The sequence below is a fragment of the Camelus bactrianus genome, chromosome 31 (genome assembly GCF_048773025.1).
Source record: "Camelus bactrianus isolate YW-2024 breed Bactrian camel chromosome 31, ASM4877302v1, whole genome shotgun sequence".
Lineage (NCBI taxonomy): Eukaryota > Metazoa > Chordata > Mammalia > Artiodactyla > Camelidae > Camelus > Camelus bactrianus.
Window position 1 is genome coordinate 9,804,129 of NC_133569.1, and position 72,089 is coordinate 9,876,217.

General features: G+C 43.7%; 1 protein-coding gene across 1 annotated transcript; it reads right to left on the reverse strand.

Moving 5' to 3' along the window:
- Window positions 1-4,050: 4,050 nt before the first annotated feature.
- Window positions 4,051-40,577, reverse strand: LOC141575689 (E3 ubiquitin-protein ligase HERC2-like). The gene is given in 17 exon segments (XM_074355550.1): window positions 4,051-4,371; window positions 4,539-4,612; window positions 4,615-4,727; window positions 5,037-5,127; window positions 6,578-6,725; window positions 6,829-6,899; window positions 11,323-11,491; window positions 12,538-12,629; window positions 12,718-12,823; window positions 13,531-13,766; window positions 23,925-24,029; window positions 24,243-24,501; window positions 27,344-27,450; window positions 36,653-36,713; window positions 36,788-36,985; window positions 38,197-38,448; window positions 40,368-40,577. Coding segments are annotated over 17 exon segments (2,457 nt in total). The 3' UTR covers window positions 4,051-4,206.
- Between the last annotated feature and the right edge of the window lie 31,512 nt (window positions 40,578-72,089).

Sequence of the window (72,089 nt, forward strand, 5' to 3'; positions counted from 1 at the left end):
AACTGATGGGAAGACTTACACTAAAATTCTTTCCAAAATATTTTATGTTAGTATTATATGTAATGAACACTCAACTGTGCAACCCCTAATTCTCTGCATTTTGAGGAACCAAGTCAACTAACAGGTCACAACGTGAAAGAAAATAATCAGAAAACATCTTTTTAAAACTCTTGGATAGAAGGAAATATTTAGACAGAGGGAAAAATGCATGTCTTAACAGCTCTTAATGAGTATTTCTGAAGAGTGAGACTCTAAGGAAATAGGAGCAACTCTCATTATCTAATCTGTACACAATTTTATTAGATCACATTTGAAAAATCACCATGAACAATTCACACTACTATAAAAAACCAACAACAAATGCTCTTCTGAAAGCAGAACAGGCTCCCCACCTCGAAGCAAAACTTCCTTAGTCACGTCCACCTCTGAGTTCATGGTGACCCACACCTAGTGGATGGAAACTATCCTCTCTGCACCAAAGTTCCAACCATCTGTCATCTCTGGTGGCTTCTGAAATCGAGCTTTATTCTCTAGCTCTGAGGCTGAACCGCTACCTTCAAGTACAATGGCTGGCAAGATCTTGAGCAAGAAGTCAGCCAACTTTTTCTTAAAGCCAGAGTGCGAATATTTTAGGCTTTATTGAGGATACACTGTTGTAATTAATCAACTCTGTCCTTACAGCATAAAAGCTGCCACAGACAATACATAAGCCAATGAGTGTGACTGTATATTTATTAAAAAGAAGCAACAGGCTGGATTTGGGTCTTGAGGCTTCAGAGGCAGCAAAGTTAGTGTGAGGCACTGAAATTATATATATACACACACACGCTTATATACCTATATATTACCTATCCACATCATATAAAATGATGTTTATTTGTATGTTTATATGTTTATTTTTATAGTACCTGTGTTTGTGTTATTATCTCTTTTACTCCAACTATAATACAAAGCCCTTAAGGATGCTGCTTCATTCACTGACAAATCTTCGAGGAGTGGGCACAAGATGGCACTCAAAAACCATCACTGCCTGGCTCAACTAACTCACCTCCTGAGACCCAAACACAGATTAACAGGAAGGAGGGGGATACAAAAGAACCAATTTTCTCCTACCAGGAATAGAGAGATTATTAAACACAAACCTAGGTTTCTATAGTCAAATGGCAAGCGCCCCCTCCTCCCTTGCCAAGGCATCACTGTAACTGATGAGGATGATGAGCGCTAACAATGAGGGACAGTCACAGGACCAAAAGCAACCAGAGGAGCAGTGACTTTTATCAAGAACTGCAGGCAGCAGAGTTTCCAAGGGGGGCACCACAGGAGAGCTCCTTCCACCAGTCCTGGACGTGGTGCTCCATCAGCAAGAAGGGAGAGCACCAGCCAGGGCTTCCTGGGGGTGGCGTCCCCAAACCCGTTGCTCATGGCAGGCAATGGGGACACTCTGCCAAGTCTAGCCTCAGCTCAACTAACTCACAGTGTGATGACCCTGGCCTTTCTCAAGGCTAAGATGCCCTTCCAGTAAAGTAGGGATGATAAATCGTTCCAACACCTACAAGATGTTCACGTGAGCAAACACATGTGAGCACATTTCACAAACTCTAAAACACCACACATACTCAAAGATAAAGGGTGTGAAAGTTGCCTTCATGCTATGAATTCTCAAATGTCAGGATACTAATACTTTAATAGCTGGAAAACAGTAGCATCTTTCCTATTAACTACTTTATTAAATAGGAAAATAATGCCAATTAATATTTTTTAAAGCCCCCCATGGACCTGAAGGCTATTTTCATTTTGAATTTTTGAAAAATGCCACTTGCCAGGTTTGTTTCCTGAGTGGTACCTGCTGCAGTGAGTACTTAATAGTAATGCATTTAGTTCAACGTGTCTTAGAAAAAAAGTTAATATGTCTATGTTTTCAGATACATACAATACTTAGGAGGTAGTTAAATTAAGTGCAGTAAAATCAATTTTATGCAAAATGAGTGAACTGAGAAGCCTGGTGCTCAGGAAAACTTTCTCAAACTTTCAGTTATAAAGCGTTCATCCACATTAACTATCAAGAAACACGGATGGTATGTCTGGGCACTAGCAACGACTCTCGCGTGATACTACGTGCTTTTCTTAATGCTGAAGACAGTTCTGGTAGTAAAATCTACTCACTGTTTTAAAAGCAAGGAGGCCCTTCCCCTAAACAAACGACAAGAGCAGAGGGCTAAGCCCCCCCTCTCCCCGGCCCCCTGACCAGTCTTCTGCACAGAGCTTCATGGGCTTTCACATGGACACCCATCACTCCTCTCCTCCAACTGGGGAGAAATGGTAAGTTGTTTTGGATATAAGAATAGGTTTGCAAGATCTTATGCAAGACTGTGGTTGGCATTATTAACTAGACTATTCCACAGACACACGTGTTCATCTGAAACAAGTCAAGTGAAACTGAAGTAAAGCACTCCCTTGGAGAGGCCATCCCTGGCCTTTCTAGAGAAGACTGCACCCGCCTCCCACATCACCTGTTTGCTTAGATGTTTACTGTGTATCTCCAGCCATTAGAATCCAAGCTCCATGAAACCAAGGGCTTTGTCCCCTAGTATACACCTAATACCGAGAGGAAATGCTCAGCACAATAAATGCTTAATAAATACAAGTTGCTTATCTCACCATTTTCTTAAACTACCTGACATCTAGCAGAATATCCCCTAGTTACTAAGTGATCATAAAAAGTTCCATTATTCTCAGGTAGGCATTCTGCAAGTTGTAATAATTTAACAGAATTGCTTTGGTTCCACTGTATTTATTTTTACTCCTACCTTCAAGACAAGTGAGGCTGATGTTCTTATAACTGTATAATATTATTATAGTTTCCTTAGGAGTGTTAAATAATTGAGTGCATTTAAGGAAAAATTATTAGAGACAGTGTAGAGTAGTGCTAAAAGCACAGACCCTTGAACCACAATGTCCAGGTTTGAATTCCAGCTCCGCCACTTATCAGCTGCATCCCTGGGCACCTTTCTTAACTTTCTGTGCCCTAGCTTCCTCATTAGTAAGAGAGAAATGATCATCATATTATCACCTCCCAGTTCTCCAGCCCTTTCACTCTTCCTTCAAACATTTTCAGAACAGCACCCGCCCAGAAAAACCCTGTTGTTGACCACCATCAGCCCCCCTTGAAGGGGCTGCTCAAGCTCTCTCCTTTTGTGGTAGAGTGAGACCAACATCTATCCAATTCACTATTCATTTTGGCATTTTCTACTTCGAGGTTCTACTTATTTATCCAGAAGCAAACTAACTTACCCCCTCCACACCTCAAAGGATGCCTTTCCTGACCTGCCATCTCCACCAGCAACACTCTCCCACTCATCCAGGCTTAACACCACGCTTCTCTAATGCTCCTTCACCCTCCACCTTGCATGACATCATTCTCTAAGTTCTGCCTAGGGTTCCTTAAAAAATTCCTTCATGCCCAACTTCTCTGTTCTTTTACCTCTTAACTGTTCATAGACAGTAAGTCCCATGAGAACAGAGGCAGATTCTGTAATTTTCATAGGTATATCTCTTCCTAATACATAGTAAAGGGTTCTGTATCTGGTAGGCTCAGTAAGTATTTGTTTAATATAAACTAATGCACACCAGGCTTACTACCATCACTTCCATGACTCCAGACTCCAATCCTTCCTTAAGTTATAAATCATTTGTAAAATGTCTCATACCTACAACTTGTTTGCTCAGACACACTCATTAATGTATTCAATTCAAGTAACCACTAGTTATAAAGCACTACAGGTGGTTTTGGGGAGGGAAGAAAGAACTAGGGAATGATTCCAAAAATGAGTCTTCTCCATGTCTTCAAAAATATTACAAGAATGTGTAAGAAACAGCCACATAAATATTTACAATAAAAGGTAAATAGACATTAACTCTGATTAGTAGGTGGTTTTTAATGAAGACAATACAAGCAAAGGAAAGGAAAAGGGGGCATTCCAAGACATGGGAAGAACACGAGTAAGAAGCATCAAAGTGTTATGTTCAGGAAACATCACTGGGGAGGGGACAGGTAAAGGGTCAACTGAGTCCACTCAAAATTCATGTTAAAGTCTAACCTCAAGCACCACAGAATGTGACTTTATTTGGAACTGCCCTTATTTGAAAATAGGGTCATTGTGACATAATGAGTTAAGGTCATTAGGGTGGGCCCTAATCCAGTATGACTCATGTCCTTGTGAGAAGAGGAAATCTGGACAGAGAGACAGGTGCACAGGGAGAACAGGACAAAGCGGGGTCAGGACAGGACCCACCTCCATCGGCCACAGCCAGGGTCTGGGCATCTCTGCTTCCACGCGCCAGCTGGATCACTCTGTGGCCAAGGACGTTCACCTACTCAGTTACAAACACAAAAACAGACTCAAGCACAGGCACAGAGACAGCAGGGGGGTTTCTCCCCACAGACTGAGAGCCATACTGCACAGGGTGTCATGACCTGTCTGAGAGTCGGAGCTTATCTCCTCTGGAAATCAGCAGATGGGAAGCTTTCTGAAAGCAACAGGAATGTGTATAATCACCATCTTCAGCTTTGTTGTATTGTCCCCGTGTCCCAAGCGGCCATGCTCTCCGAGGCCCAGGTGTACAGTTCGCCGCTGGATGTCAGGGATGCGCTGTGTGAGCTCCCACAGGCAATGTCCCAGATCCACTTGGTTTTCAGGGTCTCTGTCAGCCGGGGCTTGTCACAGTTCCTAGAGCAAGATCAAGTAATATTCCCTATAATCAATTCAGCCTTTTGGAAAGAAGAAGAAAACAGACATCTACATGGACCCACATTTAGTCAAAACAACAGCTATAGATCAGCTGAACTATCAAAACTTAAAACAGAACATGTGAGGCCAAGTCACATTCATGGAGATTTTTTAAAAATATATTTTTCAGTTCTATCTTCATAAATAACCACTCCTATTCAATTTTCCACAAAACAACTTTCAAAGGGCCTTCACTCTTATTATCAGTAACAGTTTCTTATTAACACATAATGAAGAAAATATTCTTAAATTCTGCTGAAGTTTCTGAGTTTGCCATCATCACCTTCACCCCAAGAAAACACTTTCCCATCGACAGTTAAAGCCGTAGCATGCCGCCCACCTGCAGCATTCACACACACAGGGGCTGCCCGAGCTGGCTGCCCAGAGGTTAATGGCGTAACTACCCACTGTGCCTGGCAGCCAGTATGGACTCAATGAATCTGTGCTGAATAAATGAGTAAAGAGGGTCAGCATTTCAGGGCAACAAGTACATAAAATAAGTGAATGATTATTAAACTACAAAGTGGAAACCCCAGAAAGAATTTTACTTGCCAAGAAGTGGCAAAATAATGCTATTTATTAATGGGGTTGCTGCTATGTCAAATACAGAAAAGATCAAAATTCAGATGAAAAAGTAAAAATAAGTACCTTTGGGATCAGGCAAACTGTCAAATGCAGAGGCAATCAGGCTTTGGAGAAACGCACCTCCACAGTGGGATTATTTAAGCAAAAGTACCATCGACTGCAATTAAGGCACTATGCTCACTCTCCCCAAACAACCCGCTCAAGCTCCTCCCCCAGCATGGACCGTCCTCCCAGGCTGTCCACCCCGCTCAGGACTGAGGACGGTTTTCTCTGTGAGCGGTGTCTGCCAGCTCCTAGGCTCCCGGCCTCCAACACTCATCCCACCACCGCTAGAGCCCATGTGATCGAGGACCATGTGCTCTGCTAAAGCTCATGCTTCCCGGGCTCCCCTGCCCAGAGAGCACAGTGACAGAGACGCAACAGAAGTGAGTAAGGCTTCCAGAAAAGCTCTCAGACAGGCCGAACGGGCCTGAGGAAACATCTGTCTTGTGTGCTCACCTGCAGCTGCAGGGACGTCTTTCAGCGAGGGCGGACAGCAGGCCAGCGCTCCCCAGGGGCACTCGAGCTGCCGCACTAGCTCCAGACCCCACCTCCAGGCTTTTACAGTGGACAAAAGTTAAACGCTGTCTTGCTCAAGTTGTTACTGTTTGGATTTTTCTGTTATAAGGGGTGAAATCTAACCCTATTCAGTACAGAGATGAACTGAGTCTGTTGTATCTAATTCAGTTCATTCCTCAGAGGCCTCATATCATGGTTGGAAATAATAGTAAGTTTCCTGAACTGAAGGGGTATGACTTTTGTAAATGGTTCTTTCTAATCACCAGGATCCACAGACACTGCGAATCTCGTGAAAGTTACAGGCTCTTTCCCCAGAAAAATAACCCACACTTAGGCACTGAAGGTGATGATTTCAAAGATGCTATAAACCCCGCCACAGCTCCAAGACTGAAACCCCCTCCTCGGAGGGGTATCCCTCACATGCCTGGGATTCCAACAACCACTGGTCCCCAAAAGCCTTGTGAAGCAACAAAAATTCAACTCTACACCACCTGGAGCTGTACATTATTCCATTTTTATTCCTAATAATTAAGTAAAACTTGAAGAATCCAGTGCCACTTTAGGGAAAATTATTTAAGGTCTCGAGTTAATTACAGAGCATGAGCAACAGGCTTGTCTGCACACAAGTGCCAACCCTGGCCCCGTACCTGAGTGAATGGCCACCTTCTTGACCACGTAACTGCTGAGAGCTGTGATCTGCTGAGGGTTGGACACAGTCCTGCTGGAGAGGCCCAGCCCCAGCCGGCCGCTGGTGGCTTCCCCACAGGCATACACCTTCCCTTCCACGGTCACTGCCAGGGATAAGCGTGAGCAGAGCATTCACGTTTCACAGCAGAACTATGTATTCAGTGCTAAGCATAATTCAAAAACTGTTTAACATTAAAGGAGTCATATCTGCAAATAAACTTTTCGAACCACCAGCCACCTGTACTACATTCAAAGCAGATAATTTCTCAGAGAATGAAGGAACTTTAAAATGGGATTTTTTAAAAAGCAAAAGAGAAAAAAATAATTTTATACACTTTGAAAATTATAAGTAATCTTATCAAATGGTACAAAGAATTACTGCTAATTTACATGCTTATATTAACCAAAAAAGTTCTTTTCTCTTAGAGATACAAAGTAAAGTATTTTAAGCATGAAAGGATACAATAAGATTTACTTTAAAATAAATAGGAGTCAGGGGGTGTAGAAAATAAAGACAGAAGTGACACCATCTACTGGTAACTGCTGAAGCTGGTAGAGGAACCAGAGGACTCTGGTCCCTATTCTTCCTACCTGGGTACACCTGAACATCTCATAATAAAAGGTGAAAAATAAAATACACATCATGTAAGGATATAAACAAACATTTGGTGAACTACATTTTATTTTAGGTCATGCCCCGCTCATTCCTGTTGATTCTGTCTTTTCTAAGAAGTTATATGCTTAAATTTCCCATTGGAGATGGGTGTGATTTAGTGTAAAATTATTAAATCCCCCATCTAAGAAAACTTTATGATTCCCATGCGTCAGAAACTATCAGTCACCACCACCATGGGAGAAAGGAAGTTCATCGCAGCTCCGATGCACCAACCCACCTTCACATGCAAACCCCCACAAGGGCCACGTGCCCTCAGGACCTCCTCGACAGCCAGCACCATCCCAACTGAGGCTCCCAGGGTTTCTGGCCCCCACGCCCCTCCAAATGCGGTGCAGGAGCCTCAAAATCAAATGTAATTCACGGCTGCTGAATTGCATAAGATAATTTTTGTTGCACTAGAACATGAGACTTAAAATGAATGAGCTCTAACTTTCATTTTCAGCTTCTCAATGACTCAGGTAACTAAGGGATCTGACAACGGGCCAGGCCGCCCAGAACACGAAGCAGCAGAGACGCTCATCTGAGAAGAAGCTGTTTCCAGGCACGAACTCTGGGAGGAATCTGTTCTCTGGCTCCTCAGTTAGCAGCCACACTGAATTCAACTTCAGTTCCGATGCATCATTTGTTTTATCTGTTCTTCAAATCACATCTCGCTCATCCTGTACTATGACTACATTATTTTATTCATGGGAAGCAAAAATGTTTACTGTATTGAAGGCAAGATATATACAATTATCCTCTACAATTTTCACCCCTTTGCTTCTCAGATCTTTTCAAAAGTATACGCTTTAGTTTACAAAACAGCAATAATGCAACCGTATCTGAAGTGCCCTATTTTCTGAGGACAGAGGCTTCTCAGAAACTAAACTTGAGAATATCTGTGGTTCATGCCAAGAAGTACTTTAGAAAAGTCAATTTTTAAGAACCACATGTAGAAAGTAAAATCATCACAGAAACCTCAGGAGGCCTGGCAGTGGCTGGGCCCATGTGGGCCAGAGCAGCAGGGTGAGGCGAGGGCGGGGGCGCTGGGTGGGTACCTTGGAGATAGAGGTCACTTAGAATGGAAAAAAAATTTTTTTTAATAAAAAGGAAAGCAACCTCAAGCAAGCACAGTTTGCTGGTTACTATCAGAAACTCTTAAAGTTTTGTTTTCATCCAGGAAAAAAATCAAAATTTAATATCCTGAGATATACACAGGAGTTATTGTTCCAGAGGGTCAAAATTTCTAGATACCAGCTTGCAACCTTTCAAAACTACAATTTAATTTTAGCTTTTTCATTTGGTGGTGCTCTTCTTGTAAGACCATAGTTCTTTCCTCCTGTACACCAAGTTGAACATGACAGCTTTTACTGACTCAGAGCAATTCCCGCCCATCACCTCAAACACACAGCTACTACAGATGTAGCCGGAAAGAATACTGGTTAAGTGGCCCCAAGAGTCACCACTGGAGCTGGCTTTGTGGCCATGTCCCTAAATCCAGTCATCTGGTCATATTTTTCCTCAAAAGAAATAATAAAATTGGGGGAAGGGTATTATTCAGAGGTAGCGTATGTGCCTAGCATGCAGAGGTCCTGGGTTCAACCCCCAGTACCTCCATTAAAAATACACAAACCTAATTACCTCCCCAACAAAAAACAAAAATAAATAAATTTTAAAGATTTCAAAAAAATCAAAGAATATGAAAAAGTAACCAACAATATTTTTTAATTTGAAAAAAATAAAATAACATAATGAGCTCTGAGGTGCTCTGACAGACACAGGCTCCAAGGCCAAATGTAACTGACTTCTTTTACACCCTCTGCCCACTCTGCCGGCCAGCTGGGCGGGAGTCCCCACCACCACCCCACCCGCTCATGCTCTGGCATGAGCACCACCAAGATCTGCCCGCACCCCAAGGTTCCTACCACCCCAGTCGTCCTATCTCCTGACCTGCCCTCGATGGGCTGTACGTCTGGTCAACAAAACACTCCAGTTCTTGAACCGGATGAGACGATCCAGTACCTGGCACAGTGTTAGGTGTTCTTGGCTGAGGTGGTAAGAAACTGCTGCTTCCTGTGTGTTTTAGGTTTTGGCTTTTTGTCTGCTTTTATTCTGTTTTTGTACAGCTAGGACAGACAACTGAAGGCTCCAGAGGTGAGGTAAGATTTTCTTCTTTGACATGTTGTATCCTAATGAATATTCAAGGGACCAAAATCTCATGGCTTGGGGATAAAAATATAGGAAAACCCTCTCATTGGTATCAGGCACAGGAGGCCAACTTGAAATATTTTTTAATAGTGTTCATCAAAACTATGCAGGGGACACCACCAGTGTCCAGACGTGTGAAGACTGGTACCACGTAAGCATGAGCTGTGGGAAGGCGGGCCTGTGGGGATCCATGTGGGCACCCCCCCGGGCTGGGGGCCTGCCCTGTGGGAGGCTGCCCGGGCCACTCAGTGGTTATTAGCTGATTACTGATACCTGGCAGGGAAAGGAAAATTACACTCAAATATCCAGAATTTCTTCTGTGAATCTACTCAACTGCATAAAAATTCCTTCTATGAGTAAACTCAAATTTTTCTGGTTATTTTCCATACACATATGTATTAATTTTATTTGCCCAGTTGATCTTAGTTGCTACTGAATAAGAAAATGTGAATCTGTAATCCTTTCTCTTAAAAATCCCTATGATTTATTGAAGTGAACTGAAGGTCTCATTAATTAAATTAATGCATGTAGACACTATTGGTTTGAATGATAATGTATGATATAATGTATATTCTAGATAAGGCAGTGTTATAAATATTAGTTTCCCTTCAACTTCTTTGCAAAGCTTCCAAAATAAAACAAGACAGGATCCAAACCCAAGATCTCTGGAATGAGCTGGAATGGCCACAGTGGCCACCCATTCACAGATAAGAGTATGTGCTTCACAGCAGCGCAGGGTTAAGTGCCTTTGTGTCAAAGAGACAGGTTCCTGATGTCACACCCTATAAAGCATTCAGTGCTCAGGGCAGCGACCAGCAGAGCTCTGCTGGCACTGGGACCTGCCTCTGGTGCACATCTGCAAGGGCCCAACTGCAGGGTCTGGGAATAAGAAGCCAATATGTGCAGGCCTGGCAGATCCCTGTCTTCACCCGTGGTATGTGCCGCTCCCCTGTCAACACCCTTTGCTGCCCACTCTGCCCTGAGGAGTAGAGCCTTCCTTCTCCTGACAGCTCAGCATGCCTCTGCGGCCCCTCAGAGCACCAGGTGTGTCTCCCCCATGAACTTCCCACAGCCAAGAGGCCACTCTGATGTGTGTGGGCTTATCTAGTTTTATCCTGCATGGTCATGATGGCATTTGCAGGACAGAGAACAGAGCTCAGCCTACAGTCAGCCCTCACTAGACACATGGTGTGTGATTAAATACAGGAACAGCTGTCACCACAGGCCTCATACAAACTAAGGACCTGAATAAGCAGACGAGAACATAATCGTAAGATGAAATCCAGCACTCAGTAAAATCACACAACAGAAGATGGATGATACGGACATTCTGAAGATGGATGTTGCCCAAAATTGCACAGTGATGCAAACATACTTAACGCCGCTGAACTACACTCGTAAAAATGGTTATAAGGTAAATTTTATGTGTACTTTATTACAATAAAGAACTTTTTATTTAAAAACTAATAATAAAACACTTAGCACAAAAGGCTGTAAAATACATACCATATTACCTCCATAGGAAAACACAACCAGGGACAAATAAAAAAGGAAAGTACAAGGATGTGTATCAAAATATTAACGTGAAATTTCAGATAGAAAATTAAACATCCTTATTTTCCCTTTTAAATGGTATTTTTCTAAATACTGTATTTTCCTACATTAACTGTTTTCCTAAATTAAGTTAAATTATAATTTTTGAACACTCAACTAATATTTACTGAATAGTCCTGTGGGCACAAATCTGTTATCATTATGAGATACACACTAATTAGACGCTGGCTTTTGAAAGGAAGAGCTCTGGCATGAGCACCACCAACAGCAACAGCTGTCACCTCCCACTGCTGCCTTTTTCATCTTCTTCCTCTTCATTATCTGAAGCTAAGAAAGGAACAGCAGCCAGACCCTCCTCCTCTGCACGGATCCATCCCAGCAGGGTGAGGCCATGGATTTTACAATCAATTCCTGAGCTCCTGCACTGCTTTATCGCAATTTCAATATACCTGTGATACTAGACACAAAAGGAGTGAGCTGCAGGCTTTTCAGAGCAACAAACACCAGATCCCTGAGCTGGAGAGCAGGACGTGTGAGACACAGGGTGTGCAGAAAGTTAGAGCCCCTTTTCTTAAGTGCTAGAAATCCTAGGCAAGGCTGACGCAGCCACGTGAGTGGGGTCTGCCTTCAAAAGAAGTCATTGATTCACCAGGGATGTCCTTCCAAGGCATGGGACTCGTGGTGACTCTGTTACTAACATGAAATGGTGTGACAGCCTTACTGAATGACCACAAACATTTCTGTCTCAAAATTTCCTTAAATGAAGATGTATTAAGAAAGAGATTAGATGTCAGGTAGCCACAGAGCCTTCATACTTTCAAAACATAATAAAAATACCTGATTATGGACAAATTAGGGAAAATAGTACAAAGGGTCCCATAACCCCATCAACTAGTTCAACAGCTATCAATGTATGACCCACAGTGCTCACATATGAATTGTCCTAAGAAAATTCCAGGCAACATGTTGTCTCAAAATTTCAGTATATATCACTGAAATATAGGCATTTTAAAAAGTATGCCCACAGTACTGTTATGATAGCTAAAACAATTACTTTTTATATCATCTAACTGCTAGAAATGATCAAATTTTCTGACCAGGCAACAACTTTTGCCATGAACTTTTACCCCTGCTTCTTGCTAAACATAGTGAGGAAGAAATTTGTTTTGTTTCCTTTTCAAGCTGATCTGATAGGCAGTAAATTCAAACTGTATACCTCTCAAAGTTTAAAATAAATACAATTATTTAATTACAGGGGGAAACAGACTCATTGTTAGAACAGAAATGATCAAAGAAAGTTATATCTATCTTGTAGTAGCTTATGGTGAAAAAGAATATGAAAATGAATATATGTAACTCATGTATTACTGAAGCATTGTGCTGGGCACCAGAAATTGACACAACATTGTAAACTGACTATACCTCAATTAAAAAATAAAAAAAAGAAAGTCATCTCCACTGTCACTTGCAAACCATCTGACATTAGACAGGAATGCTACCTACCTCTGTGCAGTCATTCAGGAGGGGCACTGTGGTGTTGGTGGGGTTAATGTTGACTGTCTTTAATTCAATTAAGTTGTTTTGGGAATTTTCACCTAGAAAAAAAGGGAGGATAAAGGAATCAGACTAAGGAGTTTTTATTATGGGCTAGAAGATAATTTTTGAGTAAATGAATTAAATTACCTGACACAAACACTAGAGAAGGCATGTAGCTACTGTCAGCAGGATCTACTGTCATTTTTAATCTATGAACAAGAACAACAGGGAAAGTATCCAAATGAATCCAAAGCTTTAAAAAAAAAAAAAGCATTCTCAGTAAAATTCAGCTATATTTTCGCTAATAAGATAGTAGCTTAAATCTAAATAAGATTTTTTAAATACATCATTTGGCTTGAGACTTAGACTCTGCATTTAAGCTGGCAGAAGCAAGAGAATTCTATTTCATTACTTGCTCATTAGAAGGAAGTTTCCCTCTAAGCCCCAGAAATGATGTGTTCATAGACTTCTGATCTAGGGCAGTCCATTTACATCCATCAAAGAGTGGGTTATAGAAAACACGAGAGTCATGGTGAAGAAAAAGCCCCTTTCCCCAAGTCTACCCTGCATGTCTGGATTATGTACACTTCCGGCCGCCTTCCAAAGATCATCACACATTTGTCAGGATATATTAGAAAAACTTCTAACCAGAAGCTGAATCTGAACTTGTACATTTCACATGAGGGAGTAAAACAATATAAAACAAAACACCCTATTACACCCTCTATCTCTTGGTCAATTAGATAAAATTCCTTACCTGTATTGTTTAAAATTTCTGACAATAAAAACTGGATGGCATATTGCTCTGCAACTTTAAAATAATTACGAACTAAAATATGAAATGAGAACTGACAGGTACCATCAGAGTATAACTTAGTTTACTTTCAATGTTCATGTTGAAGCTGTAAAAGGTAAAGTCACCCCAATCAGAGTGTGTGTAGAAGGGCCTAGGGCACGCACCTTTCCTTGTGAGCTGGAGGACTGCCAGCAGGGCCGGCTGCCATCAATGAGACAAGAAGCCTGGTTCATGGATGATGACACGTTTAGGCTCTTCACCATCCACCACCAGCTGTCCGGCAGCATCACTGGCTGACTATTGTGACAACGCTTCAACTGTTTTCCAGAACGGCCGCAGGGTACTGCAGACCATCCTACTGAATGGTGGTCAAACCGTGCTAACAGGTGTGGGACAGAACCTTTACAACCAAGAAATAAAGAATATTAACAATATTGTGATAATCATTTTGCAATTATATGTGTAACAAATAATCACACCACTTTTTAAGCATCACATCACTTTAAACTTACACAATGTCATGTGTCAATTACAGCTCAGAAAAAGCTGGGAAAGTAATTAATTAAAAGCTCTAATAACCCCAAGAAAGATAAATATAAAAAAAATTTATGCACGTGTAAAATTTGTATAAGATAAAAACAAAAGAATAGCTCAAAAGCAGACTAAGGGGAAACACAGAGACTGAAGAGCTAATGGAACAATAAGCACACGTCCAGCTGACTGCAGCAAAAATGATATAAACCGAATTATAATGGCACAGTAGGACTTTTCAAGTGCTGAAAAGAAGCCCCAGCAAAAATATTTTTCAGAAATGAAGACACGCAAAATCAAAATTCTTAACCACAGAGACACATTAAAGAAATTATTAAGGGTTGTTCTTTAGGCAGGAGAAAAATGATGAGAGGTGAGATGTGAAAGATACAGAAAGGAACAGAGAAAAACTACAATATTAAGGATGTGAAAAAAAACTTTAAACAAATACCGATTACATAAAATCACAATCATTTGTATTGTTAAAAATGTGTCTGTGTAAAGTTTTTAAACATAATAAACAAACATGATAATCAGAATGAGGGTAAATGAAGAGGATTTAAAATTCTTACATTGCTTAGGAAGAGGGTAAAAATATATAATATTAGATTTTGTTATGTCAAAAATGGATACTATAATATCTCGACTAACTACTAATACCAAAAATGTGTATGTATGACTTCTAAGCCAGTAAGTGTGTGATGGTGAGGGAGCTGCTAAATAATGAAGAACTTACCAGTCCAAAGAAAGATAGAATACAGAAAGGAGAACAGAAAACAGATCACTGAGAAGTTGATCAATTTAAATAAAAATATTTCAGAAATTGCCTTAAATGCAAATATCTAAAAGATCCAAATAAAAGACAAAGATCATCACACTCAAATTAAAAAAAAAAAAAGTAAACTATTTACAACCTCCCAGAAACATAACTAGAACACAAGATTACAGAAGAAGTGAGGGTAAAAGGCTAAAAAAGGTAGAATAAGCGAACACTAGCTTCCCCACAGGACTGCAGGAGGCATTCTTCTAGGCATGCATAAAACACATGTAAAACCCCATCACATGCTGAGTCTTAGATCATATACAAGTTTCAAAAAAATATATCAAAGGCCAATCAGGGTACATAATCTGAATGCAATGCAGAAACCAGTAAAAAGATAGGTAGAAAATGCTGACAACTCTGAAAATTTAAAAGATCAGTGAATGCAAGAAAATAATTCCACTGGAATTTCTAAAATACTTTCAAATGCACGATAATGAGATATTACCACATATCAGTATTGCAGGATACAGCTTAAGTTTTGCTTGTAGATAAATTGAAAAATTTAAGTTCATATATTACAAAAGATAAAAGTGAGACATTAATGAACTAATAATTCAAGGGAGGGAGGTGGGGCGGGTGGAAATCTAGACCTAAATTCCCCTAGAAAAAGAAAGGAATGATAGTGATATGAGAGACAGAAATTCAGAGCCAAAAGCTGGTTACTTGAAAAGACTAATAAAATTGATAAACCCATGGCAGGCTGATCAAAAAATATAAATTACAGGTGTCACAATAAAGGCATCAGCCTTAAAAAGGAGAGAGCTCTGTAGATCCCACAGATCTCCTACTTGAGACACAAGAACATCACAAATTAGGACTGGAAAAGAATTTCCCCAAAATGATGAAGGCTATCTATGAAAACCCACAGCTAACATTACACTCAATGCTTGAAAGGCTGAAAGTGTCCCCCCTAAGTTTAGGAACAAGACAACGGTGACCACTATTGCCACTTGTGTTCACCCTAGTGCTGGAAGTCCTAGCTGAAGCAATAAGGCAGGAAAAGGAAATATAAGGCATCCAAGTGGAAAGGAAGAAGTAAAACTATCTCAGTTCACAGACAAGTGATCCTACATGTAGAAAACCCTAAAGACTCTACCAAAAAAAAAAAAAAACAAAAAACAAAAAACCTGTCCGAGCTAAGTAATTAATTTAGCAAAGTTGCTGGCTACAAATTCCACACACAACATGTGCTGAAAATACACAGCGTATACATGCAGTGTATATTCCTACACACCAGCAACAAACATTCCAAAAAGAAAAGTTTTAAAATAATTTAATAAAGCATGACAAATAGACACTTAGGAATAAATTTAACCAAGAAGGCACAAGACTTATACACTGAAAATCACAAAACCCTGCTGAAAGAAATTAAGGACCTAAGTACATGGAAAGCCACCCCTTGACAATTTTAGTGATATGCAGATTCAGTGCAATTCCTTTCAGAATACTGTTTCTACAGAAGTAGAAAAATTCATCCCAAAATTCATATTTGCTTCCAACAGACAACAAATAGTCAAATAATCTTGAAAAAGAATAACTTTGGAGGAGTCCCATGGTCCCCTGCAAAAGCTGTCATAATCACAGTGTGTGGTGAGGAGCTGGTGTAGAGACAGACAGCCCACCAATGGCATGGAAAGGAAAGCCCTCAGGAAAGGCTCTTCCATTTACGGTAAGTCGATTTTCAGAAAAGATGCCAAGATCATTCAATGGTGAAAGGACAACCTCTTCAATAATGTTGGGAAAACTGGGTACACATGTAAAGGAATAAAACTAAACATTATACCTTACATTATACCATGTACAGAAATTAACTCAAAGTGGTTCAAGGGCCGAAACTGAAAAGATAAAATTATAAACCTCTTAGAAAGAGACATAGGGTCTTATCTTCATGACTCTGGATTTAGTAATAGCTTATTACCAGAAGTAAGTATGACACCAAATGCAGAAACAACACATAAATGAAACTTCATTAAAATTTATAACTTTTATGCATCACAGAATCCTACCAAGAGATCGAAAATACAACACACAGAATAGGATAAAATATTTGCAAATCACATATCTGATAAAAGTTTACTGTCTATAATACATAAAGGCCCCCTACAACTCATTATCAAAAGTTTTTAAATGGGCAAAGGACTTGAATTGACAATGTCCTCAAAAAAGTTATACAAACGGCAGAAAGCATGTGAAAAGAGGCTTAATGTCATTGAGAGAGGGAGGAAAGAAAGAAAAAAGGTAGGGAGGGAAGGAAGAAAGGAAAGAAAGAGAGGAGAGGGAGATAGAGGAAGAGAGGAAGAGGGGAGGGAGGGGGTAGGAAGAGGAGGGAGGAGGAGGGAGGGAGTGGGAGAGAGAGGGAGGGGGAGGGAGAGAGAGAGGGTGAGGAAGGAGAGAGGGAAGAAAGAGAGAAAAGAAAAGAAACAAATGTTGGTGAGACTGTGGAGAAACTGGAACCCTCATAAATTGCTGAAAGAAATGTTAAATGGTGCAGCCACTATAAAAAAAATGTTAGCAGTCCTCCCCAAAGTTAAAGAACTACCTAACGACCCTGCAATTACACTCTTAGTTTTGAAGACAGAGACTGAAACAGATTCATACACCAATGTTGACAGCAATGTTATTCACAAGAGCTGAAAGGTACAAACAACCCAAATGTCCATAATAGATGACTGGATAAACAGAATGTGGTATATACATACAATGAAATATTACTCAGCCACAACAAAAAATGAAGTTCTGACACATGCTATGACATGGATGAACCCTGGAAACACAATGTAAAGTGAAATAAGTCAGATACACAGAAAATCAAATTTTGAGTGGTTTCACTTATAAGAGGTACCTAGGGTTGTCAAATTCAGAGACAGAAAGCAGATTAGAGGTTGCCAGGGGTTCGTAGAGGGAAGAATGGGGAGTTATTCCTTAATGGATCCCTTACTAATTTGGAGTGGTGAAAAGAGTTTAGAAATAGTGGAGTTAATGTGCAAATTCCCTTAATTATACACTTAAAAGTGACTGAACTGGCAAATTTTATGTTGTATATATTCTGCCATAGTGATAAAATAAATAATAAAAGACACACAAATAAAAAGACTCCCTCTCCTTCTCTCCAATTTCACATCCCATCCAACAAAACATTTACTAGTTTCTTGAGATCCTTTTACTTTTCTTTATGGAAATAGAAGCAAACAAACCCCATTATTCTGGTTCCAGAGACCCCCTCATTGCTTGTAAAAAACATAGTAATTCACCAGGTGGGTAGGACCATGTTTCCCGTTTCACTGTGCACAGAGTACAGCGCTCACCATTTAAGTATGAGCTTTAAAGATCAAAATTATCTCACTAATAATTATCTCACTAATAAGCTTTGTGGAAAGAGAACGTACTCATTCTACCACACCTGGTTCATTTGTTCTGCCAAATATATGCCTGGTGTTGTGTTTCCTGGTTTTGAAACACATTTCACAAAAATCAAAGTCATCACAGTATTTGAATTGAGATCCATTTATAGGAAACATCTGACAGCCACCACATCTATTTTTTAAATAGCCATTGGTTGATAAGAAAAAGATGAGGTCATTTGTTAAGCTTGATTCCAGAGAAAGCCATTCCTCCCAAACAAATCTAGCAATGTAAAAATAAACACTCACGTGATGCCAGGATGGACACTGGGTACCAAATCCATGTCTGATAAGAGCCCAGTTCAGTGAGACTGAGGTAAGTTGACAATAACGTCTTTCCCATTGGCACTGACAGCTAGGACACACAAGAAATTGTCTGGAATAAAATAATTGTCACCAATAAATACTGAAAATTAAAACTATACCTAACCACGTGATATTATATTACAGTTTTCTGTGTTGTACAAAAAGCACTTCTCTCTGGGAGAGACACACTAAGATACTTCTGGATCAACTAACACATGATGGCAATCAGGGATTAGCTTCAAAATAATGGAATCAGGGAACCATGGATGAACAGTTTGGCCAGGAGCTGACAACTGCTGAAGTCAGGTAATAGGCACATGGAGGCTCATAATACTATAATCTCGACTTTTGTATCTGTTTGAAATTTTCCACTTATTGAAGGTTTATTTGTTTGTTTTTAATTACACCAACCAAAAACTCCATTCAGTATCTTAGGGAATAAAAATTACATTAATAATGTTAAGATATCTCTTGCCATATGGTGAAAGCTACTGAAAACATTAACTTCTAAACCAAGTTGTTATTTTTGAAATTTATCTTTGTTTTGATTTGTAAAGCTTTTAAGAATCTCTTAAGTGAAGCAAAATGTTAAACCACAATAAAATGTTACATAAGCCATTTGTTCTTTAGTAACTTAAGAAACTCTAACATCCCTGCCCACTAGGGAAGCACCACCACCGTGGCCATTTCTAATCTAAGCTATCTGGCAGAAAGATGGCTCTCCACAAGGCTGAAACAAAACAAAGCAAAAATGGCACTGAAACAGTTCAAAGACAAAATAAAACCATGCATATATTTAATTATTTTTCTTGCAACTGTTAAAATGGGCATAGTATCCCATGTGATTTGAAATCTCAACAATATCACATTACATATAAACTGAGGAGAATTTTGTGTTTCCAGGTCTTAACACCCATCATTTCTACATTTCCATTTCTTAAACTCAGTCCTAAATTTTTATACAGCATTAATAAAGAGAGAAAAACACTGAGGGAGCTGGCCATTTGGCAGAAGGACTGATGGAACAAGAACCCCAACATGAGACAAAGTCAGCCTGAGACTGTGACAGATAGATATGAAAACAAAACCACTCTAACACATCCAGTCACATCCAATCAAGTCCCAACCACAGTCCCCCTCCTGGTGAGTATGAATGGCTGCTTCCCTGCCAGGCATGACCTCATCCTGACTCAATTATTTCTGCCCTCCAGGGAATATTTATTAACACATCCATTCTTAGGATTACCCCAATTCCTTGAACTCTCCCCTAAATACCCAATGCAAACCCATTAGACTTTGTCACACACACACTTAGAGAGACACTGCCTTCTCCATGGCATGGATCCTCCCACATTGAAGGGAGTTAATACACCTGACTCTGTCCAACAGCAGGGCTGCTCCTCATCGTGAGGGCACTGACAAGCAGAAGGACACTATTTTTATATCATCAGGTTGGCTTGATTCTTGTTGCTCTTGCCCTAGTTTACATTAGTTGATGAGAAGCCAACCCCCAGAGCTTCCCTGCCTAGGTACCATGGCCTTTCCCAAGCCCCGCATTCTGCTGACTCACAGACCCCCACTTGCATTTCAGTGTCGTGACTGAGGCTTTCACAGGAACTCTATCACCAGTCTTGATGTGAGAAGGAGAACCTGGTGGAGGATAGCCTAGAAATTCCAATAAAAAAATGAACTATAGTTAGCATTCATTTCTGGGAACTCTAAAGATCTCATTCAGAAGCAGATGAAGAATGTTCTTACCTACAAGTTCCACGTGAATGAACCTAACCCAGTAAGTGCTCCTTTCTGCTGCCAATCACACTGCACACTGAGGTCATGTAATCCATCTCTATCCAATTTGATAATTTTGCCCACATCTCCTTCACAAACTTCATGTGTTCAACAGCATCTAACCATCATTCCCACCTAAAATTAAAATTGTTTAAAAAGCCTAGTCCAGTGTATAGATGAGTGATCAAATTTAAGTAGCATTATTCTATTCCTAAGGAAAGTTTCTCTAGCACTCAGTATGATCTCAAAATCATTTCACAATACATAGAACTAGGGCTCTTTAGAAAACTGCCTGTCTTGATCTCTGAGGGAGGAAATATGTAACATGAGCCTAGGTCCACATGTGCCATAAAGCAAGGGAGCAGTCAAAAACTAATGGCTCCACATAAAAACTACTAAAGCTGATAAATGAATTTGGCAAGGTAGCAGGATACAAGATTAACATACAGAAGTCAACTGCATTTCTTTACACTAACAATGAAATATCAGAAAAGGAAAGTAAAATTTTAAATTCTCTTTTAAAATCACATCAAAAACAAAGACAAAAAAAACTTGGGAATAAACCTGACCAAGGAGGTGAAAGACTTTTATGTGGAGAACTACAACACACTGATTAAGGCAATCAAAGATGATTTAAAGAAATGGAAAGACATCCCATGCTCTTGGATTGGAAAAATTAATATTTTTAAGATGGCCATACTACCCAAAGCAACCTAGAGATTTAATGCCCCTATCAAATTACCCAGGACATTTTCCACAGAACTAGAACAAATAATCCTAAATTTTATATGGACTCCCAAAAGACCCAATGGCCAAAGCAACATGGAAGAAAAAGAACGAAGCTGAAGGAATAACCCTCCCAGACTTCAGACAATATTACAGAGCTACAGTAACCAAAACAGTGTGGTACTGACATAAAAACACACCTATGGATCAATGGAATAGAATAGAGAGCCCAGAAATAAGCCCACAGACCTACAGGGTGAATTAATCTTCAACAAAGGAGGCAAGAATATACAATGGAGAAAAGACAGTCTCTTCAGCAAGTGGTGTTGGGAAAACTGGACAGCAGCATGTAAATCAATAAGTTATTTAGGACACCTCCTCACACCATACACAAAAATAAATTCAAAATGGCTTAACACCTTAAATATAAGACAGGACACCATAAAAATCCTAGAAGAGAACATAGGCAAAACATTCTCTGACATAAATTGTAGCAATGTTTTCCTAGGTCAGTCTCCCAAAGCAATAGAAATAAAAGCAAAAATAAACAAATGGAACCTAATCAAACTTACAAGATTTTGTACAACAAAGGAAACTAACAAAAGCAAAAAGACAGCCTATGGGATGGGAGAAAATATTTGCAAATGATGCAACTGACAAAGGCTTAATTTCAAGAACATACAAACAGCTCAAATGGTTACCAGAGGGGCAAGGGGGTGGGAAGGGTAAGTTGGGCATCTAGGTACTAACTACTAATACTAATACTAATACTAATACTAATACTAATACTAATACTAATACTAATACTAACACTAATACTAATACTACTAGTACAGATACTAAAATAGATAAACAACAAGGCCTTACTGTACAGCTCAGGGAACTACATTCGGTATCTTGTAGTGACTTGTAAAGGAAAAGAATGTGAAAAGGAATACATGCATGTGCATGGATGACTGAAACAATATGCTGCACACCAGAAACTGACACAGCATTGTAGACTGACTATACTTCAATTAAAAAAATAAAAAGATCAGTGGGTTCCCACATGATCAAGAGGAAAAATGGCTAAAACACATCAAATCCATAATAGCCAATAAATTCATCATAATGATAATAGACAAAACAAAGGTTCTTGGTCAGCTTTACAAGTACCAAGGCACCAATTCATCATTCTGAAAATTGATAACGCAAGTAAGCAAGCAAACAAAAACCAGCCACTATTCTGCCTTTCTATGTGAACTACATTATAGTGACCAGAGCTCATAAGAAAGTTTTCTTTAAAGAACAAAACTCCAGCTAATAAATTCGGGAGGGATGACAAAGTTTTTGACGGGTCTAGAAGGCGACATGAACAACATTGACACACAGATGGTGACAACCAGTGACACTGTGTGCTGGTCCCTATGATACATTCCTGTTAAGGGGCAGCCTGAGCCCAACCACCCTGAAGCCCTCACTCTGACTTTACAGGAGATGCAGAGGAGAGGGAGGAAGACTGTGGGCCGATGTAGTTTTAGCACAAATGGTATGAAAAGGAAAAAGGGAGAGGGGAACTATTCTAGGTTAAAAAACACTTCAGGGACCTATCACCCAAATGTAAGGTATATGATCTTGTTAGTATCAAAATTCAAAGGAATTACTATAGAAAGCCGTTTTTGAGAAAACTGGGAAAATCTGAGCAAGCATTAGCTATGAGATGACAGTGAGGAATCACTGTTCACTCTGTCAGGCAATGTTAGGAAACTGTAAGGTCATTATGTTAAAAATAAAAGCCCTATCTATATGGGATACATATTGACATATTTACAGGTAGAATGAGATGATTTCTGGGACTTTCTCTGAAGTGTACTGACTAGAAGAAAAGAATTAAAGCAGGAAAAGGAAGGATTTAAGGTTGAAAAAACATAACTAAATTTTCAAAAATAGATGGCAGTGAGAATTATATATTTTTTACAAAAGATGGAGGAGTGTATAACTCAGTGGTAGAGTGTGTGTTTAGCATGCACAAGGCCCTGGGTTCAATTCCAGTGTCTCCATTAAATAAACTAAGTAAATAAACCTAACTACCTCTGTCTCCCCTCAAAAGCAAAAACAGGCTGTGAAAGTGTCCAAAACGGGATGACCAAGAAGCACAGGACCCTGTGCCACGTCACTACGGACAAGCCCCCTTTTGTTCTGTGGTGCTGGCCCCCCCATCTGCTGCTCCTCTGTCCTCTCTCCAGCCACAGAGGTACCTGCTGACTGCTATGCCCTCCCCTGCCAGGTCTCTGATTTTCTGAGATCCTCACACATTTATTGAATGAAAGCCTAAGCAAGCCTCCAGCCTGAGACAATAACCTGAATATTCTGGCTCACATACACAGCATAATCGTTGTTACTCATGACGCCAGCTCGTTTTCTGTAAGTCTGGCTCTGGGTTATGACAGCACCAGCAGACTACAAAAGATGAACACATTTTTTTAAATGGTCACCCAGATAAACCTACTTAAAGAGAAAGAAGTATGTGAAATCTCTAATATTAAAAAAGAAAGTGTGAAATATTATGCTATGTTTTCACTGTAAAATTCTTCATTTTTAAAAGATTAATGGCAACAGCACAGTAAGCAGAATTAATCTCAAAACCTTAAAGTATAGAAAATTTCTGACGCATTTCCAAATCAATCCCGTGAAACAACTCACTCAAATCAGAAGTCAATGTGTCATATAAATAATGATTTTTTAAGAGGGAGGGTATATCTCAGAGGTAGAGTGCATGCTTAGCATCCTCGAGGTCCTGGGTTCAATCCCCAGTACCTCCATTTTAAAAAAAATGATTTTTTAATAACATCTCCTCTCATGGGTACCCAACATCATTCAATGCTGGAACAAGGGTCTGTTTTAAAGCTAAAAGTAATTAAGGCACAGAACACCCAGGTAGCACTTAGGAGCCTCCCCATGTGCCTGGCAAAACCAGAAAACCATGGGGCAGCACAGAGGAAACCAGAGCTGGGGACAAATGGCACGAGGGAGGCACTGATCACAGTGTAGGCCGTGTTGTCCACATCCTCCACCACCTCCTCGTCTGAACACTCCTCAGACCCCGTGTCTGCATCCAAGAGATCCGTGACCTACATGTCAGCGTGGTCCAGCAGCCACCTAACCATGGCCTCCACGCCTAGGAGCAGGCACACATGGCACCCCGCGGTGAGGACCATACACCCAGCTGTGCATGGGGCCTCAGACGGCCACATATCCCAGGAGGCCTATGAACAAATAGGTGGGCATGTGAAGTCGAACACCCCCATGGAAAACACAGAACCTGGCAAGCCCGCAGCATTCCCAGGGGTGCCTGTGGGTGACTTGAGCACAAACTTGATGTTCCATCTAGGGAATCCCATTTCCATGAGCTGGATCACAACAGGCAGAGCAGGACCCGGCGACGGCTGGTGCTTCTTTGCTCTGATGGGGTGGACTTGTGGCACGGGGACAGGCATCATGGAGCTACAGGCTTCACACAAGGGACTCGCTGGGTGTGTGGACCCCACAGCCAAACGCTGACACACAGCCAGCACGGCGGCCTAGGCCAATGAGAGCAGAGCAGGGGGCTGTCAGCTGGGGGGAGCAGGGAGTCTAGGAAAGTGGAAATTATGGACAACCACTCCCAACTGCAGTGCAGAAGTGTTATTTCTATACCCAGGCCTACAGGGTATTTTTAGATGAATGGGTAAAAGCATGTTAACAAAGACAGTGACAACTTTCATAGCTTGATGCAGAGGAAAAACATGGTTAAAAAGCTTCTTCAGCACAGACAGAACCTACCTAGTAAATCAGCCAAACAGCAATGTCCAATAAGGAAATTTCACAGCCCTAAAATTTGACCTCTGAGTGGCAACAAGCTGAGGTAGTGAACGCAGAGTGAGGGACTTGAGGAGGCAGGAAAAAGGGACCCCTCCCTTCCCCATGACCAGGCTGTGCCCACAGTCTCCTGCTCTCTTCCATCTGTGGGACAGGCCACAGACAGCACAGAGCCACCTCATGTGCCACAAAATCAACCCCCACCTACTGAGGAGTAACACAACCACTCTGGGGGTTAAACACGGTATAAAAATAAAGGGGACTAAAGAATGTTGGGAAGCAAATTGCAATGAGTCAATGAATCCACGCATCACCAGGGCCTGCAGCTGGGGACTGCCTGCCTCTGGACACCTCACCCCCTCCCTGAACCACCTGAAACTCCCTGCTCATCCACTCTACATCTCATAGCACTGAGACTCGCTGTTTGTTTTAAACTGACCACGTGAGGAAGGAATTAGGAAGAAACAGAAGACATCATTGAGCCTTCCAGTGCTTAGGAAGGGTTAGAATCCTAGGGTTTTGCTGTGAAGTCTGAATAACTCGGAAGTGACAGGCTCCATCCTAAAAGCTTGTAATTCAGAACCAGATTGAGCTAGTGAGTTCCAGTTCTGGCAGTAAGAAGCAGACTAGACTAAGCCTCTGCTGATAATAATTGTGAATTCTGGACAGAGTATTTTTAAAAAACATTTGAAGGCCGGCCCTGGAGAAAACAGGGACAGGTGTGACCCTGACCACAGGGAGGCCCGGGGCAAGCCGTGACAGGGGCGGTGCCCTAGGACCACAGCCAGGGGCCCGCCAGAGCAAGCAGGGTGCGAGAGGACCACGAAGTGCACACGCAGACTACCTGTGACTCCTTGGCTGACCACAAAGCTGAGCCCAGCACAAAGGAACTGCAGGCAGGCCCAGGGCTAGGGAGACGGCATGAGGTCCCAGTCCAACCATGTTTGAGTGCTGTGGTCATGATGTAGAGGTTTCCACTGAAACCTCAGAAGACATTATAAATCCCGTAGAATCAGAGACCAGGAACCAGGACAGAGGGTAAAACAATAATAAAGTGTCACCAAAAAGTCTAGAATCAAGCCTCCAAGGACTAAGGAAAACTGCCAGGCACTGAACTGTCTGCAAAAATAAAGCCCCGTGTTCTCCAGAGGACGTGACAGAGCCCAGAGTCCACACAGCGTAATACCCAAGCCACCCAGCACACAGCAACATTGTTTAGACGTGTGTAGAAGTAGAACCAGTAACTGACTATAACCAGCAGAAAAAAACCAATTAGTAGCAGACCGATGAGTGGCCTAAGTGTCAGAATCAGTAAATAAGAAATTTAATATAGCAATCAGACATATGTTTAAAAATGTACAGTATCAAGGGTGAAATGTGTTTTAAGTGACAGAAAGTGTGAAGAGATGAGAGCCGTCAGGAGACCTGTAAAACTGTAACACAGGAACCAAACAGAAACATGAGATCCAAAAGTATGAAGAATTCCTTGGATGGGTTACAGCAGATCAGACCTGATGAAGCCACACACCTGACCTTTAAAACAGCTCCGTACAGCGAACCAAGCTGATTAACAAAGACACTCAAACAGAAACTCACTAGCAATCCCCAGATGATGGCAGCAGTCTCAGAAAGGAACAGGCGGGCAGGACAGAAAAAACACCCGACAGGGGACTTGGGCGACTTTAACCTGGCCTCTCACCTTAGGTATTCAGACCTAATGAGCAGCTGGCACTTGGTGGGGGTCACAGAAGGCTCTGAACCCTCCTCCCCAGCTGCCCCCGCGCCCAGCATTTCCTGCCTTCTCCCTCTGCACCCGCTGCTTCCTTGCGCTGGATCCTGGCTCCACACAGGGTCTTGGTCTCTGTGGATCTCTACTAGGGTGTTTTCTGTCTGCCAAACTGAGCTCTCAAGGTTTAATTTTTGTCTTTGATGTTTTGTCCAGAATTTCTGACATACTGCACAGCAAGAAGGACTTAAAAATATCTAGTCCTCCATGTGGTGGGCCATGGAAGTCCCCATCATGCTTAGACCTGGTCAGATGTCCCCTCATCAGTGGGAAGATGCCCACAGTCCACCCCTGAGTATGCGGTGCAGCACGTGCTTGGAAACAGGGTGTACACTGAGAGCCTGGCTTCAACAGAGCACGCTCGGGAAAGGCTTTGGTGTGAGCGAGACAAACCAGCAAGTGCCATCTTCCTAGGCTTCACGGGGGTCTTTCAACGACACTGTTTCCTGGGAAAAGATTCCTCCAAGAACACGTGAGCAATGAACTTGTGCTGAATCCGGCTGACTTTTTCAAATAATTCACAGAAATTCAAAATAAGATTAAACTTTAACTCATTCATTCTTTAACCAGTATTGAAACGTTCTATGACAAACATGCTTAACACCTACCTAGTCATAAGAATTATTTTGACATATTTAAAATTCAGACAATATCCTTAAGGAAATCTACCTACACATCTACCAAAAAAAAAAATGTTGACAATCTTGTGTGCTAGATAAAAACTGCCAAGGCTACTACTGACTGTACCTCAAGCTCCTGTTTCTCAAATATGGCCTCACCAGAGACGGCTGGGTGGCCGAGGCTAGTGACTGATGTAAGAGGATCATTGGGGGCTGCAGGCCTTCAGGAGACATGTCCCCAAGGTCAGGGGACACAGCTGCTCCATCTGAATTTGAAAATAAAATAAGAATGACACTGCATTTTCAACCACAAACGTCTTTACTATTTTCTTTTTAACTTTTTTTTAAATTGAAGTACAGTCAGTTACAATGTGTCCATTTCTGGTGTACAGCACAATGTCCCAGTCATGTGTATACATACATACATATATTCGTTTTCATATTCTTTTTCATTAAAGGTTATTATAAGATATTGAATGTAGCTCCCTGTGCTATACAGAAGAAATTTGGTTTTTTTAAACACAGTGCACTGAGTATGTTAAACCAGATATATGATTTCTACGTCACCAAGCGTTAGCCAGCCAAAATGTTCAAGGCTTTCCCACTCCCTGCTTTCTGGCCTTTGTCCTTCTTTAGTTCTTCTGTCTGTCTCTTTAGAGCCAACCAGAGCGACCTCCCAGACTTCAGCCCTTGGTCCAGTTCAGGTCCCTTCTCTGCCTTGTTGAGCACTCACTGCTTCAGAAGCCCTTCTGAACACTCCCAAGTGTGCGCCATGGCCCCAGGGACTGTTCTCTTTCCCCTTGTTCGAACCATAAACTGACACCAATTCCAACTGTGCCATGTGCATAGGGTGATGTCTCCTGTTTTCATCTGAGCAGCTCTGGGTGAGGTGTCTGGCACTTCTCATTTGCCCCGAGCCCACTGACACAATTTCAACTAATCCTCTACTCCAGGGGTTGTAAATTTTTTTGAAGAGCCAGGGAGTAAACAGCTCAGGCTTACTGACCACAGGGTCTGTCACAGCCACTCAACATCTGCCACTGAAGGGCGAAAGTGGCCAGAGGTGACATGTAACAGGAAGGCATGGCTGTGTTTCTATAAAGCTTGATTAAACAGGTGGCTGTGGTGGTCTGGCAAGTCCTGTGATGGACAGCTCCATCTGGAGCCCTTGCTCTGCCCGGAGCATGGGATAGTAACCCTGACTCGGCGCTGCCACAGCTACTTACCAGGGTGACCACAGATCAGCCAGTCCAATTCCCTGGGCACAAATTAACTGACCTCTCCAGCTTTAGCCCCACCATCACTGATAAACCCTGTGCTCCTTGCCAAGTTCAGTACCCAAATACCCTCCTGCTGTCTCCTCCCCCAGGACAGGGACTCCTCATCACCCTACAACCAGGGCCTGCCTCACCCCTCAAAGGCTGCCCTCCCCAGCCCTCAGCTGCCAGCATCCCCAGGACATGAGCGGAACTGTGCTCAGACATCTCACAGCGCATGAGCATGTACCTTGGACAGAGCTACCTGGGTTCATTTTCTCTCCCCACCCTGACTCCAAAGAGTAAAAAAACCATAAACAAGGACTGTCTGGTTGCCCATAATATTTAGCACAATGTCTTTCAACAGTAGATAGTCCAAAACTTTTTCAAAGCTTTGGGTTTTTTCCTATTCAAAATTATATCAGCTCATTCTAGAAAACTAAAGCCATATAGAAAAGTACAAAGAAAATAAAGTCAGCTGAATTCTCCTGTCACTCTCTGTGGCAAATCTACAGATATACGTACACAGCAATGCACTTTTTTTTTTTATCATTTTCACGTTTCCATGGTAAGGGGCACACACATGCACCACCACTGTGAACAGCACCATGGCATGCTACCGTTCCGGTACACCGCCTAGTGATGGGCACTGAGGCATCTCTAGTTTTCAGCATAAAAACAGGACCAACAAAAAAAAGCCACAATAAGCATCTATAAACACATTTCATCGTGCCTTTCCATGTGATCAATTCCCACAAAATGACTTGCTAATCAATGGATGTACAGATATAGATATGAGTGGACATGCATTTTAAAGTCTAGCATGCCCTCAGATGCCCAGTGGACGGTTGTACCAACTTAACCCCCCCCCCAGCAGAGTGTCAGAGGAGCCCCACTTCGTGTGCACCGGGAGCCTTGTTAAAAATGCAGATCCTGAATTCTTAGGTCTGGGCTGCGGCCTGAGGGCCCACACCTCTAACAAGCTCCTATGTGCCACCATCGCTGCTGGTCCTGGGGCCGCACTTTGACCATCGAGACAGCAGAGCACTGTTTCCCTCCCTCCCCTCGGGCTTTGTCTTTCTCACTCGTGGTCTGTGTTTCATCAGTTACTGGCCTGGTGGCACATCTTCCTTGTGCACGTAGAAGCCATCTGTAGTCCCCCTTTTACGGGCCACCCGTATGTGTCCCTTGGCTGCCTTTCTTACAGGTCTGTAAGGGCTTCTAGAAAGTCACCTGCATGAGCAGCTGCCGCGTCCAGAACAGCTGGCTGAGACAAGAGCTGCCTGAGCTGGTCCTGGAGGGAAAGCAGCGTGCGGACGGCCTTCAGGACGCAGTGTCAGAGCTGGCCCCTCAGCAGGCCCAGGTCTCCTTGTCCTGGGGGACAAAAGGCCTCAGAAGGGAGGGTGCAGGCTCTCCCCTCAGCAGGGGTCGGCCTTGGGGAGGGCTCTGCCCCGAGGGACCCATCTGACCTTGCAAAGCCTGGCAGTGATGAAGGGCTTGCCCTTCCCCGGGCTGTGGGTGAGCATCCTCCTCCGCCCTGGGGTCTCCCCTGCCACGTGTTGCCTCGGGTCGGGGTGAGGATGCGATGATTTAACACAGTTAGGGCCATGTTAGCTACTGCCAGTATGATCAAGTGTTTCCCAAGTCGCTGAAATTTCACCCAGACACCTATGTCATAAATAACATACTTTCACCTTTTCTTGCCAAGACTCATACAACAAAATTTTGTCAGATACTCACGACACACAGTTCTCTAATGTAAAGATCATGGCACTCTGTAGGATTGTAGAGCAGGCAGATAGCTAGATATGAGCAGAGAAAGGGGGACCCGGGCCAAATGGCAGGAACTGAGCAGAAACGAGGGGCATGGGGCCAAATGCAGGAAACCCTACATCATGTAAGCACCAGGGGTCCCTGGGTAGAAAAGAAAGGCAGGAACTTCTGGGCTGAAAAGCAGTCTCATATTTTGGAGTGACAAGCGGCCTGGAGGCTGACAAAGAAAGGTGGGAAAAGGCAGGAATCTCGTGTCCCAATGTAACCTTTTACTCATTGTGCCCTCATTTCCAAAAAATTGGCCTTGCAGATTACAAGTACCCATCATGCACCAATACCATGACACTTCCAATCTGGACTAAATAAGGACAAAAATCCCTCCTCCCTTCAGGAAGGTGGAGTTGGGATGAAACCAGGAAATATGACGCCAAACTCTTCACTTCCTAATGAATATTCTGCCCGATCACTTGTACTCTATGTAACCAACTTGCCAAAGAAACTCAGCACAGCTGCTCACCCGAGCCTGCCCGCTCTCCCCTTGAGTGTGTGCTGTCCATGCCTTAGTAGATCCTCACTCTACTTTCTTTTTTTTTTTAACATTTTTTATTGATTTATAATCATTTTACAATGTTGTGAAAAATTCCAGTGTTCAGCACAATTTTTCAGTTATTCATGGACATATACACACTCATTGTCGCATTTTTTTCTCTGTGAGTTATCATAACATTTTGTGTATATTTCCCTGTGCTATACAATGTAGTCTATTCTACAATTTTGAAATCCCAGTCTATCCCTTCCCACCCTCCACCCCCCTGGTAACCACAAGTCTGTATTCTTTCTCTGTGAGTCTATATCTGTCCTTTATTTATGCTTTGTTTTTGTTTGTTTTTGTTTTTGTTTTTTAGATTCCACATATGAGTGATCTCATATGGTATTTTTCTTTCTCTTTCTGGCTTACTTCACTTAGAATGACATTCTCCAGGAGCATCCATGTTGCTTCAAATGGCATTATGTTGTCAGTTTTTATGGCTGAGTAGTATTCCATTGTATAAATATACCACATCTTCCTTATCCAGTCACCTGTTGATGGACATTTAGGCTGTTTCCATGTTTTGGCTATTGTAAATAGTGCTCCTATGAACATTGGGGTGCAGGTGTCATCCTGAAGTAGATTTCCTTCTGGATACAAGCCCAGGAGTGGGATTCCTAGGTCATATGGTACATCTATTCCTAGTCTTTTGAGGAATCTCCACACTGTTTTCCATAGTGGCTGCACCAAACTGCATTCCCACCAGCAGTGTAGGAGGGTTCCCCTTTCTCCACAGCCTCTCCAGCATTTGTCATTTGTGGATTTTTGAATGACGGCCATTCTGACTGGTGTGAGGTGATAACTCATTGTAGTTTTGATTTGCATTTCTCTGATAATTAGTGATACTGAGCATTTTTTCATGTGCTTTTTGATCATTTGTATGTCTTCCTTGGAGAATTGCTTCTTTAGGGCTTCTGCCCATTTTTGGATTGGGTTGTTTATTTTTTTCTTATTGAGTCGTATGAGCTGCTTATATATTCTGGAGATCAAGCCTTTGTCGGTCTCACTTGCAAAAATTTTCTCCCATTCCGTAGGTTTTCTTCTTGTTTTATTTCTGGTTTCCTTTGCTGTGCAGAAGCTTGTAAGTTTCATTAGGTCCCATTTGTTTATTCTTGCTTTTATTTCTTCTAGGAGAAAAGTTTTGAAATGTATGTCAGATAATGTTTTGCCTATGTTTTCCTCTAGGAGATTTATTGTATCTTGTCTTATGTTTAAGTCTTTAATCCATTTTGAGTTGATTTTTGTATATGGTGTAAGGGAGTGTTCTAGCTTCATTGTTTTACATGCTGCTGTCCAGTTTTCCCAACACCATTTGCTGAAGAGACTGTCTTTATTCCAATGTATATTCTTGCCTCCTTTGTCAAAGATGAGTTGACCAAAAGTTTGTGGGTTCATTTCTGGGCTCTCTATTCTGTTCCATTGGTCTATATGTCTGTTTTGGTACCAATACCATGCTGTCTTGATGACTATAGCTCTATAGTATTGTCTGAAGTCTGGGAGAGTTATTCCCCCAACCTCTTTCTTTCTCTTCAGTAATGCTTTGGAAATTCTAGGTCTTTGATGGTTCCATATGAATTTTATTATGATTTTTTCTAGTTCTGTGAAATATGTCCTGGGTAATTGGATAGGGGTTGCATTAAATCTGTAGATTGCCTTGGGCAGTGTGACCATTTTGACAATATTGATTCTTCCAATCCAAGAGCATGGAATATCTTTCCATTTTTTAAAGTCTTCTTTAATTTCCTTCATCAATGGTTTATACTTTTCTGTGTATAATTCTTTCACCTCCTTGGTTAGATTTATTCCCAAATATTTTATTACTTTGGGTGCTATTTTAAAGGGGATTGTTTCTTTACTTTCTTCTTCTGTTGACTTATCATTAGTGTAGAGAAATGCAACTGATTTTTGAACGTTAATTTTGTAACCTGCTACCTTGCTGAATTCTTCAATCAGCTCTAGTAGCTTTTGTGTGGACCTTTTAGGGTTTTCTATATATAGTAACATGTCATCAGCATATAATGACACTTTTACCTCTTCTTTTCCAATTTGGATCCCTTTTATTTCTTTCTCTTGCCTGACTGCTGTGGCTAGGACTTCCAGGACTATGTTGAATAGGAGTGGTGATAGTGGGTATCCTTGTCTTGTCCCAGATTTTAGTGGGAAGCTTTTGAGTTTTTCACCGTTGAGTACTATGCTGGCTGTAGGTTTGTCATATATAGCTTTTATTATGTTGAGATATGTTCCCTCTATACCCACTTTGGCAAGAGTTTTTATCATAAATGGGTGTTGAATTTGATCAAATGCTTTTTCTGCATCGATTGAGATGATCATGTGGTTTTTGTCCTTTCTCTTGTTGATGTGATGTATTACACTGATTGATTTGCGTATGTTGAACCGCCCTTGTGTCCCTGGGATAAACCCCACTTGGTCATGATGTATAATCTTTTTTATGTGTTGTTGGATTCTATTTGCTAAAATTTTGGTGAGGATTTTGGCGTCTATGTTCATCAGTGATATTGGCCTATAATTCTCTTTTTTTTTTTGTAGTGTCTTTGCCTGGTTTTGGTATCAGGGCGATGGTGGCTTCATATAATGAGTTTGGGAGTATTCCCTCCTTTTCAATCGTCTGGAAGAGTTTGAGAAGGACTGGTATGAGTTCTTCTTTGTATGTTTGGTAGAATTCCCCGGTGAAGCCGTCCGGTCATGGACTTTTATTTGTAGGGAGGTTTTTAATTGCTATTTCTATTTCCTTTCTAGTGATCGGATTGTTCAAGTGTTCAGATTCTTCTTGATTCAGTTTTGGTGGACAGTATGTTTCCAGAAACTTGTCCATCTCCTCTAGGTTATCCAGTTTGGTTCCATATAGTTTTTCATAATATTCTCGTATGATATTCTATATTTCTATTTTGTTTGTGGTAATTTCTCCATTTTCCTTTCTTATTTTGCTAATTTGTGCTCTCTCTTTTTTCTTCTTTGTGAGTTTGGCCAGAGGTTTGTCGATTTTATTTACTTTTTCAAAAAACCAGCTTTTGGTTTGGCTAATTTTTTCTTTGGTCTTGTTAATCTCTATTGTATTTAATTCCCCTCTGATCTTTATTACTTCCTTCCTTCTGCTGCTTTTTGGGGCTTTTTGTTCTTCTTTTTCTAATTCATTCAGGTGGTGGGTTAAATTGTTTATTTGAGATTGTTCTTTTTTGAGGAAGGCCTGTATCGCTATAAACTTCCCTCTTAGCACTGCCTTTGCTGTGTCCCATAGGTTTTGAGTGGTTGTGCTTTCATTATCATTTGTCTCAAGGTATTTTTTAATTTCAGCTTTGATTTCCTCATTGATCCATTGTTTTTTCAATAACATATTGTTTAATCTCCATGCTTTCCTTTTTTTCTCCTTTGTTTCTCTATTGTTGATTTCCAGTTTCATGGCATTGTGGTCAGTAAAGATGCTTGAGATAATTTCTATCTTCTTAAAATTGTTGAGGTTTCTTTTGTGCCCAAGTACATGATCGATCCTGGAAAATGTTCCATGTGCACTTGAAAAGAATGTATATCCTATTTTGGGGGGGTGTAATGCTCTGAAAATATCCACCAAATCTAGTTTTTCTATTGTAGTATTTAATTTCTCTGTTGCCTTCTTTATTTTCTGTCTGGAAGATCTGTCTAGTGATGTTAATGCAGTGTTAAAATCTCCAACTATGATTGTATTCCCATCAATATCCCCCTTTATCTCTGTTAGTAATTCTTGTATGTACTTAGGTACTCCTATACTGGGTGCATATATATTAATGAGTGTAATATCTTCATCTTGTATCACTCCTTTAATCATTATAAAATGTCCTTCTTTATCTTTCTTTATGGCCTTTGTTTTAAAGTCTATTTTGTCTGAAATCAGTACTGAAACACCTGCTTTTTTGGCTTTTCCATTTGCATGGAATCTCACTCTACTTTCTTAACCACCGTGTCTCATCTGAATTCTTTCTGGGATGGCTCAAGAACCTGCATGCCGGATACATCTACAGGCAACAGGATCTTATCTAATCAAATGACTGCAGTGATGTCCAAGGGCCAATGGAGGAACAGACCAGGGAAGCCGCCACAAAGGTGAAGGCAGACCACAAGGAGAGCCAGACCAGCCACAGCAGCAGCATCCAAAGCAGGACAAGCCAGAGGCCACAGCAGGCAGTGTGGGGACGTGGGGACTGGGGACATGGGCACGGGAGGACACGGGAGGAGCCAGAGGTGCCTCTGGGGTGCCGAGCTCGAATACTCAGCAGACAGGGTTATTCACCGTGACAGGAAACACTGGCCAAGGGACAAATTTAGTTTAACTATGGACATGCAGTGGTTTACATGCACCTCGCCCACCAGCCAGATATGAGAAATGGAGAACCATCATAAATGCTGCAGCAGGAATTACAGGACTGGGGAGAAATGGGAGAGAAAACTCAAGAAGAGTGGGCAGAGTGAGCCACAAGTGACGGACACAACCACAAGGATGCCTAATGTGCAAAGAATAGTCAGGGAGAAGAATTCCGAAAGGACACAGTAGGGGCAACGTTAGGGAAATGGAGAGCATCACCTCAGACCAAAGGCAGAGCCAGAGCAGGGCTGGCCTCGGCCTCAGACAGGCAGCCACGGTCCACAGACACAAAGCGAGGCAGGCCCAGGCACACAGGCCCTGTCGGGTCTGGCTATGATGAGACACAGAGCAACACTCCCGAAGGGCAACTAGGCTGGGGGGCCTTGGCTGGGGGGGTCAACATGCAGGGAGAGAACACAGACTTCTCTTCAAAAAGCGTGTTCAGAGTAAACGCTGGCACCAGGAGGTGGGGAGTCCTGGGGGTTCTCTGGGTGCCACCTCCACCACGGCATCATTCTTGGTGTCACACACACTCATCACCATGCCCGCTGTCACTCAATCAGTGGTCAGTCCATCTGAACCCAAAGACTTCGGCAGTGACAGACCTGCTCTGACAAAACAAGATGTGGTTCAAACGATTCTAGTTAAGGCTGTAGCTCCTTCATCAAGAAGCGCGTGTACTGACCTGCAAAACTGTGTTTAGGTCATTTCTTTATTTCGTGCTTTTCCAAATTGCTGCCAGCGAAGTTCACCAACTTAGCCCAGAGAGCATGGGCTCCGTGAAGGGAAAGTTGGTGCCGCTGAACGCCAGGAGGGGAGCTGAAGGCGGAGAGCAGGGGCCTTCAACGTGTGTCCAGTGAGCAGAGCACATGGATGTTCTGAAACCCATCAGAGCCACGAGTCTTAATTCTGAAACACCACATGTAGATGTAAGTCTTTTTACATCTGAAAATAATGTTAAAAGATGACACTGGAGGCAAAGAATTACATGTACAGTAAATAGAAACTAAATTAATGTTTTCTTTACCAACATGTCAGCAATAATTACATCAGGGTGGTGGTTACTAAATTTTTAGGTATTTTCTACAACATGCACATATTCCTGTAATTATCAAAAATAGTATTTTATTGAAAGATATGGTCAGGTCTTTGTTGGGTTACATCAAAGTAATATAAATCACTTTCTCTATGTATCCCTAATTCACAGGTTTAAGATGACTCTAGCTGCCACATAAACCATGTCACTCAACATAATTATTATGGATTTTGTACATGAAGAAAGATCACTTAAGGGAATCATATTTAGGTTTGTTTTGAAAGTTAAGCTGTTCAATAAAAAATAAATTTCATTAATTCACAGTTTAAAAATAATGAAAACTAACTTATACTTCCACAGTGCCTTCTAAGTAGCTAATGCCCTTTCACGTCTTTTTGAGGCTAAAATAAGACAAATGAGCTACTAATCTATGTAATCCTGTGAGATAGGTCCAACTCACCACTGGAGTGCGAGGTGAAAAGGAAGAAAGGCAGACGGGCTTCCTGAATTTGGATGGCGTCCTAGAAGGCAGACATAAACGGCCAGAATCAAGTTCTTCCCACTTCACCCAGGAACTGAACACAGGTTCACCTACCGGCTTCAGCTGGTTCAGGGGGCACACACGACAGGCAGGCATGTCACAGAGCTGCATGGTGATCCTGCCCTTCGGGGTGATGGGAGTCACAGTGCCTTCTCCAAACTCCTCACACATGACTTTTCCTCCCAGGTGGAACTGACTGTCGATGCCTCTGACCACAGCCAGGACCACCGTGAGGCCCCCCACCTCCGGGTCCTTGGGGTCAGGAAACTAGCCCTCCCACAGGGCCTAGCACAGACAGACAGCAAGCTTGAGGGGCAGAGTCCAGGGCGCTGCCTGCTTCTTACACTTACAATTAAGCTGAATTCATTTCTAGACTAGTTTCTTCAGTCTTTTTTTCCAGGAACAAAATATTTAAAAATATATCTTTGAATAAAATGCAGTGTTTAAGAGGGGAGGGTAGAGCTAAAGTGTGAGAGACATGCTTGGAACGCACAAGGTCCTGGGTTCAATCCCCAGTACTTCCATCGAAAAACAAAATAAATTAACAAATAAACCTAATTACCTACCCCCTGAAAAAAAAAACAAACTAGAGCCTTTAAAAAGGGAATTTCAAAGCGAAATCAACATCCTACAGGGAAACCCCAGCAGATGTGAAAAGGCGCGTGGCACCACCCCCTCGGTCTGCCTCCTAGCGCCCCCTCCCACTGGGGAGCCTGCCAGAGCCAGACGGTGCTGCCGGGCACCACTTTCTACAAAGAAGCACTCGGCACAACCTTTACTTTTAATTGACCTCCATCACGTATTTTCAAGGAGAAACTACTTCACAGATACATTACAATTTCACTGACTCAGTGGGAGAGGAACAGGAGACTTTCGAGTTAGCTCAAAGGACTTTCTTTTGTCTTTTTCTTTTTTTTATGAGGGGAAGTAATTACGTTGAGATATATCTATATCTATATCTATATCTATATCTATATCTATATCTATATCTATAGATAGATAGATAGATAGATGATTGATTGATAGATAGATAGATAGATAGATAGATAGATAGATAGATAGATAGATAGATAGATACACACACAAACACAAATATGGAGGTACTGAGGATTAAACCCTGGACTTTGTGCATGCTAGGCACCCACTCTGCCACTGAGCTCTACCCTCCCCACTCAAGGTACACTTTACATGTTAAAAATCTCTGAAGCACGTGTAGCAACTCAACCTCCTTAAGGAATTTCATCCCCTCACCCTCCCTGGGCAGTAGGGAGATAACTCACAATTCCAACAGCAGTTCTCTGTGAGGGAACATCCTATTGTTTTTAAATCTCACGTTTTACACATCCTTCATGATCTTATTCATATTTAATCTGTGTCCTAAATTCCCAGCCCAAGGCTAAGAAGTCTGCAAAGCAGAATGAGACTCAGAGGTTTCCATGAGGTTTATCCAATTTGACTCTGACCTGACCATGACCCTGTCTGCTCATCTGGGGGCCCCACTTGGGCACCTGGGGCCTCTGCTCCCTCCTGGCTGGCAGCGGCCCTGAGGCAGGGTGGCATCCCGTGACCTGCTCAGACCTATGGACCAGCCGCTCTTCCCCAGCCACGGCCAGGCCCTCCTGCTCTCCCGGCTTCCAGGGACACCGCCCTTCAGGCCGATGCTCACTCTCACACTCAGTCACTCTCACCCAGACACATGCACGGACACTCACACCCTGGCACAATCACACATACACCTTCTCAGTCATTCAGTTACTCACACATTCACTTGTTCACACTCACACCCATATTCAGTCTCACTCTCACAAACTCACACTCACATGTACCAACTCACACATACACTCAAGCCAGCACACACACACACACACTCGCTGCCCTCACTTCCACCTCTCCACACTTAACACCCTCACATCCACATACTCAAACACTTCAGTGGGTTGAACTGTATCCCCCCAAAGTCATCTTCACCCAGAACCTCAGCTGTGACCTTATTTGGAAATGAACTCTTCACGTGTATAATGAAGGTCAGGATTGAGATGACATTATACTGCATTAGGATGAACCCTAAACCCAAGGAAAGCCCTTAGAAGAGGCAGAAAAGGACAGGGGAGGCGTCCAAGTGAAGATGAGGCAGACACAGGAATGCTGTGGCCACAAGCCAAGGAAGTCTGGGAGGACACGGACACACGCACCCACTCTCACATGACAGACTCACAGCCCTGTTCTGACTCTGGCCCACAGTACTCCCTGCATATATGTCCTGTCCGTCCTTCCCCTCTCCACCACCATGCGCAGCAGTCCATGTAAAGTCTTGGTGGCTTCACTCTGCATGACTTCAGGGTGGACTCCAGCAGACAGAGTTCACAGTAAATTAACAGTGCTGGTGAGCATCATTGCAGTGGGGTGAATGTTCCCTTCAATTTGTTCAAGCTTCTGAAAAAGATCAAAATTAGAAACTATACTCCCAAATAAATGGGAAAGTGTCTCCTCGTGTAACAGGGATTTAACAACACATTCTTTTCTTACTTTGGACAGGGAAGCAGCTCTTTACATATAAAGACAGAATTCAGGACCCACTAAACAAACACCCTATTCAGCTCCATCCCTACCTTCTTCAAAGGAAACAAGCTTTTTAAATTATGGAGATTTTTTTAAATCAATTTCAGCATACAGCTCAGAAGAACTAAAATGATTACAAAAACTCACTTCTCAGAAAAACATCTCATCATATGTCAAAAGCTGGTTGCTAATGAGCTGGGTGTGCACTGGATGAAGATAAGGTGGCTGTCTCCATGGACAGGGAGCTAGGGGTGCACATGTGCAGGCCACCTTACTGTCACTTGGCCAGCCCTACTCAGGCCCTGACTTCCTGAGTGAAGCCCCCAGCAGAGAGCTGGGAGGAGGCGCACCTCACCGGGACACTGTCAGATGGAATGATAACATAACCCGCACTGACCCAGGAGGGGCCACACAGCGCCACACACACTACTCCTAATCCACCCTGAGCAGATGTCATCCGTGTACATCTGATGCAAGGAGTGGCACACACACAAGGGGCGGGCACGAAGCACTGCCTCTGACACCTTCCACACCACTTTTTCTCTGATGAGCTCAGCCTCTCGGGTTTCCTCTCCTAACCATAAAAGTGACTTCTGAAGCCTGCCCGTGCTGTGCATGCAGCTGACACTGGAGCCCCAAGGAAAATCGCTGGCCTCCTGGACGGTCTCACCAAGATCTCAACATCCCAAGGTCTGAAAAAGTCCTGAAGCCCTCCTCCCACAACCTGCATCTCCTTAACCTTGAGGTCACACTAAACTCCCACCTCCGCTTTCCCTAAGGCTGTAAAGTACTGAATCACTACTCCACTCTACGTGCCTGAGAGCGGGACCTCGGGGGCTAAGGTGACAGAAGGAAGAAGGCGTGCTCTGGTGTGGCAGGGTAACACCCACTCCAGGCACTGGCTCACTACCTCAGACACCAGCTCAGGGTCCCCAGAAAGCCCACCAGCGGCGAGGACACAGCCAGCCCTGCCCTCTCCCTCCCACCACACTGTCTCCAAGGAAAACAGGAGTCAAGTCCAGCAGAATCACCTGGGGCCTGTTTAAACCTGACCTTCTGGGAAAGCCTGGCCTACAGTGCTGCTCTCACTCCCAGATGAAAGGATGGCCGGCCAGCACGTGCCCACAGCTTGCCAGGTCCCCTGGCACCCACCAGAGTCATCCCCTGTGTCCGAGTCCTCTGCGGAGGGCTGCATGGAGGCCGGCAGCTCTGCCAGCTTCAGGTCATACTTCCCCTCCTTTCCCGTCCTGTGTGATTTGGTGCTGCCCATGTCCCACTGGACCATGATCCACCCATCCTCTCCAAGTTCACCCACCACATGGCCGAGGCCAGGAGGAGGTCTGTCCTGGGGAAGCTGAAACAGAGACTGGTTAAGAGGGCAAGGGCCGGTCTGTCACATGAATATGGCCTGTGAGGGTGGCTGCAGCTCTGGGCACAGGCTGCGTGTCCACAGAGGGCTCCAGACCCACTACAACATGCACAACTCATGCCATATGTGCAGCTCATACCATCACTGCACAGTGAACGCCGTCACCTCACAGGGAATGCTGTCACCGCACAGAGAACACCGGGGCTAACTTGCCCATGCTCCTTTACCAAAGAGGTAGCTGGGAAGGTGTCACCTCAATCGGCACCCTCTAAGCCAATGTGGAGATGAGACTTTCCAGCCTGGTCCTGCCACCCTGCTCCTTGGCCCCTCCATCCCTCTCGGGGCTTCACGAGGTCAGAACCTCAAACAAGCACCAGCACCGCCTCATTCCCGCTCATTCTTCACTTTTCCTCTGACCCTAGAGTGAACCTCCACCTCCTATTTCTATGAGTAAGAGCTGTTTTTAGGATGCTGCTGTCTGTTCTGGACACCGATTCTGAGATGATTCTCAGGAGGCGTGTGCTTAAGAATGAGGCTGAGAACACTGGGACATGAGAAGGCGGCTCTACATCACAGGAGGGTGAACGCGGTCCTGAGCCAGTGGCCAGGGCAGTGGTGCAGGGCCCGGCCCTTGACCTCCACCCGGGGTGACCCCGCAGAGACGTGGGAGGAAGGGGCTCGGGGGAGAAGACAAAAGGTGGGCCCCCCAAGCCCGGCCTGCAGCTGCCAGGCTGGGGCACTGACAGGCATGTGGCCATCAGCTCACAGAGGCCACGCCAGAGCTCTCTCGACTTGATTATTCAGACAAGGTGCACTCTCTCCTGCTCATGCTCTCTCGTTTCAGGGGGCACCCTTAGTTTACCCCACGCCAGGAGTTCTCTGAAGACAGTCCCCACTCCTCACAGACCTGATCCTGATCGCGGCCCCATGAACGGCCGCTGCTGCTCCCTCGTTTTGAGCCTCTAGTCACCTGCCTTGGAATTGGGACTTTGTCATGGGTCAGTCACACACATCCTAAGAGAAGGTTGGTACTGACCCCCGGTTCCACCCAGCCAGGATGTGCAGAATATGACTAACGTGAGGCGCATGTGGTTGGGTCAAATCTCTAAGCACCTGATCGCCCCATTTCCAGTCCAAGCCTCTCATGATCCTGGTTCCAACCTTCATCATGGCAGCAGGCTCCGGGCTGGAAGCCGGGAGCTGCACCGGGGCTGTTTCCTTCCGAGTCTCTGCCAGAACTCTAGTGGGAGCTCCTCAGGCAGATGTGTTCACGGCTTCAACATTATCACAGCTGGGGCCTATCAGAGCACCAAACAAAGCAGCCGAGCCAATCAGGAGTCACAGTTTCCTACTCTTAATATATTTTTTAAATAATTAAGTATTAATGAAGATAGTAACTTTAAAGACCCCATAGTGTATTTTTCTTTATCAGAACAACAAATACTATGAAAAATTTACTGATGAGAATAAAATTTTGGAAAACGCAAGGGGAGGACAAAATATCTAAATGTGTATCAGAAGTTGTAAGAGATAAAAAAAACTACTCAGAAAAGACATTTACTCTCTTTCTAGGGATTACGCCCTGCTCCAAAAAAAACCAAAATGCTCTAAGTTAGAAAGACACGCATCGAGGGGGAGGTCAGCTCAGCGGCAGAGGGCACACTCAGCACACAGGACGCAACGGGTTCAACAAGCCCTGGGACCTCCATTAAAATAAAGAAACCTAATTACCCCCTGCAAAAAACAATAGGTAGATACAGATAAATAAATAAATAAATAAATAAATAAACAAACGAACAAACAAATAAATAGAGTATTTAAAAAATAGAAAAAAGATAACCACCTCACTATCTAACAGTGAGACATGAGCCAGCTTTAATTATGGTACTGGAGACAGCCAAGCGAACAGAGCAGGCCCGAGACTGCTGTCCTTGGAAAGGCCTGCTTGCAAGGCTGCCCTCCGCTGGCCTCCGATAACCTGGATTTTGCGAGGGTTCCCGCAATCCCCTAACCGCCAAGAATGTGTCCCTGGGCCTCAGCTGTCTGCACAGACCACATGGTTTCTGCTGAAACCTGCTTCCTTCCGGGGGCCTGGAACTTACCTGAGCACCAGGCAGACGTGCCTACATGACCTGCCTCAGTGAAAACTCAGGGCACCGAGCTTTGCACGTCTCCCCACTTTGCACGCAAAGACGACACTTCACATGTGTGCTCACAGCGCCTTGCTGGGGGGACGAAGGGCATCCTGTGCATCTCCCCTGGGAGAGGACGTCCGTCTGGTTTCCCCCAGACGTGGCCCACATGTCTTCTCCCTTTGCTGATTTTCCTTTCTTTTCTTTCACTGTAATAAATCTCAGCCCTGAGAATGGCCACATCTAGAATCCTGTGAAGCTTGTTAGCGAAATACTGAACCAGGGATTATGTTCAGGAACAGGGAGGGCAGCGCTGGGATTCTCTAGAACAGCCCTGACTCAGTCAAGTATCACAAAAGCTTTGTTCAGTAAAAGGAAGAATGAAGGGCGGGACACAATGAATCTGGTCCCTGGTGGACATGCAATCACCCACAGTATAAAACGGAAGCTAAGCTGTCAGGTGGGAGAGGTAAAATGCTCCAATGTATTTGGAAGCAGTAAATGCAACCCCAGGAGTCGGCCTACTGGCCTCAGTGAGGGGAAAACCCACCCCTGGTGACCCCGTGGTCTTCCTTCTCCCACCAGGTGGGAGGAAAAAGTGCCCCAACGTTCCCAAACATGGGCCCAGGGAGGTCAAAAATGTAAAGGTTTGTGTCCCTCTCTCCTCCAAGAGGGAGAAGAAAAGGTTATTCAGTTCCAGGCCTGGCTGGGGAGAGTGTTGCTCAGTGGTACAGCAGGTGCATGAGGTCCTGGGTTCAATCCCCAGCACCTCCATTAAAAAATGAATAAATTATATTTTAAAACAACCCCAGGACTGAAGTAAAGCTTTAGATAAACTGGAGGAAAAACAGTCTTTTCTTCAGCCTGGCAGTGTCCCTGTGAGGCCCCAGGACGGGGAGGGGTGGCATCTGTACTGTAAACCCTGTAACTGATGAATCTGCTAACGGTTTGAACACATTCTACAGTAAGAAAAAATGAGTATCTTTTTTTCAGTGGCCTTGTATTTTGTGGCTATTATATGTGAATGTATACATAAAAATCAATGTAAATTATGTGCTTATCATTTCTTACACGAAAGAGAAACCACCCTGATGAAGGAAAATGACAAATACAGATATGTATTCATGGGACACAATTCCCTGGCTTTTTACAGCCAGTAGGTGGGTTGGAATTTAAACTCGAGTGCGACTAGCAGAAAAAGCCCCCATAATTAATGATGTGCGCTACGATTTCTGAATGTGTGCAATGACTTTTGCATGATGGCCATTCTAACTGGTGTGAGATGATACCTCATCTAGTTTTAACTTGTATTTCCTTGATAATTAGCGACACTGAGCATTTTTTCATGTGCCTATTGGCCATTTGTTTGTCTTCACTGGAGAATTGCTTGTTTAGGTCTTTGCCCATTTTGAATTGGGTTGTTTGGTTTTTGTTATTAAGATGTATGAGCTGTTAAACTTAAAGGCTAATTAAACTTACAGGCTTTTGCACAGAAAAGGAAACCATAAGCAAAACAAAATGACAACCTATGGAATGGGAGAAAATATCTGTAAATGATGCGACTGACAAAGACTTAACTCCCAGAATATATAAAGTTCATAAAATTTAATAACAAAAAACAAACAACCCAATCCAACAATGGGCAGAAGACCTAAAGAAGCAATTCTCCAATGAAGACTACAAACGGCCAATAGACACATGTAAAAATGCTCAATATCACTAATTATCAGAGAAATAGAAATCAAAACTACAAAACACCAGTCAGAATGGCCGTCACTTCAAAGTTCATGAATGATAAATGCTGGAGAGGGTGTGGAGAAAAGGGAACGCTCTTATACTGCTGGTGGGAATGTAGTTTGGTGTAGCCATTATGGAAAACAGTATGGAATTTCCTCAAAAAACTAAAAATAGACTTACCCTATGATCCAGCAAGCCCACTTCTGGGTATATATTCAGAGGAAACTCCAATGCAAAAAGGTACCAGCACCCCAGTATTCATAGCACCACTATATATAATAGCTAAAATGTGGAAGCAACCTAAATGAAGAAACAGATGACTGGATGAAGATGAAGTAGTAATATTTATACAATGGAATACTACTATGCCATTAAAAATGTTAAAAGAATGCTATTTGCAGCAATATGGAGATCATCATTCTTAGCGAAGTGAGCCACAAAGAGAAAAATACCAAATGATATGATTCACATGTGCAATCTAAAAAAAAGATGACACTATGAACTCATCTACAAAACAAACAGGTTCACAGACTTGGTTAACAATCTTCTGGTTACCAGGGAAAGGGGGTTGGGAAGGGATAAATTTGGGAGTTTGAGATTTACAAATATTAGCCACTAAACATACAATACACTTTTTTTTAAAAGTTTCTTCTGTATAGCACAGAAACCTATGTTCAAAATCTGGTAATAACTTATACTGGAAAAGCCACTACAGCCACCCACTGAGGAAGCAAGAGAAGAAAGGAGAGTGAGTTACCCTGGGCTAGAGCCCAGTCCTCCTGAAGTCCTTTCCTGCTGCTGACGCTGCCTCCTGACCACACTGTGCCCTCCTCCCAGGAGCAGGCTGACATGAACACATGCTTCCTGTGAACCTGGGGCAGCAGATGACGCCCCCAGGACAGGCCTCTGGGAGATGGGAGCAAATCCACCTGCCACCTGGAGGAGAGGCAGCATCCCTCCCCCGCCGCACTCTAACCGCAACTGCGCCTGCCTTCCGGAGCCAATTGACCTGAAAAAGTGTCCCACGAACTTGGGACATGGGTGGGGAGAGGGGCGCTGCCCTTGGTGAACTGGTTGATTTGTCCCCATTGTCCCTGTGGCATGGCCTGGAGGCGGACTCTACTGTCCCAGGCATGTCCCCAGGTCATCCTGTTGCCTGGAGGCAGGCCCGGTGTGGTCGCAGGCAGCAGAAGCAAATGCGGTTTAGGGATCTGCCCACGTGAGTTTATGGATTTGCTTCAAACTCCCCTGAGGCCTGTCCTGGCCTCAGCCTCTGATACCCCAGGTTCCGGGGACTCAGGTTACAGATCAGCCTGCTTCTGGAAGGCTGGAGCTGTGCTGTCAGGGGATGGAGGCGGCGATGGCGGGACTGGGGCTGCCCTGTGTGAGCGCGGGGATTTGCTACCACTTCCCGCTGTTGCTACCACCGCCCCCGCACACTCACCGCACCGCACCCTCCTCCCAAAAGCAGACTGACCTGTAACCTGAGTCCTGCAAACCTGGGGCTTTAGAGGCCACCCCCAGGACAGGCTGTGGGGAAGATGGGAGCAACTCGAGAGCTCCCAGGAGCAGACCCCTCTCCCTGCTGCTGCCGCGGATGCCACAGCCCCCGCACCCTGACAGCCCCGCACCCGCCTCCCGCGAGCAGGCCACTACCTGAGGGCAGGTGGGAAGTGCTCCAGGGCCATCCGGTTCCCTCCCACCTCCCAGGGCTGCACCCGCTTACCCAAACCCAGGTACGAGTAGCAGCGAAGAAACGGGGTTCAGGGACTACTAACCAGGGGAAGGCACTACGAACCACGGCGGCAGCCCCGCACCTGCCTCAGGGTCATAAAGGGACGCGCGGCCTTGACCTCACCCCACGCGCCCCTCCCTGTGCACCTCCCCAGCTGCCCAGCCCAGGCCTCACCCAGCTCCCCGACCTGCTCGCCCGCACCAGCGCCCCCTTACCTGCCCGGCGACGGCAGCGGAGGCGACGGCAGGCGGCGGCCCAGAACCCAAGCTGTGTTCCTCCTCGGGACCAGGTCCTGGAGCGCCCGGCTCCCGTCCAGCTTCCACACGCGCCGGGCGGGGTCCGGCATCTGCGCGTCGGCACCCCTCCTCCTCCTCCCCCCATGCAGCGCGGACCCTCGGGGTGGGGCTCCCGCTGTCCGGTTCTCTGAGAGTGGGCCCAGCCAGGCCAGGCGGGGCCTGGCCGTAGGGCTGTAGAGCCCGCCCCGCCGGGTCTCCATCCCCAGAGACCCCAACCTGTCACCGACCAGGTCCTGGCACTCAACCAGGACCAGCACCGGCCCTGGGCCAGGCCACACACCCCAGCCCCACTCCCCTTGCTTGCCTGCTACCCCTGGCCAGGCCCAGTCTCAGACTGCACCCCCAAGACAGGGCTTCTTGTTACAAGGAGGTCCCCGCCCCCACACTCCACCCCGCGCTGGTACTAACCTATGGCCCTCACACACCAAGCACACTCCTCATGCCTCATGGCAGGACCCCCCACATCCTGATGTGTTCCCCTTCACCCCTCAGCCTGTCCTCCTTAACTGCAGGATCCCCCTCATTCAGAGTGCACCCCTACCTGGAGCTGACACCCTCACCCCTTACCACGCAGGTGGGGCGAGTAAGTCCGGGCTCTGGTCACCGTGGTGACTGCCACCAATGGGGATCTGACCTAGTGTGGCACAGCACAGTCTGAGGCTACAAGGTGCAGCGGGCCAGGCTGGAGGCAGTTCCAATTCCAGCTCAGGCACTCTAACCCCCACCCCCTGTGCCTCATCTGAGCCTGGGGGTCAGGGTGGTCCCAGGCTGCCTGCCACTGGCCTGTGGGCCTTGGGTTGTTGATGGCCCAGATGGTGATCCAGACCCTGAGAGCGGAGGCACAGGGACCTGTGAGGGGGTGAGGGTGCAGCTGAGCCTGGGGATGGACAGCAGGCAGTGGGCTGTGTGAGTCAGTCTATGTGCGAGGCCTGGCTCAGCCTAGGAGGGTGCATGGACCAGGGCAGAGGGAAAAGGAACAGGAGATTGGAAAGTGTCCTTGTTAGGAGCCCAAGGCTGGAGAGCTAAGCAGGCAGCTGCGCTGGCCAGGCCACCTTGGAACCAGCCATGACGCTGGTCTCTTGCACTGGGGAGACTGTTGACGGGCCAATGAGAGGTTCCCTGTCCACCTCCGCCCCCCGCCATATAGTTTACAGGCAATTGAAGGGAATTTAACAGGTAATTTTAATCACTGATAATTGTTACTTTCTCTGCGGGAGATCAGGTCCACAGTCATGGTGAACCTGGCAGGGCTCCTGCCTAAACCCCAGCCTATGCAGAGGAGGACCCACCTGGAAACAACCTCTTACCTCTCACCAAAAGGCACTGTAGTAGAAAAAAACAAATCTGACTCCATATTAAATCTGTTCCTTTTCCTTCTACCCTGTGCCCTGTTTTCTAGGCTTAGTCTCACTAGCTCTGCAGCTTTTGTAAAACAATGTTGCCTTTAGCCTGAAATATACAGGACAGCCTATTCTCAGGGCTCTGACCTTTAAGGATATGAACACTTTTGCACTCCTATAAAGATGACAAGTTGCAGAATAGGGAATAACCTTTGTTTTGTTGGAGGATTTACAGGGGCACCATAACCTGACCCACATGGACAGCTGCAAAAGTTTCCAAAAACAAAGAATTCCTGCACTAAGAAGTTTGCATCAACCAACCACAGCCCCTCCCCTTTTTAGTAGAAAATGGGCTTAAAGTCTGGCTTGGGGAAGATGGTTCTATGGACATTAGTCGGCTGTGTCCTTGGTCTATAGCTGTCCACCTGGGTCAAGTCATGGTGCCTCTGTAAAACCTCTAACAAAACAAGCTACTTTCTATTTGGCAACTTGTCTTTGTATCAGAGCAAAAGTGTTAATGTGCTTAAAGATCAGAGCCTAGAGAATAGGCTCTCCTGTTTACCAGACAGACAAGTCTAAGCCTAGAAAATGGCACAGGGTTAAAGCCACAGGAACAGATCTAGTATGGAGTCAGATTTGTTCTTTTCTATTACATATCATCTATTTTTATGGTTTAAGTTTACAAGAATAAAGTTTAGCCTTTTCCCATTTTAAGTTGTGCAGTTCAGGAGCATTAAGTGCATTCACAATGCTGTGAGATCAGCACCCCTGTCTGGTTTCAGACTATTTCCTTTCTCAAAGTAAAACTTGTATCCAAAGCACACCCCACGTCCTCCCTCTCCCAGCCCGTGACAAGCCCTCATCCCCTTTCTCTCTCTGTATTTACCTATCCTGGATGTTCCCTATCAATGACATCATATAAAAGGTGGCTTTTTTTTTTTTTTCTGCCCACATATCTTAAGCAGGGATGGGTGAATTTTGTTTTGTTTTGTTTTTAAGTGAATTAGCATTTTTGTATTTTGAGAGGAAAATCCAGATGGATTATAGATGAGATGTACTAAATGAAGACTTTTTAGTAACTATGTGCATAATTTTGGGGTAGGAACTGCTGTTCTAAGTGTAAAACCAGAGCCAGAGGGAGATGCTTAGCTCTTCCTGTGGCAAAATAAAACCAAAAAACAAAGACCAAGAAAGACAGCTGGAAAGACAAATCACAACCTGGAAAAAGCATTGTTCATGACCCGAGGTCAGAGAAAGTTTTCACACCCATGTGGTCTAAAAGCCTCTTGAAGCCCAGTGTTCTGAAAAGAAACAGAACACACACAGGGAGGTCCAATGAGAGGCAGCGCAGGTGGCCAGTGTCTGCTAGAGATGCTCGACTCTCAGGTGAGGACACAGGCAGACGGACACCCTGCGGGGCAACACTGGTCACCGTCACACTGGCAGGGCTTTAGCCTGGTGACAACCAGCCCTGGCAACAATGTGAGGAGGCAGAGGCCCCAGCAGATCCCCTGGAGGGAAGAGTGAACACTCTTCTCTGGGGGAACAGGGTACAGGACTCATCAAAGGGCCACAGATGCATCCCTTCCCCAGCATTGCTGGTCCTTAGATTTGACCCCACCAAAGTGCTTGCACAACTTTCAAAGATGTTTTTTCTTCAGTAACATGAATTTATACAATCAGTATGTCATCAAGGCATTTTCAGAAGTGACCTGCCCTGGGTCTAACAATATACACACATAAATACACACATATACACATAAATATATACACACATACACACAGGAAAGAGACAGGCAGACTGAAACACAGAGAGACAGAGAGAGAGAGAAGACAGACAGACAGACAGAGAGGCACTGAGAGGCAGAGAGAGAGAGAATGAACACTGGAGATGGGAATGAGTGGAAGTCACGCACATTTTCACACATCAGTCTACATGTCAGAACCCGGTCCCAGTGTCCATCCACCCTGCAGGGGAATGTGTGGGAATCACACAAGGATGTGTGACCAGAAGGCAAAAAAGCAGGGAGCCACTGTGGGGCAGCCCACCCCAGAGGCTGAGATGGGGCACTGGGCCTGAATCTGACATGACAGAATGACCTAGGAGGTCGCATGCTGGAACGGACGATGTCAGAGTTGTGTTTAATTTCAACCCACCAACAGGGAGCTGGGAAGCAGGCTGCAAGGAGGGTGACTTTCCCCAGAGCCCAGGGCAGACCCCGGCCTGTGTGGGGTGTGCCCTGCTCCCCACCAGCCCTCTGTAGGGCCCATCCTTTGCTGACTCTGCACACGAGCTCCCTGTGATGCCAGCCCGTGGGTCTGACAGGTGCACTAGGTGTTTATGGGTCTACAGACAGGATGGCTTCCCCAGGAAGCAGGGGCCAGAATGATCCCTACTGGGCCGATGGGGGACTGGGGAGACCCTGAGAGGCACGTGGCTTGTCCAGGGTGACAGCACTGCTGGTGGGGGAGCCGGGTCTGAACCCAGCTGTGTCCTCAGAGCTGTGGCCCTGGCTGCATCCAGGCCTCCCCAGGGCTATAGGAGGGGCCGAGTTTTGGTGTCACTGTGTGTGGACATGGCATGGGGTGGGAAGTGAGCCATCAGCAGCCCAGAGAGGCCCTTGGGGAGCTTTGTGTCAGGAGGAGGCTTGGGGAAGGAGACCCCAGGAAGTGACCTCAATTCCCTGGCAAAAGAGCCCAGCAGAACTTGGAACCTAGGTCACCAGGCACCCGCTCTGTAGAGAAGAACCCTTCTCAACTCACTTGGTTGGTGAACTCAGCTCAACTCAGACATGTTCTGCTGTGTCCCAAGATCCCGAGGTCGTGGTCCCCGGAAAGCCCACAGCGACGGCCTTTGCCAACAGTGCTGACAGTGGGTCGGGTCTCACCCCAGGCCTCTCTGGCCTTTTGGCCAGAGGGACCAAAAGGTAACATAGGGAGGCCCAGGGTAGGTCCGCCCAGGCCGGGCCACCCCTCAGATCCCACCCAGGTAGCCCCACGGCCCCTTCCTGACTGGTGGAGGTGGGACAGTCATGTTGGGGGGGGTCCTGCCTCAAGCAAGAGCAGGCTGAGGAAGGGTCAGAGGCCTGGGGAGTCGATCACATCCACAACCTGGGTCCAAGCTGGCTGGCTGGGATGTGGAGAACCAGGGCAGGTCCCTGCTGCCCGAGGTGGCGCCCATGCCCTCTGGGTGTGTCTCTTGCCTCCCGGGTGACTGAGATGACCAAGGTCCCAGTCTGATCTGGCAGCAGAGGGTCGAGTGGGCAGAAGCAGGCGTGGTCCTGCCCGGGCAGGGCTCTGAGGCCTCTGGTCCGGGCCGGCTGCTGGTCACTGTCATTGCAGAGCCAGACACTGCAGGATCCGGGGGACCAGGACACCCATGCCACCTCCCCAATTGAGGGTCTGGTGTGCCACACTTTGGAGGGCAAACACAGGCTCCGGATGAGTCTGGATATGGAGGGCTCCTCACCACCACGGCCTCCTGCCCAGACACCGCCCAGGTCTCTCCCCAGGATCTTGCCTGGGGCTAAGGGGCAGCTCAGCACCCCCAGCTCTGACCTGGAGCACCGTGCTCACCTCCCAGGGAGTCAGGTAGAGGACCAGGAGCCCCCCGAAGCACAGCCCAAAGGTGAGAATGGCGGGGCTGGTGCGGGTGTGTAGGTGAGGGAGGGCTGAGGGCTGGGCCACACAGGGAGGCGTCCCCAAAGGCTGCTGTTGGGACCAGAGCAAAATCTGGCCTGAGACCACCTGTCTGGAAGAATTCAGTCACAGAACACATCCTGTGGGCACTTGCTGGGTGGGAGCTGTCTGCAAAGCTCTGGGAAGATTTCTGTCCTTGAAAAGACACATGGAAAGGGAGGTATGTGGGTACCTTTTTCCTCTTTCACAGCATGAGCACTTCCACTAGACTTAAAGCTCTCTCCACGTCCAACAGTTACAGGTCCAGAGCAGGCGGGGGCAGGGGATGATGCCAGAGACCAAAAACAGGACCACCAGGATCCAGCAGGAGACCTCAAGCTCCCTCCTGCTGCTCCTGCTGAACCTGAAGATCCTGCAGCTCCTGTACCTCCTGCTGCTCCTGAAGATCCTGCAGCTCCTGCTGATCTTGCTGCTCCTGAAGATCCTGCAGCTTCTGCACCTGCACCTGCACCTGGACCGCTGGGCAGTGGAGAACCAGTTCAGGCATCATCACCCCCTGGGGCAGAGCCCCCTCTGCACCCACCCTCACCTCCAAAATCCCACCATGAATCCCCTCCCCCACCTGAACTTGACTTCCCTACCCTTGAAGTTGTTTTTGTTTTGTTTTTCTTTAGTTTAGTTTGTTTGTTTCACATAGTTTATGGCATCTTTTATTTTTCCATTTTCCATTTCCTTTAATAAAATACAGATTTTTTCCCTTTTAAATTGTGCAATTCAGGAGCATTAAGTGCATTCACATACTGTGGACCATCACTACCATCTAGTTTTACGCTATTTCTTTTCTCAAAATAAAACCCTGGACCTAAAGCGTGCACTCCCCTTCCTTCCTCCCCCCGCCCCTGACAACCCCGAGTCCTCTTCCTCTCTAGGGGTCTTTACCTCTCCTGGGTGTTCCCTATGAATGAAACCATAGGAAAGGTGGCGTTTTGTGCCTGCCCACATGGTTTAAGCAGGGGCTGGTGAATTCTTTTGTTTTCACCTGAAATAGCATTTTCCACTTTTCACTTTTCCTCCCCCCAGGAACTTCCTAAGAACATACCCCCAAACAGGCTTGCACACACGTCTTTGTCTTAGGATCTGCTTCTGGGGGAGCTCAGCCTGAGACAATCCCCACAGAGCTTATCACAGCACTCACGTATTAACGCTGCCTTTTTGACTTCTTCTCTATATATTATCTCATCGGTGAAGTCACAAGTGATTTTAGGGAAGGAACTACACTTATTGCATCATCAGTTTTCCTCACCATCTCCAGAGCAGCACAGAGTTTTATGTAGGAGGGGGAGTGTGAGTTAACTTTCAGTTCCAAAGTTTTCCATTATGTTGAAAGTTTTCATTTCTACCACCTGGAATTTAGGAAATGGGACACTCATGAGTTTACTAAAAAGCATGTAAAGTATGCAAATACCATGTATATAAGGTATGTCATTGGAGCCCAAGCTCTGGTTTGGCTGACATCATTTTTGTACATATCCACCAAAGGGGGCATCAGCTGGGAGAAGGCAGCCTACGCTGTCGGGAGTCAATGACTGAACATAACGTGCAGGCTTATCGTTTTGAAGCGGAAGCTTGAAGGGTCTCTGGCTGTTATTTATAGCAGTTCACAATGTCACTGAGTCAGAGGGACCTCGGGGCCATCTGGCATCTGACCTTCTATCCAGTTGGTAATTTGCAAGGAGGTCAAGATAGTCTTAACATTCCACGTGAGAAAGTGAACACACCTTGGTAAACCAGATGAAGAAATAACCAAGTGGAAAACGGTCACCCATCAGAGTCTATGTCCATTTACTTGGATTCTCTGTGTGTTAAGATCTTTATGCTTTGGAGATGGACAACCTAGGCCCCACCTCCATCACCAGTAATTAGTATTTGAAAAGTCACTCCTCTTCTAACCTCAGCTTCCTTATCTGTCAAACAGGGAAAGAGTAAAGGCATCAACTTCATAAAGGGGTTGTGAGGGTTAGAGTAAATGAGGGAATTACTGAGTCCTGTGCCCAGCATGGTGTTGGCACCTCCAAGCCCCACTGCCGTCATCATCCCGTCAGGGCCCCGCAGCGTCCGCATGACAAGTGGGGGGCGGCGCCCACGGGCGTGTTGAACAGCGGCCGCTGAGTGAACAGATGCCCTGGCTCACCGGGAAAGTGTGCCAGCGTGGGGGGTGGCAGGTCTTCCGGGCCCTCTGAGAACCTGACAAAGTGTGGCTGCTGGACCTCTGACCCATCTTCTCCCTGTGTAACTTTATGAACTCCACTCACTGGGTCCACCTTAAGCAAAACTCTAAAGCTGGTGATGTTTTTCTTTGAGCTTCATTATATTTCCCATCCCCTCCTTTTCCCTGGAGTCGAAGCTCCTCCCGGCCTCTCCCAGTGCTTCCTTCTTAAACATTTCCTTTCAACTGAGACTTGCCTCAGTTACTATCTCAATGGAAATGTCTCACTATTCAGTCAAAGTAAAGAGTTAAGTATGTTTGCATTTCATCAGCCCTCAATATCTTAATCCAAAAGCACATGTCTTACTGTGTAATTTCATGCTTTGGGGAAGTTGGGTGAGCAGACGTGTGGACACTCATGGGTGAGCTTCACTGGCATCTTCAAATCCACAGCAGGACATATGGAGGTGACATCAGGGAACCCAGCGGTTCTCATGTTTATCCGTCACTGTGCTGGGTTGAACAGGTCCTCCCAAGAGTCACATCTTATTTAAAAAGACAGCCTTTGCAGATGTAAGTAGGATGTAAGTTAAAATGAGGCCATACTGGGCTAGGGCGGGCCCTTAATGCAACCACTGTTGTCCTTATAAGAGACCAGAGACAGATGTACAGATACACAGGGAAGAGAGGCCAGGAAGACAGGTGGGTGAGAGTTACCATCCACATCAAGGAGTGATTCTCCCCGAGCCCCCGGAGGTGATGTGACTCCGATGACCCCACGCTGCTGGATTCTGGACTCAGGACTGCAAGAGAAATGAATTTGTGCTGTTTAAAGCCCCCTAGGTGGTTGTAACTTGTTAGGGCTGCCCTGGGGAATGAACGTGAACATCTACTAAGTACTAGGTGTGAGACAGGAGCCTGGGGGAACACTAATAACTGGCCATTGACACTGAGCATTCGACAACATGGTGAATGACAAGGAGCGGTGGGCGTCTGGGCCCCCTTCCCGCAGCCCTGGGAGGCTGAGCAGATCTGAAATTTGCCTTCCTCTCCCGGGTGCCGCAAGGTGGGTGGTGCAGACATCTTTTTGTTACACAGGGCAGTTGCTGAGCTAAGCTGGGCTGAGCACCGTGGCCTGGATCACGAGTGGGGAAGAGGGTGTGACTAGTGACACAAAATGGGGGGACATTTGACAAGACACCACTACCCATGGTGACCTATGTAATGAAGTGCTCAAGGTCGCACCACATTCCAAAGTACAGGTGTGTGAGCTTCTGGTGGGAAAGCAGGCCTGGGGTCACTGCATGGACTGAACACCTGTGTCCCACCAAAATCCATATGCAAATCCTTAATCCCCAGGTGATGGTGCTTGGAGCCAGGGCCTTTGGGAGTTGATCAGGGCACGAGAGGATCTCTCCTGCCTGAGGTTATGAAGGAGATCCCTCTTCCCCTTCACCCACACACACCGCACAGTGAGAAGAGGGCCACTGGGAACCGGGACCTGGGCCTCCTCCAACACCCAGTCTGCTGGCACCTTGGTCTCAGACCCCCGTCCTCCAGAACCAGGAGGAACACACGTGTTGTTAGGTCTCCCAGGCTGTGGTGTTGACACAGAGTCAGTTATGTTCTGGTGTCTGCACCCTCTCCGTGGCCCCGGAGGCCTCTAGGCTGGAGCAGGACGATCGTTGCCCAGGTGCTGTGTGAGAAGAGCTCGTGCGTGTTGGTGTGCGGGGCGTGAGCACCACCTGTGTTACGTTTGATAAAGGAAAACAAAGCCTTGTGCGTTCACCACACAAATGAGGACATGCAGGCCCAGAGACACTAACTTTGAGGTGACAGTAGTGTCAGATTTGGAGGTCAGGGCTGGGTTCTGTGATGTCTAACCCAAGCACTGGGGAAAGCAGAAGAGAATCAGACAACAAATGACGTCAAAGCGGTGGGGTTTACACGGACCCTGGTCCCAGGCTGGACAAGGCCTTCACCTGTCACCTTGTTCAGTCCTCTCAACGAACCAGAATGGTCACTATATTTTTTCACTAATTCAGTACAACATGGAAGGTTTGTTACAGTGTCTTGAGTCATAGTAGTCCAAGGTGTGGTCAGTATTCTCCGATCAAGAAGGCCTGCATGTGTGTAATGCGTGGAAATACGCTTCAGCTTTTTGGAAGTTTCACTTACGTAAAGGAGGCGTGTGTGGCCCATGTTCAACAAGCTCCCTCCCCCTGCTCAGTGTTCATGAGCTGGCCATTCACCCGACAGCTCAGTGTTCTGTCTCCAGCGTGCGGTGTTCTCGCTCCGCTGTGCGGTTTTCTGTCTCCGTTGTGCTGTGTTCTGACTGCTCTGTAGGCGCGGCTGAGACGGGCCACGGCCCCTGTGTCAGAAAGTGGTCCCGGACCTGTGTCAGGACAGAGCAGTCGGACCTGCTTCTCCACAACCCGATGGAGATGGAAACGCAGCCGCAGAGAAGAAGGGGGCAGGGGAGCGAGCTGGAGACGAGGCCCCAGGAGCAGAGGGGAGTGGAGGGGAGGGGAGTGCTCCTTGTGCAGGGAGTTGCTCTGGCCTGAGCACCTGGGCAGCGCTGCTACCTAAAGGAGAAGCCGATGACTGATGCTGGAAGGGTGTGAGAGCGGGATGTCCTTGGGTAGGGGGGGCTGCCTTGGGGGCACAGAGGCCCCGCCCTCCCAGACGGGACCAAGCAGCCCACCGAGCAGGAGCAGGAGGGCCCAGGCGCAGCAGGTGGGCAGGTCCGGCTCCAGTCTGCTCATTTCACTCGTGACACACAAGTGAGCCGTTGCCTGAGTGTGACGGCAGGAGGTGCAGGGTCATGAGAAGGGCAGTGCGTGTGACTGTAGGTCCTGGGGTCAGAGGGCTCCCCGCGGGGAGGCAGGGGACCACTCAGCATGTTGTGGCCAGGGTGTCGGGCAGGCCATCGGGGTCACCCGGGGACCTGTGGGAAGAGGGCAGCAGGTCCACAGGGCCCCGCTTGCCCAGGAAGGAGGTGGGAGGGCAGCTCCAACTGTGTCTTGGGGGTGGAGGCAGTGTGACACGGAGCACACGGGGTTCCAAGTGGCCCCCCTTGCTCTGCGCCTGGGCAGAGCCACCAGGGGTGCTTGTTCTAGACATGGGGTGACTCCCACTCTGCCCGCTAGTGACTCGGTGACCTCAGCACCAAGGTGCTCATCTGACAAGAGAGTAATAATGCTACTTACTTCAAGGTTGTTATTGATGTTGGAGAAATTATTAGGTGCAGCACACGGTACACTTTTAGGTGTAAAAGATTCATTTGATAACTGTTAGGTATGATTATTTTTAAAAATCCAGCTTTCACAATGAAGACGAATCACCTCCACAGTGTGCTGTTTCATCGTTTCCCAAAAAGGAAGGTGGATAGTCTGAGAAAATTGTCAAGTACTGAGAAAGGCATTAACTGAAACTCTGACCAGCTTTACAATAGCAGTGTAGTGTTGAAAATGATTTCTCAAATTGCATTTGGGTGCGTGCACACAAGCTCACACACGCACGTGCATGCACACACACACACTAGGGCACACGTGGGATGGGTGCCCATGCAGAGTTTGCACCATGTGCTTTAGTAGATGGAGGAGCTGTCAGGTCACACGCTGCAGACCTGAGAGTCTGTCATTAAGGGTCTCCCTCTCCTGAGCACTGCTGCAGCCCCTCCTTCTCTGTTTTAAAATTTGACTCTATTTTTCAAGATAGAAATGTGTCAACGGCTGAAGACTTGAGACCGTTTCTACGGCTGAGGTCTGTGGAACGCAGCCACCACAGCTCCAGCTTTCATCTCCTCACTAGGTCGCCACCGCAGCCTTCCTGGGGGTGGTGCTGCCGATCTGTTACCTACTGCACTGGCGGGACCCGGCATCGGCCACAGGCAGAGGAATTGCAGGGGACAAGGGTTACCGTGTGCTTCCTGGACGCCGCGCGTGGTGTACTTGGCAATGGAGGTGGCCTCGCCCACAGTCTAACCGCTGATGAAGCAGGAGACCAGAGCCATGGACAGGTCACCTAAGACGCAGCCCCTTATGGATGCAGAGCTGAGACAGTAACCTAAGTCTTACAGGTCTCATTCTAGTGCTGGGGATGCATATGCATTTTATTAACACCTACTACACACTTGTTGAAGGAAAATGAGAAAATCCAGATGAGTGAGAATAACACATAATATACGACAAAACCCCCACCCCCAGGAGAGTCACTGCTGGCACTTCGGTGTGCTCCCTCCATCTCTCCTTCCACACCCAGCCTTGCACAGCTGGACTCGAGTTTGGGCAATGCACCTGTGGCTTCTCCCTTCTGTATTTAATAATAAAATGTAGGGTGACGCAGACTGAGCCCACCCACAGTATTAAACACACGGTCTGGTCAAGTTAATGAGTGCACTTCTACAATGTCATCTTTATGGTTTCATAATATTACTATTTAAACTAAAATTCCTTAATTGTTTCTTCAGGATATATGCCTTGAAATAATAATTCTGAGTAAAGAGTCAGATTTTCCCCTGAGGCTTCTGCTGCACCCTAACAAACAGTCCTGCAGAGAGAGCCCCACGTCTGAGTGCTCAGCTCTCACCAGTGCTGGGAATCGCTCTGTTCCCAAATATTTCCCATTTTCATAGTCACAAAGAACCATTTTAAAAAACATTTCTTCTAACATTTTCAATAGCCTTATTTTAAACTGCAAAGAAGAAGTAGCATAACTAAATAAAAACAAGTTAAGGGAAACAGCAAGGATGTAGGGTTTGGAAATGTGCCCTGGCGTGTCACCCCAATGCCAAGAAAAAATGATTCGTATTAATTCAAGACCTTCCAATGCATTGTAGCTATTTTTATTTAGATAAACATTTCAATACCGAGCTAAGCTCAATGCTTTTAAGTCTCATGATTTTTTTTTTTTTTTTTTTTTTTGATTCAAGGAAACACCAGGAAATTTTACTCACTCTATCTGGTCCCATTTCAAACATTAATTCACTTTCACTTTATAAGCATCACTAACTGTATCTTTTCTTTTTCAATTTTGTATTCTGAATGTTTTCAATCACTGAATTTATCCAAGGAAAGAGGCACCGACATTCTTCACACGTATAGTTCTGAAAGCATTTCAGTCTTTGGAAATGTAATTCATGTCTGTGATTTGAGGTGAAATTACCAGATGCTTGAGCAGAAAGCAAGGTAACCCCTAGAACCATAAACTGAGGTAGGTAGCTGGGTGTATGTGTGCAAAACCTGTAAGTAAGAACCCTTTACAGCATATTTTAATGCCTACTTTCCCCCATAGTTTAATTGATTCAAACCTAAAGCACAAGTTTACTCCTTGAGCTTTCAAAAGACCTGGACAAGATTTTGCCTTGACAATTTAGAACATGATTTCCCATCTCCCAACATTTGTCTCAGTCCAGACTCCAGCCATGGCTCACCACCTGTATCATCCCTGCTTCCTGAGTGTTGAGCAGGGTTTTAGAGACACAGGGCAGGTGCCCAGCTGGGTGTTGGCTTGAAGAAGATGCCAGAGAAATGAAATTTGGGTCATTCCTCAAGTGAATCATAGATGAAGAGAACAGATCAAAAACCACAGCAAAGTAAAACATGGGGCCTTGGTAATGATCCCCTGGATGAGGGCAAACTCTGGCCCCAATCTGGCCTGTGCCCAGGGTGTGTGTGAAGGTGGGCTAGGACCCAGTCCCAGCCCCTCACTGATGTGTGGCAGTGCCACAGCACACAGCCAGGTGTGTGACCGAGACTGTCCCACAGCCTCGAATGTCAACAACCTGGCCCTTCACGGGAAAGTTTGCTGACCCTGGTCTGGACCGTTGGACCATCTCCTGTTGAGGATGAGTAGAAAAGCTAAATAAATGTGTATATTTGATGTACACATACTGTAGGTATAAACTGATATAATCTGATGCTTGAGGCATCAGATACACTCATGATGGTGAAGGATCACAGGGCCAAGTTCCTTTTCTCCTATTTAAGTTCAGTTTGCGTTCTTTGCTTTTTGATACCTGTACTTCACGTCACATTTTGGAAAATAATTCATCCCATACTTAATCCTACTACTAATTTTTTTAATACATTCTTTAAAGTATATGTATTTCTTTTTTTCATATCTACCATATCATTTTTTTTATTGAGGTACAGTGAGTTTACAATGTTGTGTCAATTTCTGACATACAGCACAATGTCACACATGAACACACATATATTCATTTTCATATTCTTTTTCACCGTGAGCTACTACAAGATATTGAATATATCTCCCTGTGCTATACAGTGTGTGTTCATCTGTTTTATATATACCAGTCAGTGTCTGCAAATCTCAAACTCCCAGTTTATCCCTTCCCACCTCCCTCCCCCCGGCAACCACAAGTATGTGTATTTCTAATTGTTGGTAATGAGACATCATTTTTACCAAATCTGCTATAAAAACAATACATATAAAATTATTCCATAAAATATTAAACTCATATTTATTGTCTCTATTACTTCAATTTCCATTCTTAGTCCCAATTCTTACTCTTATTAATATTATTTGGAAACATATGATAAATAAATAATTTTACATAACAAGATAATAATGAACTGGAACAATTATTTAGATTTGTTTTGTCTATCATATTTTCCACTTTGCTTAGGACAGTAAAAGTCATTTTTGAATTTTTTTTTTTTTTGCTAATTTTCTGTCCTATTACATTTTTTCTTTCTCAAATTGTATGCTTTTCTTTTGATATTAGAAACAATTTCTCTAGTTCATCTTTTTTAATTTGATTTTTTTTGCAGTGTTAATTATGTTCTTTCTAACTGTGTTACAAATTTCATTGTTTTTATTTGTCCATGAATTCTAGCTTATGTCATTCTTCTCCTTTTCCATTTCATTCTGCTTCATACCTTGTTTTTTCCTATTGGTGTTTTTCTTTCCATTATACAGATGGCAGATGTTCTTGGATGGTAAGAAATTTTACTTATTCATACAGAAATATTGTTTTCTCGGTTATGTGTCTCATCATTCAAGACAATAGTTATTTTCTCTGTTTTTGCATCACTTAGTCACAAATTATTGTTGTTGTTTTTGTTTTTTTCAACATTACTTAAAGAAGTGGAAGCTACTCCAGTTCAGGACTTTGTAATTATCAGCTCTGTGACTGCTCCTGCTGCACTCTCTCTCCCCATTTGGGTGGCAGGATGCAGTGCTCAGTCCCACACCTGGACCAAAAGCTAAGTCCCCAGCCTCGCCAATTGTTCTTGTTAGACTTCCATGGAGACTCTGCACTGCTGTGGTCAGTTTTGATCCTTTCACCAAATGATCTTACTTTCATACTGTGAACCTACAGAGGGTGTGGAAGACGAAGTTTGGAGACTGTGCTTCTGTATCCTCACAAAAAGCCTTTTAGGGAGGTGGTCGTTTCCAAATAGCTGGAACTAGACTGGGGGGAGGAAGGCACTGAGTAGAAATAGGGCTCTGATCTATTTAGAGGCAACATGTAAGTATAGACTTTGGGCTGCCAATTTAGGTGTCTAAAGTTAGAAAATGCATGATGTGACCCCCCATCATTTTTTAGATGATATAAAGATAAAGTGTTTTTATCCTGGTTCCACTAGCTTTGCTGTTGGTAGAAATTCAAATTTGGGATTTAGTGGTACTCTAAATTCTAGTCTTATTTTCAATTTTTACAGACATACTTGACAGGGTTTGGGAAATTTTTTACCATTGATTACAACTCAGATGTCCTTTAAGACAGACAAAATAATTTGCTATGTTTTGGGCCATAAACTTAACATTAAATAAAAGTCAAGGAAAAAAGTCAACACCACTAAAAAGGAAGTGAAAGTCAAGGAAAAATATTTTTAAAATCTATCCTTTGTACCTTTTCATTTAGCCCCAACAAACTGTATCAAAAAGTCTTCTCGGCTGCATATCTCCCATGCCTCCACGTTCTTTGCTAGGTGTCTAAGCTTTCAGTTAAAATGCATGCACATGTGCACTTTTGAATGATCTATGCACTGAAGGAAATCTGTATTATTGTATAGAGTTATGCTAAATGACAATTTACATCCATTTATGGGAATCCAATAGGCTAGAAAAAATTGAAAACATAATTGAAATCTGAAAAAAAAAATGGACTTTTCTCTAGGATAAAGATAAAAAAACAAATCACATGGTTACTAGGAATCAAAACTTTTAAAAACATACATTATACACTTATGAGGTAATTTGACATATACCCCAAGTGTTTCAGATTCAGTGGTTCTTTATATTATTTTTTGCATTTTTAATTTACATTATTCTTTGTATTTTGTATGTTTAATCACAAAATTTTTATAATATTTTGACACATTTTAAGAAAGTAAACTCTTTTTATAAGCATTTTACCCAATATTTAATCATAACCTATTATATTTTATGTGCAATAGAAAATATTTTATGCACAAATGAATGCATCCATTGTCCTCCTTCACTGAGCAAATATGTGTTGGGCACCTGTGTGTTGGGCATTATACCAGGCACTTGGAAACATGAGTGGATGAAACAGATCCATATTTCTGCTCTCATAGGGGTTACATTCTAGTGGATATGTAGAGAAATAATAACTAAACATAAATAAAATACATTATTTTGTGTTAATAAATGATAAGTGAATAAAAATAGAAAACAGCAAAGCAGCAGGAGAAGATGAGCAAATGCTGAGTGACTGGATGTACCAATTTTATACAAGGTGGTCAAGAGAGATATGGAGAAAGTGATATTTGAGCAAAACTTTGAAGGTGTAAGGCATTTAGTGATGGCAGATGTTGGGGAAGAAGGTTCTGGACAAAAGAAAGAGCTAGTGCGACATCCCTAACATCGGGGTGTGTCTGAGGTGGGAGTCCTATAGGATGACGTCAGAAAAATACATGAGTCAGGTCCTCGGCATGCATCTGAAGGACTTTAATTTTGACTGTGAAATAGGGAGCCCCCAAAGCCTTTTGAGCAGAGGAGTAATGTGGTCTGACAAGCTTGGAAGGATCATTCTGGCTGATGTGGTGAGAGTGGAAGGCAGCAGGGCTGAGGGAGAAGGAGAGAGTTTGGTTAAAATTCCCCTGCAGTCACCCAGATGAAAGAAATTAGCTCCGTTATGAAAAAATATCATTTTGCATATTTGCAAATCAAGAAAAAACCTTAATTATTGAATCGTAAAATAGAAACTGGCAGCAAAATTAACTGTAACTATGACATTGGAGGGTGTGCGTATGTTAAAAATCTGACCTACTGACAACACATACTAATGAGAATTTTAAAATATACAAAGTTAAACATGCAAGCCATATAACTCACAATTTAAAATACCTCTTGTGAGATAATTAAGAGTTTTAGATTCAGTGAGAGATTCCATTAAAATGTAAACATAAAAGCCATTGCAAAACTTGAGAATCATGGTGTGAAATCAAAGTACAGGGATGATACTAATGGGCTGTTTCAATGTTGACTTATGCAGATGTTGTTTCTCACAGGTAATAGGCAAATACACAACTCAAGGAGAAAAATATTATAAATATAATTTTAATAATAGTGCTTTCTACTCTCACTCATTCAAATAATTTTAATTTTTATTTTCAAGGTAGTATATAGTAAAATTTGTTGTGTGTTTGCATTTCTAAGAATTTTAACAAATGTGTAGATTTGTGTAATCACCTTTACAATTAAGATACTAAATGGTTCCATGACCTCCAATACCTCCTTCATGCTATTCCTTTTTTTTAAGTTAGGGGTTTTTTTGGGGGGTTACTTACATTTATTTTTTTACTTTTTAGAGGAGGTACTGGGAATTGAACCCAGAACGCCGTGCATGCTAAGCATGTACTCTACCAGTTTGAGCTATACTCTCCCCCACCATGCTATTCCTATTTAATCAGACTTCCCCCATCCCAAACTCTGACAACCACTGATCAATTCTTTATCATTACAGTTTTTCTTTCCAAGAGCATCATATAAAGGAATCGTGCGTTACGTGAGCTTTAGAGATCAGGTTCTTTCACCCAGTATATCTTTGTGATCCAGCCAACGACTGCATGGAGTCATAGTCCATTCTTTTTATTGCTGAGTGTTGTCCAAATATGCAGATGTACCAAAGCCTGTTTATGTACCCACTTACTTAAAGACATTTGAGTTATTCCCACTTTTTTATGATTATGGATAAAGTTGCTATGAGCATTCATGTATAAGATTTGTGTTTCATTCTTTGAGGTAATAAGATTTCATTCCCCGTGGTAAATACTCAAGAATAGCATCATTAGGTCATGCAGTAGTGAGTGTTTAACCTTATAAGAAACTGCCAAACTGTTCACCTCAGCAGCTGTACAGTATTCCTACTTCCCACCAGTGATGTATGAGTCCTTGTTACATGGCATTTCCAGGAACACTAGTGCTGTAATTTTACTTTTTTTTTCTTTCTGCCATTCTAATAAGGGTGCAGCAGTAGCTTATTGTAGTACAAGATATTGTAAAAATCACATTCAATTTTTTTCAAAACCCTTGAAACTTGAGAAGGGGTAATGAGTTCAAGGATTTCAGGGGTGATCAAGGAAAATGCCAGGATCATTAGGGAGCAGGGGCACATGGGGAGCTTTCTTTGGGTTAGGTTAGTATTATAAGCAAGAAGCCCTTTACCCCCCATCAGGAGACTTCAGAAGCAGGGGATCAGAGTCACCACCCAGAGGGCAATGAGGGTAAAGAAACCCCTGGAGAAGAGGGACCACGAGGCGGGGCCTCTCAGGCCTAGGTGATGTCCTTCAGCTGCACAGCTGGGGTTCTCCAAGGCAGAGAACACTGAAGGGCAGCCACTGGGGGGGTCTTTCGTAGTCCTAAGTTAGGTCTTATCTATGTTTTGCTGTGTATGGAATGCAGGGAGGTTCTAGTTTGCTAAAAATAATGCTGATCAGGGCATTATGCAAGGCAAATGGATGTGTAAAAATTTGTTTGACACTTGCGGGTTTTTGAGTGAATGGTCCCAGCTTGCTGTGAAGAAGTAAATAAAATAGGGGTCAATACAGGAACCAACTTTGGCCAACAAGGAAGGAAGTAGGACTATAGAGACCTATAAGATTTAATCAAGTGTGTGAATCATGTTAACACACTTTCTGTAGAAAATCATAACACTTTACTACTATTTGAGAAACTAAAGTTGGAAGACGAGAAAATGAAAATATGCATTTTTGAGAACTTCTTTCTTAATGCTTGAAAGAGAAACAAAATTTGATCTTCATATCTGAAGGTAGTATTATAGACCTTCTAGTAAACTTTTCTACCTAAAAGTGGAGATAGACATTTGCTCAGAAATCCACATAATTCCAAGTCTTAAGAAGGAATGTCCTGTGTTAACACAATAGCTTTTTGATTTAATGATATAGTTTAAGGCTGTGGAAGTCTGTGTATGTGCACACCAATTACAAGTTAATTCGACATCTCTTGTGTCGCTGGTAGTAACCTGTTGATCTACTCAGGCAAAAATATCACTAAGTATCATCAAAACAAATGTTTATGTACTTGATCAGGGAAGCAGCCCAGGGAAGAGCTGGGTATGTGGAGACCAGCTTTTTGTTCAGGGTCAGCATCAGTCTGAGTAAATCCAACTAATAGTTATTGAATCTCCTTCCTCCATTGGTTAACACTGTTAAGTATTTCCAAATGGCCCAGTGACAGGGCACACATTTCTAGGTCTGGGGAGATGAGACACCAGGGTCACAATCGTGGGGAGTTTTGCTTGCTTTCTGTACCAGGTAGACCTCATCAAACAGAGAGACAAGTCATCAGGCGGGAAGACTTGGAGGCATTATTGTCTTTGTAAGTATGATGACATAGTCACATTTTCATTCTGCATCTTAAAAAATGGGAATATTTGTATTATGACAAGTATACATGAATATTTTGTACATAGAAGACTTTGTCTATTTCTTTACTTTGTGGATTTGTTAAGTTAGATGTAAATTTTGAAAGATATGATCATCTTCTAAGGAGGTAACATTTGATGAGAATAAAGTTTAGGAAACACAATAATCCCTGTATATTTTCTTCCCTCTTGGCCACTCACTGTCTGAATCTTCCTTCTTCTTTCCTCCCCATTCCTTCCCTTTCTTTCCTCCCCTCCCCTTCCCTCCTTCCTTCTTTCTTTCCTTCCTTCTTCCCTGCCTTCCTTCTCTGTCTCTTTTTCTTTCTTTCTTTCTCCATTCTTTTTTTCTTCTTTATGGACCATCAGTGAGGAAGAATTTAAGGGAGAATTAACTATAATACAATGAATAGTCCCCAGGAAGGAGAACTCGATTATACTATTGAAATCTCATAACTATAAGAATATTTTCCACGATTTGAGTTTCTTTGAATATCTGGTAGTTTTCTTTATTTTAAAATCAAGCTCCATGTGTCCAGAATTTCAAGATCTTTTGAAGAGTATGATGTGAGGGCTTTACAGTCACTTACTCACTTAACAAACAGTTATTAAGCAGCTACCACATTTCAGGCACTTGTTGACTTATCAGCTTTGAAAAGACTGTACAAGAATATTTCATTTTCTTCTTTTTCATTAAATTTGAAGAGTTAATAGATTTGATTACCTCCAATATTATGTACTTGCTTATCTTAATAATTTGCACTTTTCCTAATAGTGATGTTGAAAACTTCTATAATTGGATCTTTAGTCATTTTGTTTGACATTTAAATTAATGAAGTCTCTAAATTCAACCTGCTAGCCTCTGCAAATACTGTAAAGGTAGTGAGAGCAATTAGTTTGCATTAATATCACAGGCATTTAAAACATCACTAAGACTATCAACTGCTTCATCTTTCCTGGAAAGTGAAAGTATTAATTGAACAACCCGCCCCCCAGTTTTTGTGACGTCTCCACTGAGCATCTCCCTGTCACTCTTTCATATATGGTTACAGATGGTTTTTCAAACCAATAGGTGTGTCTTGATCAATTAATTTTGGGAAAGTTCACTTAGCTGGAACCATCTTCTCAACTCTTGACAACTGTGTACATAATTCTATCATAGCAGAAGGGTTTTATTTTTCCCATCTGATTTTTTTAAATGAAAAAGATATGAATGCATTTTTTAGGAACAAATCTTCTCAAAGGTCAACACTATTAAAATTGTATGTTTATTTCTAAATCTTCTTTGTTAAATTATTTTGCAAGTACATTTTTCTCATTATAGAGATATGACTTGGCAAATCTCTCTATTACTGTAGTTTGAATTTACCTATTTAAGCAAGAGGAGTAAGTGCACATTTTTTATACGACTTAGATTTAAAATAGCTCTGCCAATGGTTTTTAACTTGAAATGTTGTATTTTCTCCTCAGTGCCTGGCAAACTACAATATTTCTAATGAATAATAAAAATAATATTCTTTATCAACCCAAACCATTTTCAAGAATTATAAGATAAAATGCATACGTGCTTTGTGGACAAATATAAAAATGTTACTTTTGCTGGATATTCACTAAATTCCAAATATTTAATGTAGTACACATACATCCTAGATAAGTCTGTACAAATTCTGCACTTAACAGAAACCTCATTTCTGAGTAGTTCTATTAACAAAAATACATGACTGCTCTTCCACTTCAAAGTGATAAATGGGAATTGGAAGATGAGTCAAAGAGATCTGGAGCCTTCTGCGAGGGTGCCTCATTCAGATCAGCATCCATTATGCCATTTGTATGGATTTTTACCCTGTTGCCATCATTTGCCAGCCAGGATTCAGGATTCTCTTATATATTCCTTGAGGTTAAGCAGTGGACAGGGGTGGGGAGGTTGGGGGAGGTGAGGGGTGACAGGGGAGGGTGTGGTGTGGGTGAGGGTGGGAGAAAAGAGAACTGAAACTGAAAAGATGAATCTGAAGTCTCTGCCCTAGAGCAAATCATAGGTTGGTGGATAAAGGCCAAACACATGGAGAAATTACAGTAGATGTGAGGCGCCATAGTAGGGAAGTCCATGGGTGCTCTAACAAGTATTGATCATGTACTTTCTGCATGATCAGATTTGGATTTCAGAATGATATCTTAATTAACAAGGGTAGAGGATAATTTAAAGTTTGAAAGGCTGCAATACATCTGGTTATTACAATTTGAAGATACAGTGCTAAACTAGCACTGAGAATGGGAAGGAAACAGCACTGCAGGAGCATGTTAACAGTCAGCGTGGTGGGCAGGGGTGCAGCTCAGCAGTGGAGCCTGGCTTAGTGTGCATGAGGTCCAGGATCCAGTCCCCAGGATCTCCAGTAAATAAACAAATAAACCTAGTTACCCCCCCAAAAACCCAGCAAAATAAAACAGTAATAATAATAATTAATAATTAATAATAATAATAATAAAGAATCAGCATGATATCACCATATAGTTAGTTACATGGGGTGACGGATGCAGGAGCCTTAAGAAGAAGGATTGCTCCCTGGTTCCCCACTGAGATGATTAGGTGGACAACAAGTTTGAGGGTAGAGTGAAGTGATGAGCCAACTTTGGACTTGCTTGAGCTTGAGATACCATGACTATTCATGCAAGAGTTTTGACTGATACTTGAAGATTTTTCCTAAATTGGTACAAGCCTTGTTTGAGTGAGAAATATGCAAATATGTTTAAGTTGGGTTTGTAGGTGGAAATGCAGATTTTCTGGAATAATTTCAGCTTGATTCACTGACTTTGGAACATACTGGAATAAGCTTGAACTTGTTTTTATTCATCAGACCATGTTATGCCAGAGTAACCAAACAAACAGCAGCAATGGCTTAGAACAAGGAGAACTTCCTTTTCATCAGACAGGCACAATGGTAAGCTTAGCTGACAGTCCACGGCAACCATCAAGCCAAGGAGAGTTCAGCCTCATGTTTCCACATCCACCAAGACTGTTGTCACTTTGAAACAGAGCCCTGGAGCTTTCTACCAGCAATTAATTGCTTACACCCTTAAGTAACATAATGTCCCATCTGCACACATTTCTTGGCTAAAACCAATCACAAGCCACATCTAACTTCAAGGAGGTAAAAAGGTTTGCTGACTAGCCTCATGTGCTCAGGAGAACCACAACTATTGATAAATTGCACTATTATCTTCAACAGCTTAGAAGTCAGAGACACTTGTTTCAAGGCCAGCTCTGCCTAAGCTTCTATAGTCACAAAGCGAGAAGATTGATCTTCTGAGATTTGAGGATATGATGCCAAAGTCTGTATAAAACTCCCAGTCAGTTGCTCTATCAATGGTACAGTTGGTAGGCATAACTTGCTTGAATATTTAAATGCACGCTATGTGTTAAAATGAACTTTGAGTGTTGAGCTTGTCCCCACACACCAAACACAAGTCTTTGAAAATTTGTTCTTTCCATTTTTAGTTTATGTTATTGCAAAATGTGATTGGAAATAAATATAAATGAACACATGATCAATTCCACTTTGTGTATCTATAAAGGTTTCCCTGGGCATCACAGCTTATTTTGTTTTTGAAGACCTTGTGAATCTTGCTTGTAATTTGATGTCCTTCAAGTTCTTCTTTAAAAGAAGGTCTCCTTTTTGATTGCTTGTTAGAGTTTGTTGGTGTTTCAATGGGTGGTTGCTTATTTTTGGATCCAACAGATTTAGATCTTCTGATTACTGATCTGGATCTAAATATATGATACATGCAAGTTTAATGATTTATTGCATGGCCACATCTGCATATCTTAAACCTGAATGCTATTAACCCATAATTCACTTAGGCTGGGTAATGTCCACAAGGCTCCTCCCTGCAACACTTCATCTCAGAGCTTCCTCAAGGCTTTTGTCCTCCAACATCACTAGCACTCTGCCAGGCTTCCAAATGTCATTTTGACTATAGACAGATGCCAATTTCAATTATGCAATGTTTTTTAAACTAAGATACAGATTGGAAATGCTCAGTGAATTCAAGTAATTACATATTATTACCTTGAGTGAGGTAATGCATTACAAGCTGTAATGTAATTAATCTTACCTTAGTGGCTTCTATAAGCATGCTTGATATACACCAACAAGCTTAATTACTTCAAGCAGCTAAATCTGGCTCGATACTAGGACATCTGATTTCATTTAGAATAATTTAATTTAGTAAAAAATCACCTTTTATATTTTTATTTCAAAAGATATAAAACTAATTTAAATTTTAAGTGTATTATTATAAATAAATTGTTCATTGATAATATACCTTTGAGTGAATTTTTAACTAACATAAAATTAATTTGGGATATTCATCTTCATGAAGGTACAAATGTTAACATATGCATTTAAATTAAAAAAAAAAGAAAAGATAGATATCAGTACCTAAATTTAAGCAGCAGTCTGTGCTAGTCAGGAGAACATTCTCACTGTGGAGGCAGCAACTGAGAAACTCACAGCAGCTTTGACACCCAAATGATGTTATATGCTAACTTCTATTTATTGTACATGAACAATCTCTTAAAGTTAATAATAAAAGTAGAATTTCTGAGGTCAAAAATGTGGAGGAAAACCCCCTCTATATCCCTATAACTCTAAAGACTGTGATATATTATCATTCAAATATTTGTTTATTGAGCATTTACAGTGGAAGAGAAGTGATTGGGTCCCGCAGAGGGGGCATCTGGGTTATTACTGGGGTGCCAATTAATGCATCTTAGTTGAGGTAGTAAGTACATAAATTTTTAAAGTTAAAGTGCTATGAAAACGTAGTCCAAATTTGTGTGTGGTGTGCATAAAAAAAATAGAGGTATTCCCTATTTATCTGCAAACATTTAAGTCATGCTGCTGGTAAACACCATAAACAAGAGTTTTTATTATCTTTCTCTACTTCACACCAGAATTAAAGGCCCTCTTATTCCTCATGCTTAGAGTTGACTCTACCACTTAACTCAATGGTTCTTTTTTTTTTTCAAATTAATGTAGAAAACACCCAAAAAAAGTAAAGAATAAATAATAGCAGCAATTTTACTAGTAGTTATTATACAAGTTCTTCCAAAGGGGAAAAAAAGCAACAAATTCAAAGAAATGTGTCAACAAAAATCAGCTTTAGACAATAGAATCTGACCTATGGATAAAATTTTAAATGAAGTTAAAGTATATTTTGAATAAAACAAAAAATATCAAAGAGTGTGAGTTTCAAATGCATCAACAATTTCCATAACAAGGATGAGCTGAGAAAATGTCATGTTTTACAGCAAAAATCATCAGCAGAAGTCCAGATGTGAGACATTTCTTGGGAGTTGGGTGTGGAGAGGCAGCATCTGCAGTCCTAGGGACTGACTGCAGCAGGTGGTCCCACTGCCCCAGGCCGGGGCAGACACCTCAGGGACTACCCCAGCTGAAGGGGTTCCTGCCCAAGGCCACACCCCTTCCCGGGGTGCTGCACATCCAGCACTGTCTGATGAAGGAGTACCGAGGTGCAGCCATTGCCACTCAAAGCTGGACCATGCCGATAGGGCGCTTTTAGCTCCAGACATCCCTGGGTCAGCAAAGGGTCTGCTCACTGGGTGATGCTCCAGTTCTAACTCTCTCCAGAGAGACAGTGTTCTTCCTCCCCTCCTTTCTTCCACACACTCAGCTCTGTTTCAAAATCTCATTCTCAGAGCAGCTGATGTATCACATTTTATAAATGCAGTTTAACTGAAAAGAAATCATGGCAAATGAAATCTGACTTCCTAAGAATGATCTTTTCTTTTTACACTAGACCTAAGTTTGTTATACATATTCATATATGATTTTCTGTTAAAACAAAACAAAATAAAAAAACCTATGGAACACAGACAAAGAGGAATTGGAATGAAAACTGTAAAATCTGTGGTATCTGGGCTGCCTTTGAAGAAACTAAGCCAGGATTCTGATGGCAGGAATCACACCAGCCAGAAAGAACAAAAGCCGGGTTTGTTTTCAGACTGTGTAAGAATGGCAGAATTAGACATGAACTGTGAAAATAAAATAAATGTAAAATGTAGACACATATTCTGTTTTTTGCACTTTTCTCAAAAGATGGCAGAGTCCTTAGCATCTTCTAATTTCTGCAATAAACTATTTTGAAATCTGCTTAAGATCACAGAATTTTGTGATGTGCTAAAGTGCTTATGATATTCAGCTTTTAAGATTTCAATTAGCAAGTGCAAATTAGCATCTAAAATGAGGGAAAGGTCCCAAAGAGGTTGTAGGAAAAGCAAGGAAGATACAAAGTTGAGGGGCCTAAGATAGAAAGAGAGTGACTTCAAAGCAGCAAAGAAGTGAGTGGAGGGGCAGGAGGTGGGAGCGCAGTGGGCCAGGGGAGGAAATGATCTTTTCTCAGCAGAGGAAGCAAAGCGATGTGCAAAACTGCTCCTTCAGAGGGCTTGTT